This window comes from Lichenostomus cassidix, chromosome 14 (genome assembly GCF_008360975.1).
Source record: "Lichenostomus cassidix isolate B80296 chromosome 14, HeHo_3.0, whole genome shotgun sequence".
NCBI lineage: Eukaryota > Metazoa > Chordata > Aves > Passeriformes > Meliphagidae > Lichenostomus > Lichenostomus cassidix.
Window position 1 is genome coordinate 13,178,801 of NC_139495.1, and position 69,300 is coordinate 13,248,100.

The 69,300-nt window shown below is 46.3% G+C and overlaps 4 protein-coding genes across 14 annotated transcripts; 3 read left to right on the forward strand and 1 right to left on the reverse strand.

Annotated features, from left to right (window-relative positions):
* The first annotated feature begins 1,892 nt into the window (after positions 1-1,892).
* On the forward strand, positions 1,893-15,572 carry MPG (N-methylpurine DNA glycosylase). Of its 6 annotated transcripts, none has more exons than XM_085074965.1 (6): positions 1,893-2,017; positions 2,315-2,413; positions 5,906-6,055; positions 6,646-6,871; positions 9,950-10,154; positions 15,052-15,572. In XM_085074965.1, exons 2-6 carry the CDS (start codon positions 2,394-2,396, stop codon positions 15,444-15,446), a joined length of 996 nt encoding a protein of 331 aa, XP_084931091.1. In that variant the 5' UTR covers positions 1,893-2,017; positions 2,315-2,393; the 3' UTR covers positions 15,447-15,572. The 6 variants fall into 6 exon arrangements, with proteins under 6 accessions (XP_084931091.1, XP_084931093.1, XP_084931094.1 ...); XM_085074967.1 differs by having other exon boundaries at positions 5,906-6,010; XM_085074968.1 differs by lacking the exon at positions 5,906-6,055.
* A 1,743-nt stretch (positions 15,573-17,315) lies between these two features.
* On the reverse strand, positions 17,316-58,326 carry NPRL3 (NPR3 like, GATOR1 complex subunit). 6 transcript variants are annotated; one of them, XM_085074961.1, is made up of 14 exons: positions 58,156-58,326; positions 56,779-56,848; positions 52,455-52,493; positions 48,887-49,016; positions 45,809-45,883; positions 43,574-43,727; positions 42,667-42,748; positions 36,342-36,479; positions 35,470-35,626; positions 33,556-33,662; positions 32,238-32,367; positions 24,353-24,542; positions 23,020-23,212; positions 17,316-18,024 (listed from the first exon to the last, which is right to left on the reverse strand). In XM_085074961.1, exons 1-14 carry the CDS (start codon positions 58,271-58,273, stop codon positions 17,859-17,861), a joined length of 1,749 nt encoding a protein of 582 aa, XP_084931087.1. In that variant the 5' UTR covers positions 58,274-58,326; the 3' UTR covers positions 17,316-17,858. The 6 variants fall into 6 exon arrangements, with proteins under 6 accessions (XP_084931087.1, XP_084931085.1, XP_084931088.1 ...); XM_085074959.1 differs by having other exon boundaries at positions 58,238-58,302; XM_085074962.1 differs by lacking the exon at positions 52,455-52,493 and having other exon boundaries at positions 58,156-58,325.
* Positions 58,327-63,433: 5,107 nt separating this feature from the next.
* On the forward strand, positions 63,434-65,679 carry LOC146430879 (hemoglobin subunit pi). The gene is made up of 3 exons (XM_085074972.1): positions 63,434-63,738; positions 64,678-64,882; positions 65,404-65,679. The coding sequence occupies exons 1-3, from the start codon at positions 63,644-63,646 to the stop codon at positions 65,530-65,532; spliced, it is 429 nt and encodes a 142-aa protein (XP_084931098.1). The 5' UTR covers positions 63,434-63,643; the 3' UTR covers positions 65,533-65,679.
* Positions 65,680-67,883: 2,204 nt separating this feature from the next.
* On the forward strand, positions 67,884-68,875 carry LOC146430880 (hemoglobin subunit alpha-D). Its single transcript, XM_085074974.1, has 3 exons — positions 67,884-68,043; positions 68,159-68,363; positions 68,699-68,875. The coding sequence occupies exons 1-3, from the start codon at positions 67,952-67,954 to the stop codon at positions 68,825-68,827; spliced, it is 426 nt and encodes a 141-aa protein (XP_084931100.1). The 5' UTR covers positions 67,884-67,951; the 3' UTR covers positions 68,828-68,875.
* Positions 68,876-69,300: the final 425 nt, after the last annotated feature.

The following is a 69,300-nucleotide window of genomic DNA, read 5'->3' on the forward strand; positions in this document are numbered from 1 at the left end:
GTATGAAATAGATCTGCTGTCAAAGAAGCCAGCATTCCTGAGAGTGCCTGTCCCACAAGGGAAAAGTCTGCAGAGCTGAACTAGCCTGACCCCAGGAAATCCTTCCCACAGCTCTTGTTCTTGCTCAGTTTCTCCTTCAAGTTTCATAATTTGCTGAAAGACCAGTTTGATGTTTGGTTATCTTCCTTTTCACGCACTTTCTTGGTCTTCCTCTTTTATATTAATACCACATTAAAGCTGGGATGTGAACCATGCAAGTCAGGAAGTCCAAGATGCTCTTTCAGAGACACTCAGTCAACATTGTTAATAATTTTTAAAAACTTGTTGTCTTTGCTAATACACATACAGCTCATTTCAGACCAGAGCTAAACACATCTGTGCAGCCAGGAGGTAACATCCCTCCAGGGATTCCTCACTCTTGTGAGTTTACTTTTGTCCATTTTAACTAAAACATCATACAGAGATCTCCAGTATCAATACCTTTGAGATTTATTTATGTTTCCTTCCCCCTTTTTATTTTGCACCATTACAATAGCAGCGCTATTATGCTTTACAATGATTTAAGGGCTTTTCAGTGCATTCTTGGTGTTGCTTTGGGTTCCAAAGTACATCAGCGGTTTTTTCATGGTCAGAAAGAATGAATATTGTGTAACAGACTCTGTGTTTTCTCCATTCATAGCTTGTTTGGAATGGAGGGGGGGCAACATCTTCTTATTAAACTGGAAAAGTAAAATTTGGAAATTGTGGGCTCAGTTCATGGTTTATAGGAATGTTAGAGTTTTTCATCTGCCCTACTCACATTTGAGCATGAGTCCATGCTCAAATAGGACTGCTGGTCCTATTTCTGCCTCCATAAGAACATTTAGCTACTTGTATACCTGGTTGCATCTCCAAAGCTGTCAATGTCTCCTAAAATTATAGCCAGTAAAGTAATTTATCCTTCTCCCTTCCAAATTCACAAAAGGGGTAGACAATAAATGCCTGTTCTCTGCATCACTGCATCCTAGCTGGTGCTGTCCTGGTATGAATATTTTATTACACAAATGAGAATAAATCCATTTGGATTCATCACTTTCCCTCATACCCTTTGTGCAAGTACTTGTTTATGAATCAATGGCCCCAACTGCATGTCCCCAGAACACTGTGAGGAAAAATCGTATTTTGACCCCATTTTGACCATACGCGCCATCTGGAGAAAAGCTGAAGCCAAGAATTTTTTCTGCAGGCCAGATACTTGTTATTTGGGGAACTGAGGGATTAATTAATGTAGCTCTCTGTAAAGCCAGCTTGCGACCATGCATGTTCATTGGAATGTATATTCACCCCTTTCCTGAGCAGAATCACAAAATAATTTGGGTTGGAAGGGACAATAAAGATAATCCAGTTACAGCTCTTGCCATGGGCAGCAACACCTTCCACTACCCCAGGCTGCTCCAAGACCCATCCAGCCTGGCCTTGGACACTTGCAGGGATCCAGTGGCAGCCACAGCTTCTCTGGGCACCCTGTGCTAGGGCCTGCCCACCCTCACAGGGAACAATTCCTTCCCAATATTCCATCTATCCCTGCCCTCTGGCAGTGGGAAGTCATTACCCCTTGTCCTGTCTCTCCTTGCCCTTGTGCAAAGTCCCTCTCCAGCTCTTATGGAAGCCCTTCAGGCACGGGAAGGATCTCTAAGGTCTCCCTGAACCGTGTCTAACCCAGGCTGAACACCCCCAATTCTCTCAGCCTTTGCATTGATGAATTAATGATTGACATGAAACGGCGAGAAGCGGATGCCGAAAACCAGCGAGAGTTGAAACGCTGTTTGTACTCCGGAAAACAACACGCTCGATGAGACACCGCGGACGAAGACCCTTTAAATCGGGGCCGCTGCGAGCCCCGAGGCACCGGCGGCTCTTCCCCTCACGGCCGCGCCTCTCCCGCCGCCCCGCCCCGCCCCTCGCGGCAGCCGCGGGGTTTCCGCGGGGCCTCGGCAGGGGCTGCGCGCGGCCCGCCCGCGCGGGAAAGGCCCGGCAGGTGCGTGAGGGGAGCCCGGGATGGCCGGGAGCGGCCGGGAATGGACAGGAAGGGCCGGGGCGGGCGGAGGAGGGAGCTCGGAGGATTCCTAGGGCCGGGGCTGGGCCGCGGCGCTGGCAGCACCCGAACGGGCCCGGCCGGCCCTGCCCGGCGCTACGGCCACGCCCCACGCTGCAGCCCTGCGATCCGCTCCAAATCACCAGTGTCCTCAAACAAAACGGAGCGTAATTCTGCTGTGAAGGCTTTGTTGGGGTTTTTTTCGTCATTGCTCGTTGTTACTTTTCTTGTTCTTTATAGAAGGATGGGTTAAGTTTCATCCCAAAAAAGCTCGAGATGCCCGGTAGGCAGTAGGAGCGAGGACTTGAATTGCAAGGAAATGAGATCCCCAGCACTCAGGTGAATAAAAGCATCCCTTTTGGCATATTTTTTGAGGTAATAGGATTGCACATACTGTCAGAATCTGTCTGTGGAGAAATTGACTCTGTATTTATATTTATGGTTATATTAGCTCATGCCTGCACTCTTCATTCAAGGGTTTTTTTCCCCGCTTCTCTCACTGTTGTCCAGGAAACTATGCATTATTAACTTACTTCTGGTTACTAATAGGATAGACTAGACAGGAAAGGCAGAGAGACATCATTCATGCTGAGAACTCATTGAAAGATCTGCCTTAAAATGTCTGTTTAAGAGGTTATGGAGCAAATAGACAGGAATAACAGGCAGGAATAAGCTGCCAAACTGGCAGAAACAGGCAGGAATAAACTGCCAAACCAGATGCAGCCCCCAGGGACAGTGTTGCTAATGATGGTCTCAGCAAACGTGTCACTGATTTTTAAAATAGGGTTTTAGGGGAAATCCAAGGTCTGCAGACCTGGAAGTGGGACCACCAGCCAGTGAATTATTAAAAAATATAGAAAGATAGGATTATTGGATAGCTGCGTAAATACCTAGGGGGGGAAATCATGGCTTAAAAGTCATGCCTTAAAAAAATGTTGGAATTGTCTGCAGGTCTAAATAAGCATGTTGAGAGGTCTGGCTTACAGTCTGTATTCAGGTTTCTGGAAGGTTTTAAACAGGAGTGCTCACCTGAGCAGCCCTTGACATAATAAGGGAGTTTCCCTGCCATAAATACACAGTTGCTGCAAAGATAGGAAAGAGGATGTGAGTAAATGGGCAGCTCTCCTGGTGACTGGAAGTCACCGTTGGGGTGCTGCAGTGATGGTTTGTAGATAACATGTAGGTGGGTTTGCTTTATTTGAGGTACTAAAGAAGATGGCTCAGAGTGATGAAATGCAGGTGTAAACTGATTCATATGGGTGCGGAGCAGTGCAAATTTCCCACACAAAGTGAGTGATTTTTTGGGGCAATAATAACTAATTCTGTGAAGTTTTCTTCCTCAGCAAAGTGTCCATAGGCTCAGGGAAGTCTGTGCCTGGGTCAGAATGTTCCAGTCTAGAGACATGGAGGATGTGTGGAGAAGTATTGTGTGCTTATTGTGTTCTTCTGCTCTTGACCTGGGCTGGAGAGCAGGAAACAGGGAGAGGTATCCTTAGGTCTGACCCAGCACTGACCCAGCATGTATTCCCACTTAAAATCTGTACAGCTGGGAATTGGTGTGAGGAATTGTCTCTCTGGCAGTGTCAGTGTTTTTATGAACACTTTCTTCATCATTCTGTCAGAAAAATAGATGTGCCTGAGGAAGGTTTTGTAGGTATCTAGACCTGGGAGCCAAAAGTACATGCAAATTGCTGGTGGGATTTTTTTTTTTAACCTCCTTTTCATGAAAACTCATTAAATACCTAAGGAATTGCCTGCAAATGCAGTCTTGTTAGAAGGATTACAGAAGCCTCTGTAGACTCTGTTGTGCCTTGACCTACAGGGTGTATCTGCTGCTGAGCTGGGTTTTACACAGATTTGCAGTGCCTTTCCAATTCTGGCTTGAAGGCTTCTGAACCACTTGTCTGAGATTAGCCCAGCAGTCCTGAACACTCCAGGCATTTGTGCAGACTGATTCAGCTCTTGATCTTCATTTTCTGACTTCTATACTTTTGGTTTTTTGGACGTGTTTACCCTGATGGGCTCAACAACTTGTAGTTAATTTGGTTACAACAGGATTAGTAAAAGGTGATTAAACCCACGTCTGATTATTTGAGGCCCACGAGTAGAATTTGTTTATTATACAAGCAAAAAAATCTAGATAGAAATGAAGAGCTACAGAATTTGTCTGTAGTCTTACAGAAGAGATTGTGTCTCTTGCTTCCCAGATACACAGGGCTTGGATCTGTGCTATGTATTGCCTTCTACAGTGTGGTTTTTCATAGGCAAGAAAGGATTTGTATTTACAAGCAACATCCTTTCCAGATAGTGTTGATAGGCTTTGAGGTACAGAGTTTTGTGATTCAGATCTTGCTATGAACAAGCAGGGAGACAGAAGGTAGAATGTTTTTTCTTTTTTTCCTAGGTTTCTAAGCTGGTATTGCAGCCCCTCATTCTGCACTCACGTTTCTGTATGTGACCCATTTCTCCTAGCTAGAAGGCAATTTCCTGCTGCTGTTTCTATTGAAGATGCTGAGACGTGTGAAGGATCAGCCCATAGCAATGAAGTTACAAGTGCCCTGAGGCTGCTGCTATAACATGTCCATGAGAGCACTTGCAGCTTTTAGGAATTATTTAATTGGTAGTGCAGTGGGTGGCAGGCAGCTCAGATCCTGTTTCTGATGTCGCATTCCATAAGAGCACAAATTACCAAATGAGTTAATGCTCCACTCAAGTCAGCCATGTTTGCAGCGTGTCTTTATGTGTGGCTGATGAGCTGGAAGTTCCAGTTAATACTGTCAGAGAAGTCTGGAGGTATTGTCTTCAGTGGGAAGTACTGCCTTGACTGAGTATTTTAGAGGGTCAGTCTGAAATAGTGAAGTATTCCTCCTCTGGCCCTTCTTTCCTGCAGCACTTTCTCCTAGACAGGACTTGTTTGCTGAGGCCACCAGGTAGTTTTGTCTGAGGCAAGCTGGTGAGTTCTGACAAAATTTTTAAGAACTCTCACCAGCTGAATGCCACAGTTCAGAGCAGAGTACCTTGCAAGGCTCTGACACTACTTAATTATTGCAATAAAGAATTAGCTGTTTAGAAAAAAAAAATAAAACCATCCCACCTTTCTGCCAGTCATGCCCATGTGATTTTATTACTTTCCTGCCTATTTTTATGTGTTTGTGTCTGGATTCTTCTGGAGTGAAACATAACACTGTTGGTGAATTGGCACTGGTGATTCAGATTGTAGCAATGCTGAATTTGTTTCACTGTAGTGAAAAGAAACTGTTGCTGGTGGAGCTTTCATTGTGAGAATCATCAGACCAAAATAAAGATGGGTTTTCATGTTGAAATTTTTTGTAGTAATTTTTAAATGCTGATGATCTGGTGGAAAACAAGTGGCAAGAGCCAATTATATATATACTTCTCTTGCATGTTCAACTGTGTACAGGATTCTTTCTCCATTTCTAAATCTTTATCATGTTGAACCTTTGATTTTTTTTCCCCTTACATCTACATGTGGTTCAATTTTAGAGCTGGTGTCTTTGCATTCTCTTTTTTTGAAGCCAACACTTTGCAAATTTAGTGCTAATGGGGGCATTTTAAAAGTTTGGTTTCAGCTTTATATATTCAGTATAGGAAAAGTGCATTTCTCACTGCTTTCATGGCCTTTTGTATAACAAAGGCTAAAGAGCATATCTCCAGCACTGCTTTTTCTGGACCTACAGAAAACTGCAAATTGTTCTGGAGTTTGATCTAATGGTGCACTGTTGGTATCACATCTCCATCAGATCTCCAAAATCTCTTGGCCTGTTTCAAAGCACTTTATACAGTGAATTAATTCTTGTGCCTGTTCAACAGGTGTAAGGACTGCAGGACTGAAAAAGAAACACCAACTTTTTGGAGCTCACATAGTAAAGTGGTGACAAACCAGAAGAACAATTACAGGGGATGTAGTTGCCTCAGGTCCATACTGCTGATTGGAAGAGATGCTCTTCATTATTCTAGAAGGTTGAATCATTTTGGGGAGATTCTAACACAAATATTTCTGCAGCACAATAAACAAGTTTGTGACTGTGAATAGGGCATCTCTCAAAATCCTGGGGAGGTTTAGGTTCTGATCTAGTTACATTACTTTTGAAAATGATTGATACACAACTTCTGTGGGCTGTCTGAGGCAGCACAATTTTTGAAGTGGTTGTTTTCTGTTGTTTCTATATGCTTGAAAGATTATGTTAGTTTTGGGTAAAAAGCACACCGTACTGGTTCATCTTGGCTTCCAATTTCTGAATTTTCTAACCTAAGAGCAAACTTACTTTCAATGCCTAGTGGAGCAGAGTTGCTTTTATCTGCAGTCCTTAAAAGATGAATGCTCAAACTGCTGTTTTCTGTTTGCTCATCAGCAGAGCTCAATATTTGCCCAGCCTGATGCAAACACAGCTAAATCTGTCACCTGCTGCTGTCGTTTGCATAAGTTGTCCGTGTAGTTGTAGCTTTCAGATTCATTGTTGTGGAGAGGTGTGTAAAAACAGAAGTTTGTGGAAATGAGTTGCTTTTAAATAAGCTCTATAATCCTAATTATGCTTATATCCATTTTCTAGAGCTATGCCAAGAAAAAGAAAGCTGTTGGCTCAATTAAGTGCTCTTCAAAGCAACTCCAGCTTCCCTCAGATCGATGCCTTGGAGAACCTGAATGCTACGCCTGGAGCAGATCTTAATCCAAATAGCAGCAAATATTTTGTGATAGAGAAAAAAAATTCTTCTCAGCTACAAGCAGACTTTTTCAACCAGCCATGTGTTAGTCTGGCCAAGTCATTTCTGGGGCAGGTAAGACAAGAGCACTGAGATTCTTGTGCTGGAGCATGTGCTAGCTAATGACTTAATGTAAAAGGATGAAATTCTTTTTTTGCCATTTGACTCCCGGGTCTGGCTATTTCAGGAATACAGCTCTCATTCCTTCTCTTGCTAAGTGCAGTGGAATTTAAAGACTAGTAGCCAAATCTATTCTAGATGAAGTCAGAGGAGTAATTTTTCAGGTTTAGTCTGTCACGTTTTTTAATTAGGTTTTTTTTGTGGAGTTTTCCTCCCTTTTTTCTGTTTACTAAAATGTACTTTGCTGCTTGTGGTTTGAAGGCTGTCTCCAGCCCATTATTTTCCTTTCAGCAATTGCTTTACTTGTTTTTGTTTCTTGCTTAGCCCAGTGGAAAGTAATGCTCTGCAGTCAGCAACGTCTTCTCTGCCTCCATTTTACTGTCTTGTTATGCTAAGGATTGCACAGTCCCACAGTTAAACTCTCTTCACTTCAAATATTGCAGTTCCTATCTTTTGTTTCTGAGTTTCCAAGTCGTTACTTGTTGGTGCAAGGACTTCTCCCTTAGCCCATTGCATAAACTTTGTGGAGTCTTTGGACCTTGTTGAAAGCCTATGGAAGTCAGAGAGGTGGAGATCAAACATGTCTCTTCTGCTTAGTGAGTCCTTCAGAAAACTCTCTGGCTGTTTCCATGGGAGGGAGTTCCCTCAGGGTTTTCCCTATAAAAAGTTCCAGTCTGATACCTTCTAAATGCAGCTGTAAAATGTGTGTTCAGTTTCACTGCTATGGTCTTATCTTCTCTGAGTCTTTTTTGTACCTTTATTGTCTGCAGGGTGAGCAGACTCCCTGGGTTCTCATGGCTTTAGATAACTTGAGGAATTTGTTCCACAAACTGTTGGTTTTGGCCTGTTTTGCTGCATCCAACTTCTCTTTTTTTCTAAGGATATCTTGCCTGTAATTGACGCCTTTGCTCTGCTTTTTAGCCCTGCTGGGTTTCTTTCTGGTCTGCCTTAACCTCTTTGTGATACTCCATGTGTGTTGCTATCTTTACAGACATCCTGCTAGTGGTTTGCCTTTCCAGCCTTAACCTTTGGCTGCCTCTTAAGTTCTTCCCGACAAGCTTCCTCACTTCACGTAGTTTCCTCTTTTTGCTGGTAGGCAGAACTCTGATAGATTATTTTTGGACTTTAATGCTTGTGAAAAGACACTGAACTGTATCCTTCATGGTCATGATACTAAGTTGTTTTCCAGGGATAAGTCTTTGGAAAAGGCTGTGTTTTGCTCCAGATCTGAGAGCTGAGTCTTTTCTCATGAGATCCCTGATTCCTTGCTCTGCACAACATTTGATGGTGTCAAAGAAAACATTGCCCATGTCCTGTTCTACCTGAGGATACCTCAAGTCTCCCAAGACTGGTGCATTTTTGTTGTCTTAATGACTCCATCACCATTACCCATTCAGTTACTCTGGGGAGATGATATTTGAGTCCTAATTCTGTATTTTTCCTGTTTAGGCCTAGTATTACAAGCCAGCTGATTTCTGTCTTAATTCTACATTTTCTTTAAAGTATAACCCCCAGTCTCCCATGACCCAGCGTATTCTCTCATAAAGGTAATTTAGCATTTCATTCATTATCTTCATTCTACCAAATTTTGGAGGCATCTGGCATATTAACCTTATTTTCCTTCATAATACCTGAGTTCTTGGAAACAAAAAAATACCCCTAAATTTAGTATTTAGTTTACATTCAGTAAATGGCCGCTCAGAGGGAAGAACCAGAACATCAAGATACATCCTCAGTGAGAAAAGTAACCTTTATGAAATGGTTTACTGTGAGGTGTTGGGAATTATCACTATTTTTAAACCTTTCTATTCAACAGAATATTTGGGGTATGTGAAGACAGGGGAATGCTTGGATGCTTTTAAAACCATAACCTAACCCTTGCATTTCATCACAGGGAGAAGTGTGGTCACATTGTGACGTGATCACTGAGATCTGGTTTTGGGGTGATCACAGGCACTGGCTGAACACTGATGCTTTTCTCTTTCATGAAAAATAATAAGCTGATTATTTTCAACAATTTGACAAGTGCTGTAGGGAAACTGAGATATACCAGAGCTGCAGCTTTGGAAACCAGCTTCTGGAGCATCCCTACTGGATCAGATCAATATCTGCATTAGCAGTACAGCACAAACATCTATTAGGAATTCAGCTTTGTGTTCTGAAGGTCATTTTTGAACAGTTGTACAATTAAAGTGTTATAATTAAACTGATAGCTGGTGCCTAAATTAGACTGTACTGCAGTATTTCATACACATTAAGTAAAACACAAAGTTTAGAAATCAGGTCAAACCACAAATTCCTTTGTACAAAGTTTAGTGGTTGTTTTCTTTTTAAAAAGAATATTTTTCACTGTCATGTTTTGTTTCCCCTGCATCTGCTTTGTTTTATTTAAGGAGGTACCAGCAGCAAGGAACACACTGTAATAACAAAGATCTGTTGTTGCCTGCCTGAAGCCAATTCCCAGCTCTCCTGCACTGCCCTTCTCTGTGGTGCAGAAAATACTGAAATAGCAGTGATGCTCTCTCTAGTGCTGATTATCTCTGTGCTTTGGGACTGGGACTTGTTTGAAACATCTCTAGGGAGAGAAACTATCTAATCATAGCAGTTATTTAATTGTGCCACTGTCATATTTCTTCTGATCTAAAGATTATACATTCATGATGCTTCAGGGTTAATATCAGCAGTGATTTTTGCCTTAAACCTGATGGATTAGAGTGAAGAATACAGAAAATAACCACAAAAGAACTCTGTGGGCTTTAGTACCTGTGGGATCATAAACTGGTTCTTTTTGACACTGCCTCATCTAGACACTCCAGGCATTTTGTGGGGTGACTGACAGGTAGGAGCTCCTTGTACTGAGCTGTTGCCTGGGCAGTGAAAGCTGAAAAAGCTGGTGTTAGCTCACAGACTGCTAAATGGAGAGGATTTCGTATCAGCAGGTCCTTTCTTTCCAACTTCTCTGTTTCCACAGCTCTTGCTCTGGTTATTTTGTACCGAGGGTTGGTAACTGATGCACTCTGACCTCTCTTTCAGATTTTAGTTCGCAAACTTCCTGATGGCAGAGAGCTCTGGGGCAGGATTGTTGAAACAGAAGCTTATCTGGGTGGGGAAGATGAAGCTTCCCACTCGAAAGGTGGGAAGCAAACACAACGAAACGCAGCAATGTTCATGAAACCAGGAACTCTGTACGTCTATCAGATCTACGGGATTTATTTCTGCATGAATGTTTCCAGCCAAGGTAAGCTGAGGCTGAAAGAGATGGAATGCCAGCAGCATGGGGCTGACGTTTCAAGCTACAGTGGTGCTGCAGTCACTTGTGAGTTCCATGTGGGCTCTCTGGTGTCAGTGATTTTCCCTAGGGACCTGGGCTTTGCCACTGTGACCAGGGTGGACAGGCAGCACAGCAGGCAAGGCCCATCTCCAAACTCTGCCCAGTTTGTCCCAGCTGGGAGCTGTGGGAGCCGTTCAGCCACACAGAGATTGAGAAGTGGGGGAGAATCTGGATAGGATAGAGCTTTCAGTTTTGATGACCTGGGCTGCTGCCTCAATCATGTGATTCAGTGAACTTTGTTCCTCAAAAGTGGTGATGTAGAGGAAAAATTCAGACTCATTAATGACAGCCTAAATCTCGGTGTCTGTTGCCATGACAAGAAACTCCTCTGTCTCCTACCTTTATCTTTAGAGGCTGAATGAAACGTTGGGGAAAACAAAAAAGTCTGAGATGCCCTAAGCTTAAGCAAGGAGTCAGTAGGAGCATTTTAGCTATTTAGCTGTTTCAAAAAGCCAAAAAAACCACCCAGTTCAAAATACCCAGACTGTTAAAGAATCTTCAGTCTTCTTTTATTTTTCTCAAGATAACGTAATCAAGCTCTAATTAAATTATTCTGGCATTTACTGAGACTGTCCTTCCACACTTCAAGATTCTTAACATATTACTGAAAACTTTCTTTTTTTCCTTTGTGAGAATGACAGTATTTGCCTTGCAGTGAAGCTGTTGTTTAATTAGACACCTTGAAATGGCAGCAGGTGTTTCCTAGGTAACTCCTCACTCTGTTAGAAAAAAAAATCTCAGACCCAATTTACTTTCTTTTTCACCATTTTGAAGATAAATGTTAAAAAACCCCATTGCTTGTATATTCCTAAGTGGAAAGCAAATGTAACTGTGGCCATTAATCCTCAGGTTTTGGCCTTTGGAGAGGAGCCAGGCAGAAGAACAGTGCCAAGTTATAATGTGGGGGAAGAGCCTGACTTTCTAAATGGGGGTCTGGAGTCTGGTGGATGAACACATGTGAACTTCATTACATTGGCTCTGCCAAATCTGTTCAGATAATGAAAGCACATGGTTCATTTGTCAGGATGGGATTCCTAGTGTTTGAAATATTAGGAATAATAATTTTTATTTAAAAAAAGAAGATGGTTACCCTTTGAATTCTAGGAAGATTTCTTTGAAATACACACATTGGGAAATTTTTCCTTATATACCTGTGTTTAGTTTTCTATCAAATCAATTAAAGAGCTCACTGTGGTGATGTAGTTCATTGGATTTTTTGTCACAAATTGCCTCCCTATCATCCTGTCACACATGCAGTGACACCAGGCACAGCTGTCACTGCCAGCTTTGTCAGAGCACTGCAGTCAATACCATGGCTGTGCACATTGTGCATCACTGATGCAGCTACACGAACAGGAGCTGCTCCTTCTGTGTATTTACCCACATGCAGAAATGTTGAAAGAAAGAATATGGGGTGGAATCACACCCGAGATGCTTTTTCCCAGTTAGATGGAGAAGGAGTTGTTCAGTTGTCCTGTTGTTTGGTCTGAGGGAAGGATTGAGGGAGTCAGCTTCATGGTGGCACCTGGCTAGAAGGCAAAAGCAATTCACTCTCTGGATATGGGACAGATCTTGGAAACTTTGTTTTGACTCTGGCTGTGCAGGAAACACTTATAAAAAAACCCCAAAAAACCTGTCTGTTATGGCTTAGCTTCATCCTACTTCATAGCACAGACACACTCTGAAGGCAAATAGCTCTGGGACCCAAGTGTATCCTCTGGAGCAGTGGCAGCTCTGACTCTTTAAAGGATCACTTGTTTTGATACACAACCTCATAGCCTCTAACTCCAGGTGGAATAAGCCTTCTTTGTTTTCTGTATTGGTTTATGTTGGAGTTCAGGCTCCAGTATCACTCAGGGATGGGAAAAGTGTGTCACTAGCAGCACTGTGTTTATAAAACCAAAATGATCTTTGGGGGGATGAGCTCCAGTATTTTTGGTCAGTGAGGAAGGGGAAATCTTTGTGGACGTCACTGACATAAAGCTGCATCATGAGAATTTTACTGTGAGAGGTTTTCCCATCACTGAATGAAATACTGCAAGTGCCTGAAGCCATGGCAGGCATCACTGCATTTGGAGAAATCATGGATGGTAGAGTAGAAGAGCTTATAGAAAAAATACAGCCAAAGTCTTAGTGTGTATGAGCTCTGCAGTATATCCTGAGCAGCACCATAATCTTAGTACTAAGAGCTTTCCCTAGAGTTAAGAGGGATGTTGGGCTTCCTTCGCCTCAGGAAGAGGATAAATGCCAGTCATGCTTCTCTTTGACTTAGCTGTGATCTGTTTCTCTGGAATTTGCTGTGGTCTGTATTTTGCTGCCAGATCTGAAAGAAGAGCTTGTAAAATCGAGAGCCCAGAGATGCTCAGCCCAGGGTCACACTGCAGGGACTTCTCCCTAACCTTCAGATCCCAGACTAGGATTTTGAAGGAAGTGTTCAGGGAGCACTGAGTCAGGCAGGTGAAGGGAGGAGAAAAGTGGCCAAGAGCTGTTTCCAAGCCTGGGAGCTGGAGCCGTTTCAGGGAAGGAGCAGGAAGCTGTGCTGTGGGGATGTGGGACTCCACTATCATGTTGTGATTTCTGGCTGCTCAAGGAGAGAATTGGCCTCTGCAGTGTTGTTAGATCCCAGCTTTTAGCCCTGAATGCTGCTCATTATATGGACTCTTAGCAAGGGAGATAAATACTCAGCATCTCCAACTGGCTCTGCTTCTGCTGCTGCTGCTGCTTGTGTGTCTGTGCTGGGTAGATGTTGAACCCAGGTGACCCCTGAGAGTGAACTGCTGCATGCTGGGTGGGGGAGGAAGCCAGGCTGAAGCACTCTGGAGTTGAGTCAGAAGGGTTCAGCTACTCTTTGGGAGTTAAAATGAAATTTCTGATGTGGAAGTATGCTCAGGATGATGCTGGGGTGTGAGAGAGAGAAGGCAGTAGCTTGTCACGGCATCCTTGCACTCTTGTCCTGCCTGCTGTCTCCACTTCCTCCAAAGGATACTGACTGGGCAGTGTGTGGTGTCTGTTGCCCACAGCTAGAAAGAACATGGAAGGTTCCAGAAATGCAAAAAGAGCAGCCAGAGACAGAAATTCCTGGTATCCCGTGCCTGGGCTTTGTGATGCTCTGGGAGCACCTGCAGTTTTTCAAGCGCTCATCTCTCTTCACAGGAACTCCCAAGGACTCGGTTCAGTTCAAGGGTGACCACAGTTTCCACTTGCATTTGAGATGGATGAAAGCAAGCACTGTGTAATTAGTGATTGCTCAGAATCCCACAGTTGTTCCTGGCAAGGGAGGCAGCAACATGATATGAGGGATGTTTCTTTGTACATCAATAAAAAGCAGAATTAGGACATGGAACATGTTCTTAAAAATCTAAAATGACCTTTGCGCTCTAAATCACTGTTAGGCCAGGGAAGCAGCTTTTGGCTGCCAGATTAGCATCAATCCCCCTCCTTGGAGAAGGGAGTGCCTGGGAACAGATTGCTGACAGCTGTTGGAATTCAGGCTGCTGACTTCACTGGGCTGTAGTGGGGGCAGCAGGGGCTCTGAGAAGGTTCAGGGCAGCAGGCACACCTCAGAGAGCCAGGAACCAGGACCTCACGGAGAGCCCAGAGGGGTAATTTAGTGTGGGATTTGTACAAAATATGAGAGGGATTCTATTTTGGGAAACCACCAGTCCTTAGGGATTTGTCAGTGTCTACAAAAAAAGCCTTTGCCAGGCATGAGTGTGGCTCCAGATGTTTGAGGCTGGAGAGGGGATTCTTGGGGAGCCGTGGGCGGCTGGCACAAGGACAGCTGTGTGGGGCTGCACACAGGCCTTGTGCCAGTGCTCTCCTCACCCCCTCAAGAGCAGGAGAAGACCTCCCTGCTGTCCACTGGAAAATACCAGGGAAATGTTTCTGTCCCACTTAGGCTGCAGATCCTTATCAGATAGGGAATGTCTGCTCAGAACTGTCTTTGCTTCACTCTCACTTGGCTACAACAGCTGGGAGGGCAGGAAACCTAAGGCTTCTGACAGGGTGGCAAATCACATTTGAGAAAATAATTTGTCCATTATCTCCAGTTTTTGTCATAGAAAAGTCTTTGCTAAGTGCTGCTCCCAGAGCTGTGCAGCCCTGTCCTGCCCCAGGTCCCTGCCTTGGGAGAGCTTCCCTGACACAAGGGTCCAAATCCCTCTCTGTTGGAGCTGTGCAGTTAGCCAAGGCCGTGCTCATCCCACCTGTTACAGCTCCAGAGGGAGTTTGGGTTGGTACCACCTGCAGCCCAGGCTCCCTCAGCAGCAGCTCAGGCAGGAGCTGATCCCAGTGCCTGCAGCTCCTTCCCAGGTTTCTCTTTGTCCAGCCTAACCCTGCAAGCTGCCTCTATCTGTTGGCAGCATCCAGACTCATTCCTCCTCGCCTTTGTTAACTGGAGTTCTTGTAATCAGAGTTCATTAGAAATCCACTGGGTTTGGGAGCAGCTTTGCATTGCTCTGCCAAAACTGAACCAGATGTGTATTTATTCCTGAACATTGTGCTGATATAAGAAAAACCTCTTGCCCTCTGGCAAGCCTTGAAGCAGCAACCAGATTTAGTAACATCAGGTGGGGCTGGGAAAAGGAAGTCAGCACTGCAGAATGAAGGACACAGAGCTGCAGGACACTGGAGGAGGGAAAGGATTGCACTTGGAGTGAAGGACAGGCCCTGTGGTTGGGTGCCTTCCCTGCTCCATCAGGCTGAGCTATAGGCTTGGAGCTGAAGTGCTGCTGGCAGTGGACTGAAAGCTGAGGCATTCCCAGAGATCATCCCTGTACTAACACCCAGCTCTTGTTCTGCACAGGAGAAGGGGCTGCAGTGCTGCTGCGTTCCTTGGAGCCTCTGCAGGGCTTGGATGCCATGAGGGAGCTGCGCAGGACCTCCAGGAAAGCAACCACCAAGCTGCTCAAGGACTGGCAGCTCTGCAATGGGCCCTCCAAGCTCTGCCAGGCGTTTGGGATTGACAAGGCTTTTGACCAAAGGGACCTGACTCAGGATGCTACCATCTGGATGGTGCCTGGACAGGACCTGCCGGGGGAGCAGGACGTGGTGGCCACCACCAGGATTGGCATTGGCAACAGGGGAGAGTGGGCACAGAAACCACTCAGGTTTTATTTACGAGGAAACAAATTTGTGAGTGTCGTAGACAAGAAAATGGAGCGAGAGATGGCAGCAAGGGGACACTCCCCTTGCAGCTGACAAGTCTTGCAAGTGTCCTACTGACCAGGACTTGAGCTGTGCTCTGTACAATGACCTCAAGCTGCATCATGGGAGATAGAGGGGCTTGGGAGGTTTTTAACAATAAATATACTTTGTCACAATGAATGGGGCAAGGTGGAGTTTTATTTGCAGGAGACTGGCTTGGGCCTCCCAGCCAGAAGTGAGGCTGGTTTTGGACCCGGAAGGCCACTTTTCCCTTGCCAACAGATCTAGGCTTAATGAGGGTGGCTGAGAGGAGAAGGTTCACAGCTCTGTGCTGCTCCCATCGCCTCAGCCCCCAGCAGAGGCCAGTGCTTGGTTGCTGCAGGGGAATAGTCAAAAAACTGGATGGCAGCAGAGCAGGCTGAAAGGATGGGAGCTGAGGGATGAGGATGTAAAGGGGGGATCTTACTGTTGTCTGCAACTACCTCAGGGGAGGCTGTAGAGAAGACAGAGCCAGGCTGCTGTCAGACAGGATGAGAGGCAATGGGCCACCAGCTGGAAAACAGGAAGTTCTCATTAGCTGGATGGAAACATTTTTCCCCATGAGGGTGGTCAAACACTGGAACAGGGCCCCAGAGAAGCTGTGGGCCATTCACACCTCCACAGGACAGGCTCCAGCGTGACCTGATCTAACACCTTTTCTTTGAGCAGAGGTTTGGACTAAACACCCCTACCAACCTGTGCCCATCTCTAATGTCCAGCCTGGAGAACAAGAATTGTTCGTTTTCTCAGCTGCTTTTGAAACCAGTTCAGAACTTACCAGTGTGTGCATCCCCACACAGAGAGAGCACTGCTGCAGCAGCCTGACTTGAGGAGCAGGAGAAAAAACCCTCTATGGATTCAGGGCAGGACCTGGAGGACTGCAGCCACACTGGGTGGGTGACAGGGACACCCCCCACACACACACCTCCACCCCCACCTTAAGGTTCATGTGGAATAAAAAAGCTCAAGTTTTTAAAAACTCTTGTCCCCATCCCATGAAAGAACTGGATTTTACCCTTTCTGGCACCATTTGTTCTGCTGATTTCAGTAGCTCACCTTGATGCTCAGGTGCTGGGGCTGGTTGAGACAAGGCCTACAGCGATCTTGATCCGATTTTTAGGTCAGATGCAATTTTTGCTTTTCTCTAGCATCCCTGTTGCAGCTGCAGGGCCAGACTCCCTGAAGAGACATGAGGAAGCTGTCATGAAATAGCTCCCCCAGCACCTTGCTGCTGTAAGGTAAGTCAGCTAAAGATTCCAGTTTGTGTGGGCAAGTGAAGCTCTCCTGAGAGCCTGCAGCTCTGGGAAAAGCTTCAGCTGCTGTGTGTGGTGTAAGGGAAGATCTTGAGGAGCCTGACAGTCTTTTAACAACAAACCCACAGAAGCCACACTACAATGGAGGTAAAGTTCTCCCTCTTCACCTGGATATTCAGCAGTGAGCAGCTGTGAGAGACAGTGGCCTCACACAGGCACAAGCTCCTGCTCTCCCCAGGCAGAGGGCTGTCACCTCTTGTTCTAGCCCTGGCATGGCTGGAGAAGCCAAGAAACACAGCCCTGCATCTTACTTTCTTGCTGGATGGCTTTAACACAGGCCAGGATCCCTGCCTGGTTCCCTGCAGCCACAGCCCTGCTTGTGGGAGGGAAATGGAGGGACAAAACAAGCCCTGGGGGACAAGCTCAAGTGCCCTTGGCACCAGCCTCTGGGTGGAACATGTCCCTACACCTGCAGCTTGGCCAGCACCTTTCAGTCCAAGCTCCCACCCCAGGCAAAACCATGAACACCCAGGAACACAGAGTGCTGGGTGACAGCCCCGCTCCAACAGACACTTGGGAATGAGGATATTGGGGCGAGGAAAGAATGAGCTGTGACACAGTGAGCGAGTCATTCATTCATGAAACTGTTTACTTGTGATACTTGGCCTTCCCACCTCTGTCCTCGCTGCTGTGAGATCAAACAGAATTCCTCGGTGCCCAGGGTGATTTCCCAATGAGCCAGGCCAGCTCCCCTGTGCCCTGGAGCAAGGCCATGCTCAGTGTGCCATGGGGACAGGCTCTCAGGGCTGAGTGTCCCAGCAGTCCTTCTGGAGAGCAGAAGTGTTCCCAAGGCACCAGCGTCCCCCCAAAGGTGACATGCTGTCAGCAGCACCGCAGCAGAACCCTCTTGTCCCACTGTCATGATCTCTGGGGAGCAGCAGGGCCAGGAAGGGCTGTGAATGTGGCAGGGCAGGAATCCAGGCTGAGCAAGCACATGCTGTCCTGCAGCAGGCCCTGGAGCCTCGGGGAGCAGCTGGGACATCGAGGCACAGACAGGGACAACCTGCTGTGTGTCACGTGGCAAGAAGGAACTGAAACCACCTCCTTCAGTTTTTAGGCATCCTTTAGACTCTCAGCACGGAGAGCACGGCAGGCTCCCTCCCTGCGCCAGCAGTCACTTCAGGAGAGACTGGAACACTGAAATGACGGGGTCCTCATGGCTGGTGACCACCAGCACACTGCGGAACTTGTCGAACAGCATCAGCAGCTGGGAGCGCCGCATGTTCTCGTTGTACATGATCTCCTCCAAGTGGTGCCGGCCTCGGAAGTAGTGCAGCAGCCTGCAGGGAGCACAGCACATGGGCCAAAAGCAACTCAAACTCACACTGCCACCCCCAAGGTCTCCTCTCCCATGGGATGCAAATCAGAAGGTTGTTTGGGTTATGTCCCTCATTTGCATAAAAAGAGAATTAAATCATGCCTAGTACAGAAATCTCCTGGAAAAACAGGGGACTCGCCCACTGTGGCTCTTTGGATCAAGAGGTTTCCCAGCCTGGGGCATCTCCCAAGACTGTCAATTTTCAATTTAGTTATAATTCCAGAAAGTGAAGAAACACAAGTGCTAACAAGCCTTGAAAAGTCAGGACGTGGCAGATTTACTTCTGCGCTCTCTTAGCTGGGCCTACATTGCCCTTCATCACAGCTCTGCACCAGGGGCCTCAGTACCTGGTGCCTGCTACTGCCTTTTAGAATTAAGAGCAATTTTCCCTCACAGCAGGCCAAGGGGCTTCATAACTACAGGTCTTGCACTCAGAGTTTGGGCAGCTCAGGTTGGGTGGAGCTATCACAATAGGAAGATGGAAATTTTGGTGAATGGCACCACAGGGAAGCACTGGGAGTTACAAACCCCCTGAAGTCTAAGGTCAAACCATGCTGGATTCTTCAATTCCCTGTTCTCTCTAAACAAAGACAGCACAGATATCCCTTTGCTGGCTACCAATATGCTACAGCCATCAGAAAACTTTGGCCCTGCACAGTCAGTCACAGCAGGATCCACAATAAACAGGAAGTCCCCAGTGGCTGAGGACCCCTCCCCAGAGTCCCCTCTGAGCTGTAACACCGAGCCAGCCCCCCCTATGAAGCCTGAGTTTGCTGCTTAGACTCTTACTTGTCTTGACACCCTCTCAAATGTCACAGCTATGCTGCACGTGTGACTCAAATACTCCCACCAGTGAAAGCCCAAAGGCCAGAGCCCCTTCCCAGCTCCACAGCCAGCTGTACATCCACATGTGTTCCACATCACACTGCTCTGTGCTCCAGCAGCCTTTGCTCATGTTCCATTACCCATCTGCAGCTTCACGCCAACTGACTGTAAAAACTAGTGGAGATGACATGATCTGTTTTCCAATCCATTCACATAGTCCTCATGCAGGAACAGCCCTCAAAATACACCCAATATTCACTGGAGCACCCCTGCCTGTTTTCACAGGGCAGCAGCATGGAGTGGCTCCTGCTTTCCCTGCAGGACCAACACTTGCCTGGCTGCCTCCTGCTGCTCAGGCCAGGCACTCCTGTCACCTACCACCCTCATGGGAGACTGGAAAGGAGTCACTGTGCAACAAGGCTCCCTCCATCACACCCCCACTACACTGTGCAGAGGAGCTTTCACCTCTCGCCCATTGCCATGTGTGTTTCTCTGCTTCCCAGTTTGCCATGTTCCTCTTCTTCCCCACAAGCTGTCTGTGGGCTCAGAGCAGGATCCCCCCTTGGCAGCCCAGGGCTGGGCAGCCCCAGCACACTGCCAGCTCCCTCCTGCTGTTCCTCTGCCAGCTCTCAAGCTGGCACCAGTATGGAGAACATAATTGGTGCCTCTCTGTACCTGCAGCACAAATAAACAACAGAGACAAGCTCCAGTCTTATTTACCTTCCCCCTACCTGGGCTGTGCATTTGCCTTTTGCACTGTCTCCCACTGGGTATTGACATGAGGCTCACTGGCCACCTCCCCTGGGCCGATGGCAACTATGTGCACTGAGAAGTGGCCACTCACAGGGACAGTGTGAGTTCTTGGGTGTCAAATCAGACTGTTCCCTCAGGTATGAATAGAAACCTTTGTATCTTCTAACTCACATCACAGTTCACAAAATGATTTTGAGGCTTCCCTCCCCTGTGCTAGGCTCACTGTGCCTGCCCATGTGCTCTTATCCTGGCTCAGCTCTCTTCTGTGCAATTGGTAAGACCTGGCTTTCCCCAGCAACACAGACTGAGCAGTTTGCCAATAAATAAATCCATCTTTTATTCAAAAAGAGTCTGGATTTGTAACTGGTCAAGACTAAATACTTTCCACTCCAATAAAAGCTAGAGAGGATATTAAAGAATATCACAAAAATGCCAGCTGGAAGACACCCCCAAAGTCTAGCCCAGTATCCTGTTCCAGCAGGACTGCTGCCAATGCTGTAGAGCTTTTTCAAGCCCTTCAGAGATGGAGATCCCCCCACATGATTGGGCAATCTGTCCTGGGCTGCACCACCCTTCCAGGGAGGAGGTTTTCCTAAAAGTCCAACAAGAATCTACAAAGCTGTCCTTGGGGCTCATAGCTCCAGAGAAGGTGGGCACTGCCTTTGCCTTTTTTGGGCAATGAACATTTATGGGACACAGCACGAAATGGCACCTCTTGGGGCAGTGACACTGTGTTTGAGTCCCTCTGAAGCTGCACAGGTGTGTCTGTTGACAGATGTGCAGATCCAGATGCAGTGATGGAAGACTATTGCTTTCCATTGCTCATCACTGTTTTCCCCTGCTCAGGTTGCAAGAGGTGCCTCTCCAACAGCACTGCAGTGTTCCTACACACTAAGAAAAGAAAAGAATTCTCTCAGACTAGCAATTCAAATAGAATTAGCTTGTTTCTGGCCAAGGACATGTCCCTGCCACAGCACTGCTTGAAACCAGGGCAGAACTGTCCACAGCTCAGTGCTGCCAAAGAGCATTCCTCAGTGGAATGCAGGATCTCATCTCCCAATCTAAGAGCAAGACAAACAAACCCTGAGAGCAACTCCACACCCATGGCTTGGGAGAGAAGCCATGAGTGAAGCATCACACTTCTTCAAGCTTCAAAAGCACTGCTTAATGTGCAGTGAGGAAGGCTTAGTGTACATTATTGAGGATTGAGCTCAAAAAGAACTTTTCTCCTTCTCAAGCCTACTCCTGGAAGGCCATGCCAACCCTCCTCCAGCTGCACCTTGGGAAAGAACTTGTATTTCAATTCCCATTCAGTGTTACAAGGGTTGATGCAGCCAATGCTGGAGCCAAACTTCAGTAATTCCTTACTTCCCCTTAAGGCTTCTGCCTTCAAACATGGGCTGTGCTCTGTCCTGGACAGGCACCAGCACTCTGTGCTTCTGTGTAATGAGGGACGAGCACTCAGAGGCACCAGCACAGGACAATGTGCCAGGCTGAGCTTTACTGCTGTGCTGGAAATAGCCCATCCCTCTGTGTGCACACAGCACCCTGGGAAAGGCAAATACCAGAGGATATTTAGGGCACCAGTTGTGCATTTATAGCACTTTGCTCTGGAGGCAGCTGTGAGAGCAGAGCTGTTTGCCAGGGCACAGCCCCTCCTGGGCTGCTGCTCCTCACGACAGAAGGAAGGGCTGGAGCAGTACCTACATGGGGTAACAAGGGAGATCAGCTCCTTCAGGCAAATTCTCCATGGTTGTTTCCCTTTCATTGAGAGCAACAGATTCACTCACTCATCTCTGATGGTTATGGCACAAAAAGAGAGAAAATACACCCACGACCTACAAGTTGTGGTGTCTCATAAAATCAGCAGTAACCAAGAGAGTCTTGTATGAATATTCCTACATGTGCACTGCAGCATCTGCCCACAGGACCCATCTGTTTATTGTTTATTTATTGTTTAATCTGTTTATTCCTCACTGTTGCCTCAGAGCACTCTGCACTTGTCAATTCAATCTGTAGTAGACTGGAAACTCGGACCTGGCAAGGCCTGGGGATCTGCAAAAGAACCTGGGGCAGGAGCAAACTGCAAAATAAACATCACTTGGCTAGTTTAACAAAGAAATCAGAGTAATTTTTTGCATCTGCAATTCCAAAGCTTCCAAATGGCTGTTTTACCCAGCTGAGGGAAGAGAGAGGGGAGCAATCATGACATCCTTTCCGCTCACTAGGATAACTAAGAATCTGCCACTGAACTGGTCCAAAGAGTCCCCCACAAATTCTGTCTGAAGATATTAAATGTGATTTTGTTTTTCCTTTCCTTCCTCACTGGTTTTGTAATGACTTAGTTGGCAATAAAGAAAAAAACACTTCAGGGTTCTCGAGTGGCCAATGCTGCCTCTCAGTCAGAGAATATTCTCTGAAGAGGTGCAGAAGATGAAGGAGACAAGAAATTCAGAGAGCACTAAGTACCCAGAAGCTCTGAGAGCTCTGTCAAAGTCCCTGAGCTGTACTCTGCCACAGACAAGGGAAGTGTTTTCCTGCTATTACAGTTTCCCTGGGCTACCTCACTGTATCCATCCTAGGGCAAGAACCAGGTTTTCAGAGATTACCAGCTGAATCCAGAGTATGGAACAGCTGCAGTCCTTGCCTCAGGTGGTTTTCTGCTCCACAAAAATGAAAAGCAGTGGAAGTTGCATTCCAGTGATGCCACTGTATTCTGAAATCCTTAGGAAGTATTTCCCCCCACTCCCTTCTTCCCAAATGGCTGCTTAGGATGTCATTCTGCTTTTACCACACACAGAACCACATCGTGCCTAGTTTTGCTGCGTGGAAATTTGTAACAACAAAATGTGTGCTACCAATCACACATCCTAATGCCTTTAGCTTAACTAACCTAAGCAGTGAGCTCTCATCACTGCAAACAGACCTTGGGACACTCACAGGCTGGGCTGTGAAAGTATTCAGGCTGCCTCTGGGTCTCATATTCCCAAGGAGTTTACAAACCACAAAATTAAGGATAGCTGGCTTGGAAATACCAACGGACACAAAATGGCAGCATCAGCATCACTAGGTCTCTGCCTTGCCTGCTCAGAAGGGTTTTTTAGGCTGTGCAGTTTTGTGTCTGCTATGTGTGGACACAGGAGAACTGGCAGGCAAAAAGTCCAGCCATCCTCCCTGATGCTCCTTCACACCCCCAGGACCTCTTTGTTAACAAATGCTCTTGTGCCACATATTAGTTTGTATTACAGATGAAATATAGGAACAAACTCAAAAGAATCTCTCCTCCAAATCTCCCGGGCTTGCAGATTTACTCAGGCTCCACACCAATCCTTCCATAAAGGAGGAAGGATAAGAAATGATTGCATCTTGCACTGCTCACCTTGCAAACATTCGGAGATCTTCTGGATTCTGGGCAGCAGGGACATTCAGGATGGCTTCCCGCTCGTGTTCCAACAGGCTTGCCAGGAGATTCTCTGTCATCCTCTTATTTAGGGGTGAGTCCCCACCAGGTATCAGCTCAGCACTGGAATTATCCATGCTAGGGCTTGTCAGAGTCATGTCATCACTACTGGCTATCAGGGCAAGAGAGAGAGACACACACATGAAATTTTTATATTCCTCAGCATAAGGAGGCAAAGTTTATCAATTCAGGCTGTTTCTGTGCAGCCTTTCCAACTAATCTCTTTTCTCTAGAGAGCAGAGAAAGTGGCTCTCCAAGTGTTCCATGAATCTGCAATTAGTCATATGACAACACAGCAATTTTCTCAATGGGAAATTCAAATGTTTCAACAAAGTCATCAATTTGTGTGGAAAACTGTACTTCTGGAGACCATAAACAGTCCATAAAAAACATTTGAAAAGAGAATTCCCAGCCAGCTGTGCTGGAATACCATGAAGTGGTAACATGAAAAGCCTAACAGCACAGAAGGTGGGAGCAGCCAGAGAGGCCAAGAAGCAATATCCTCTTGTGAGTGAGCCAGAATAAGCAGATCACAGACTCATCTGACTCACGTTCCAAGATTTCTGCCCTAATTCACAACTCCTGTAAAGCTCAAAGTTGTACAGAGAATCTCTCCCCACATCCAAGCCCAGCGGTGTTCTGAGAACACTGCTCAGAACAGCACAGGCAGGAAAGTTTGGTGATTTCAGCATTGTCTGACTCATCCTCTTGAATGCTTTCCTGGAATCACCCTGAAAAATGGCACTGGGGAGATTAAAGAAATCAGGAGACATAAACAGAAATCAATCATTTGTGAGAACAAAGCCAGCTCTGTGTCTCCTCTAATGGCTATAGAGTCCACTGAAACCAGTGCTGCTTGAAACAAATTCTCACATTTTCTTTCTGTCCTGAAAACCAAAACTTGGGCAGTAACAGCAGTGCAGCCAGAGGAACATAGGGGATACTTCTGAGTGCAGCAAGGGAGGAGGAAGTTCCTTTGAAAAAAGAACCAAATACCTCATAAAAATCTTTTACATGACCAAATGAGAACTTGGCAAATTACAAAGCATTACTTCTTTCTAAAAAGAAGTCTAATAACCCTTAGGACTTTCACCAATGCCCAGTTCTAAATTTAGGAAAGACTGGACCTAATCAGCAAGTACTCCAGCAAGAGGAGTTGTCTTGTTACCAAGGCCTGATGGCCTTTGGCAGCACTAAGGGAAGCTCTAGAAGTGAGGTGGAGCCTGAAGAGCAAAAGAAAGTGTGTTCATACTTGGAGAGCCAAAGCTGAGAGCATTGGGGGTGCTCAGACTTCGTCCCCCAACCCTGGCAGTGAAGGGCATGTCCTCATCCTGGGCTCGGAACTCCTCCTCGTTCGGGGGAACCATCAGGCACACGTAGGTGTGCAGCTGGATCAGGAGCCGGTGCTGGAGCATCCAAATCACCATCTGGATGAGCTGGGTCTGCAGGGGGAGAAACTAGGGGTTAAACACCTGGGAAATGACATACAGCTGGGGCTGCAGAGAGAGAAACGAGGGGTTAAACATCTGGGAAATGAGATACAGGAGGAAAACAACACACAAAGAGTTCACTTTGTGAGTAAGGAGTCACATGGAGAAATGCTTCTCACCCCACACGAGAGCTTATCTCTTTTCCAATCATGAAAAGGTGACCAGGCACAAACCTTCATCACACCCAGAGCCTCTGAGGGTGCTCAGGCTGCAATGGAGCCTTTCATGATCCACATCTTTATGCAATACTGACCAGCACAGCCTGGAAGGAACCTGCCCTGCCCCTGCCACAGCTCCAGACCGGTTTGCTGGTTCCTACACAAGGGCCACTAAAATAAGTCACTGCAGGGTTAATCCCAGATGGTCAGGCTGAAGTGCAGGCTGCTCTAGAGAGCCAGGGAGAGGGCAGGGTGATGGGGCAGAGCTGAAGCAACTAGAAGAGGTGGCCAGGAATAGGAGCCATTTGCTGTCAGATGGGAAACTGCTGATTAGCTACGGGAGAGGCTCTGGAGAGCAGCACCTGGCAGGGTTGGATGATACAGAAATAGCACCACCAGCAGCAGAAGCCCTGGCAAGGAACAGCAGCCTGAGCTGCCAAGGAGTCCCCTCTCCATGCACAGAGTCAATATCCCTCATTTGACCATCCCTCTGCTATAAAAACACAAGGTTAAAAGGCACCTGGGTTTTCAGGCAGGCAAGAGCAAAAACAAAAGCAATGAGGGGACTCTTGTATTAAACATGCACAACACCTGCTGGAGACCTGCACCACGGGCAGAGCGAGGGGTGAGCGTTTATAGTAACATGGTCTGTTTTCAGAACTCTGGGAGGAGCCTTCAAAATGCATCATTGTGTCTTGATTTCTGCATAAAAAGCCTTTTCATATCACTGTAGGCAGCTCTCATAGCAAAGGGCTCTGACAACACAATCACTGACAAGGCTGTTTGGGGATTTCATAGCAACCAACACTGTTTTGGTGAGACAAACACATGCAGCATGAGCTCAGACTCAGAAGGAAGCTCACTCTGCTACATTAATCATCAGGGTAACAGGCCAAATCTCAATAAAAGCCCCAAACCCAAGTTCATCAGCCCACATAATTTTCCTTTTTCCATAAATCTTGTAATTCTCAGTTCCTCCTCTGCTATCAAATCACAAAAGAAACCTCTTCTGTTTGCAGACAGACCCACACCCTGTCTTTTCAGGGATTACCACTTCTGGGGTTCAGCAGATTTTAATCTTAAAACATATTGTCTGGGAGCACCTTCAAACATCTATTTTCTGGAAAAACCATAATTCATTTTACATGTTTAACAGAAAATCTACAGAAGAGGAAGGCTGGCAAAAGACACCAAGATATAGAGCTTTGCTAACATCTGAAGTCAGCCTGGAAGAGCAAGGTGATTACACTGCTGAAATCCTTCCTTCCAGATGCAGGCCTGGCTGGAAAGATGGCTCATTTATTTTACTTCTATTTCCAACCTGTCGGCACACAGCGATGTCTGATTAGCAAATGAAAGAAGGCTGCACATTTCAGAGCACAAAACAACTCTGGTAAAATCCAAAGAGATGGGAAGACAGACCTGCAGAAGCTGTGGGTAGGGCCTGACCCAGACCAGCCTCCCCTGGTCACTCTGGTGGTTCCACGAACTACGAAAATAAGGCGAGTTTCTTTTGTTACAGCTCCATGTGCATGGAGAGTCTCATCCAACACTCCCTAATCCTGCATGTGCACCTTCACCTCCACACCCTCGTGGAAATACCTAGAAAGGCACCCTGAGGCAGCAGCTCTGGCCCAGTGGAACAAGAAGCCAGGCAGCAGTGGTGTCACAGCTTTACAGCCCCAACATTGTGCAACCAACCCCTGCCAAACACCTTTGTGCTATCTCTGGGGGAAGAGCTGGAGATCTGTGACCAACCTGAGAACCAGAGGAAACTCTTCTTCCATCCTAAAGTGAGCCTGAACAACCATCCCTAGACCACAGAGGCTGATGATCCCTGACAGTCTTCCATACTAAGCCAAACTTCAGCAGGAATTTGGTGCCTCTTAAAATCCAGTCCTACAAAAAGCCCAAGTGCTGCAGCATCCTGCACCAAATGATGAGCTTTGTGCCACCACTGCAAGTGTGCCTCATTCCCACTTCCTCCAGGTTTAGACCCATTTCTTACCAAAGGCAGAAGTGTTTTCACAGACCAGGTCTAGCAGAGGCTTTGCTAACACATTCTGCTGCCTGTCCTGGACACAAGCACTGAATTTCCATCCATTCTCCATCTGCTCCTCCCAAGCTCCAAAGGAGCTCACACAGGGCTGCAGGAGCAGAGGCTTCCCTGCACCATCTGTGCAGTGCTGGCTGGAAATGCTGCTCCTCCCCCAGAGGTGCAGGGTTATCTCTGTGCCTCCTCTCAGGACACTTCATTAGAGCTGGGCTCCTTGCTGAAGCCAAAAGGGCTGTGAGTAGCTTCCCAAGCAAGGATATACTTCAGTCCCAGCACTGCCTGCACTCCCTCAGTCATGCTCTGGCACAGCAGGAATCCAGAACCAGCCTGTTTTGGCTGAAACACCAGGATCGTGATGGAAATATAAAGTGAAACATTTTGTGTTGCTTAATTTAACTACCAATTCCATCTAAACTCCATCCGTATTCCTTTCATGCTTCCTGTCTGCCCGTGCTGCCTCTTTCCAGCCTGCTCTGAGGGGGTCCTGTCTGCTGCAGCATCCACATCTGGCCTGTTCCTGCTGGCAGGGATCAGCCCAGGGCCATTCCCAGAGCAGTGACAGGGTGTTGTCGTGCAAGGCACTGGTACAATGCCCTGCTTTGTGCTCACTGACACAAGCAGAGAGGCTGCACTGGCTTCACAAACACAGCACTGCACATCAGCCCGGCTGGGCACTCTGGGATGGCCAGAGGAAAGCTCAGCCCCAGTCTTGGAGGGACAAGATGCAGCATTCCTTATTCTCTGGGGGCATTTGTAAAACTCTTGAGAAATGTGTTACATTTCCTGCAAGGATTCTTTAAGGCTGCTTTCATTCCCAGGCCAAAAAAAGTTAAGGATAACTGGGAGCAGCAACAGGTTCAGGAAAGGGAAGGGAAAACAGCAACCTAGAGTACTCAGTCCTAGCTTGTTTCTCACTACATGAGGAGACCCTTGGTTAAAACACAGCTTGTTTTGCCTACTGAAGCACACCTTTCTCCAGCCTGGATTATCCAGTTATTTGACACGTGCCCTCTTCAAGGTCTGACTTGAGAACTGAGGGCTGCCTTGGCTCAGGATGATGATACCTTCAAAGTCACTGGGGTGCTGGGATGTTTGCTGAAATATATTACGTTTCTTTAGCATTCAAACCATGCTGTTTCATGGAAAACAGATCAGCTATTAAAACTTCTCCCTGTTTTACAGGAAACAGATTGAAGACTCCTACTGATGTAGGATGAAACATTTACTGTCTAATACTGCCATTTCAGTCATTAGTAACAGCTCTGAATTCTCAGCTTAACCATTCCCTCCGTTCAGGCCTAGCATGACATATCCTTTTAACTTACTCCACTAAACCTCTGATTTTATACCCAGTCCAACTGAATATAAATGCATCTTAATCCTACTTTCTTACCTCTGCCAACAAAAGCTCCCATGGCTCCTAACGCCTTCCAGCAGAGCAGCCTATGTGTCTCTGAAGACACAGCTGCCCATTCAGGGTGTGCAGGCAGCTCCCCTCCCACTCCATCCCCTGACACGTTTTCCTGCCTCATTTTCCATGAGCCCTGCACAAAGCTCGGCACGTTTTCCACAGGCACAAGGCAGAGGCCTCATCTTCCTGAGCCTGGCTCCTGGCAGGATGGCCAGACTGACTAAAACAAAAGTGAAAAGTTAAAGAGATTTTGTTCAGCAGCAGCTCTTGTGCTTTCCTATCTATCGGTTTGGTTTTTTTTTTTCCTGCAGTTATCCACGTCCCATCAAGGGAGAATTAGAGAACTGGAATAATAATAATAATGACAATGTACACTATGATAAAGGGGATGCAGGGAGGAAATGGGATGTCTGATTCACTTAGGAACACTCCTTACAGGTGGGAAGATCCCTCCTGCTAGTCCATGCTTGTTCAAGGCAGGGCAGAGAGATGTTATAGCTTCTGAAGCAGATGAACTAGCTGAGGTCACAGTGCAGACGAGGGGAAGCCAAAAACATCATCCCTAACTCTTGGTTTGCAGAGAAACTTAGTGCAGAGTAGCTGGGAAAAGAAATTTGATGCTGGACAAAGAAATCCTTACCCTTAAAAGCAGGTCAAAGCCTTCCCCTGCACCAGCAGCAGTGCCTGGTACAGACCCTGCCAATCAGCATGTGCTGATCTGAAGGCTTTGGGTCACCAAGTGCTCCTGGGCTTTCCCAGGAGGTTTGGAAGGGTTGTGCACCCCACTCAGCACCCCCAGAGCTCCAGCCCAGTGTGCTCTGCACTCACAGCAAGGCTGTGCCACTCAGGCAAGAGGAGAGCACAGGGAATGAACCCACAGCTACAGGACGCAGAACAAGGACAGCTTCTTTGGGGTCGAGGTAGACGAGATGCAAACTGCTTCTTTTCCAGTAAAAACACCAAAAGGCAAGATGAGCTCCCTTTTGTATGAGCTCACAGGATCTTCCTTCCCCATGGCTGCACCCTGGTGAGATCCAGGACGGTCCCAGGCTGCCCTGGATTGCTGCAAGTCCTGGTGACACTACATGGCACAGTGGAGCTAAGAGACAACTCACTGCGAAATGGGGAAAACAGCTTCTGCTTCCCTTCATTCCCCCAGCTGCACCAGTTCTGCCAAAGTCACCTCCCTCACTCTGAACCAGCTCACTGGATGTCCCTGAGTGAATTCCACCTGCTAACCTGGCAGAAAACTTGTGCAGCTGAAACAAGTTAAAGGAATGGAGTCATGCTGGACAGGAGCCAGGGCTCTAGGAAAACGGAGAGGGAAGGGAGAAGGCTCTGTGTGCACACCTGGGAGTGGGAAGGAACAGCAGGGCCTCGGCTCAGCAGCACCCAGATCTCCTTAGACTGGCAGAGCTGGCTGCATGGGCTCATCCTCACCCTGCTGCAGCACTGCTGGCTCAGCAAAGCCACAGAATCCAGGGAAACACAGACAGAGGGAAACTAGCAGGGAGCAATGCAGGAATACCAAAATCTTCTCAATTGATACACACTGACCAGGGTTCCACTGCAATACCCTGCTCCTCATCACAGGCAAAAAAAGAGATCAAGATGACACAATCAAGAATTTCAGTCTCTGGCACAGGGCACAGCTGAGAGCACTGGCAGGCCTGGCACACATCACTCACTGGACACCTCCTACCGACTTGACAGGCAGATACCAAAAGCAGAACACAGACTTGCACTCCCAAGGCAGTCTTGTCCTTGCTCAGGGTGTTCATATCTCCTACCAGCCAAAAAATACCACAGCACCCCAAGTATAAAAATGAGTGTCACATTTTTTTCATCTACCCAAAGGAATGGAGGAATTCCACTCATGTAATGGTAATTGAACAAAAATAACCTTGTCCCCTTTCAAATCAAGCAGTATTTTTGTATAAAAACAGGAAGGGCTCTAAGAGCTCTCCTATTTCCTACCGTGGGCTTTATTAATGCCTTCTGCATTCTCTACCCATCCAGAAGCACATGCCAAAGGCAGGGAGCCAATGCCATGCTTTTAGAAGCATCAGATGGGATGGATGCCATGAGGCCACAAGAGTTTCTGCAGAAGATACACCCCCTCCCACAGTATTGACCCTGCAGCACAGTGACCTTCAGGAGCACAGACAGTGCTCTCAGCCTGATGAAAAGCATGAGAAAACAGACAACCACTGGAAATCTTTAAAGCTGAAAAATCTCATATCTCCTGTGCACACAAAGAACAAAACTACAGAGAGAAGTTCCAGCTTTGCTAATTTTTTTCAAAGGCAAAGCAAATACATTTTGACAATATTTACAGTTCAGAGTACATCTTTTATCACAGCACAGCGGAACAAAAACCCACCCACATTTCATTAGATTAATTGCTGTATTGATTAGATCTCTGTTAATTACAATTGGAGCCTGACCACTTCAGGGCAGGGATTGGAGTCATCGCTTTTTAAAAAGACTGGTTCCTAACAAAAAATAGTACAAGAAGTCCTACATAGGTAAATCAAAGTAGAAGAAAATGTACTGATATGAAAATACATAAAAACTGTCTCCAATCTAAACTCCCCCAAGAACTGTCACACTTTGCTTTATCAAAAAGTCACAGCTTTTCACAGTATGATCCTTCATCCTTCCAATAAGGCTGAAAGGATGATGAAAGCAAGTTGTGCTGCTGACCCTCAGCACCCCACCACAGACAGGTGAGCAGCAGAGGGAAGATACACACTCTAAAAACACCCTTTAGCACTCCATCAGCTCTGGCAAGCATTTATTGCAGCCTTGTTTCAAGGCATAACTGCAGCAGTAACTGGCAGACTTTTATTTGTGTATTTTAAACAAAAGTAGGACGTCTGAGAACAACCAGAACTATTGAAGGAGAAGTATTAAGGCAAGTAATTAATTTTAAAAGGATTACTGAGAATGTCTCCTGAAGCTACTGCAGATAGAATGAAATTAATGCTATGATTTCAGCTTCAATTTTCAAGACACTTATTTGTCTGTAACTACAGTGGAGTCCTGCTCTTCCCCTGCGTCCCAAAGTGGCAGCTGACCAGTACATATTACTGGGATTCGACCTACATCATTACTTATCTTTATCTCTGATCATCATCTCTGCCAACCTCTAATTACAACCAATTTTTCCCTCACAGCTGTGCTCAAGTGCACAGGCCATGTTAATCTTCTCTGTATCTGAGTAGGGGCTAAGTCCATGGAGCCACCAAGGCACCCAAGTCTGAAGGCCAGAAACAACCACGAGAAATCAGCTGAAAAACTCTGCCTACGCTTCCCTTGCCACACTGAGCCACATTCAGAGGTCTAAGCTCCTCCATCTGAGAGCAGAACAGTGTCAGCCAGGAGACCTCATGTTATTGAGCTCCTTCTTGTGTTCCACCAGTTCCCAGAAATGCCACAAGCCATGACTGATGCGTGAGCAAAACAGCTCACAAATCCCAAATCTATATTTTATTAACCCAGATCTGAACACTAAAAAGCTGATGCAGAGACACATGGACTTCTGCTGACCCCATGCTGAGTCTACTTCCTCCAACAGCTTTTAAATAATTCCAGTTTTACAGCAAAACCAAGTGAACAGACTTGGATTTAAAAACAGATTGTGAACTTGGAGCAGATGGAACAGAATAAAATCAAATGTAGATTGTGAGGAATCTACAAACTTGATTCAGCCCTACCAATTTACAACAGTTTGCAACAGACCAAATGGAGTTTCAGTTTTCCCTGCTACATCACTCCATGGAAAGAAATATTCTAATATTTCTCTTAGGCTTGTGCTTTGCCAGCACAGAGCATCCTCTTACCTTGAACATCCTCCAAGCTTTTTGGCACGAGGACACGAAACAACAAATCATAAGGTTGGAAACACAGTAATTGGGAACTTGTCAGTGTGCAACAGCAGGTTCCTGCCCAAGTGCTCCAGAAGCAGCACCATCAGGTTAGCAGGAGAACAAGGAGCTGTTGGGCAGTGCCCAGCTCACCTCCTGGACAGGCGGTGCCAGCGGGTTCTTGAACTCGGAGAGCGACACCGGCAGGGAGAACTTGGCCAGCATGGAGGGCAGGTTGTGACCCCGGAACTGACAGGAGAAGGCATCTGCCAGGGGAGAGTAACTGCAGGAGAGAGGCAAAGGCACAGATCAGCTCTCTAGTGCTGGTCAGGGTAACTTCTATCAGTTTAAGCACTACAGAACTGCCAATTCCTAAATGTAATATTCCCTGTGATCTAGAATACCCCTAAGGATACTTGCTGGCATGTTGTGTCCTGAAGAAGCCAGCCAGAAGCTCCTGCACTTTCACCTCAGCCTTCCATTCAGCTCCAGGACTTTTTTTAAGGTGTGGAGAGAATCCAGAGGAGAAAAATAAAAGAGATAAAATGTCTAGACCTGTGCAGCCTCTGATCAAAGGGACAGGGCTTGGGCAGGGCTGGGCAGGATACACACAACCTCTGGATGTGCAAACTGCAGCTGCAGATGTGGCTGTGCCCTCTGACAGGACAAGCAATATGACTGAGCAGAAGTAAAGGGCAGTCAAGTTAAGTATTAGGGAAACTGCCTGTCTTAGGATTGCCATCTTCCAAGGTCTTCAAGAACAGCACTGCCATATATGACACAGGCACAGTTGTTGCTGAATGACCTCAAGGTCCCTTCCAGCCCTATTTTTATACTTCCGTCACAGAAGTTTTGATTTAAAACTATTTTCCTATAACTGAGTTCCAGCACAGGGTCTAAAAACATCTCAAAATCCAACAGAGGAAGGGCTGCCAATCTTCAGCAGAGCAAAAATACCCATCACTGCCTCCACATCCTCCTTGCAGTGGCTCTGCCTGCACTCCAAATGGCCACTTTGCCTTCTGTCTGTCACAAGACACACAGTGTGGAATGCCACCACATCAAACAACAACATCAACACAAGAGTGATGGCAACTTTTGATTCATATCAGGTGTGCCAGCTACACAGAGAGCCCTATAAACCACTCATTTAACTTAATCATAAATTATTTTGGTTTGTAAATGTTCCCACATTGGGCATTCTGTGAGCAAGAGTACTAAAAACACTGACAGCAGCTCCACAGGCTAAATATTGCTCCCAGGGCCCTCACCACCACAGAGGAATATTGATCTGCTCTGCTGCTCCTCCCTGCCCACACTGGCTGTGCAAGTCCAGGCTCATGTAATGGTTTGTGTTTTGCACAGTCTCAGCAAATTCATGAAGCTCCCACTCTGTATCCAGACAGGGAAGGAAAGTGCATCTGCACACCTCACAGTGTCTGCTGCTACAGATGCATTTCCTTCTACTTACAGGCAGACACTGGCGTTTGGAGAAAGCATGTAGACATTGTTTTCACAAAGAGGATAAATAATAATTGCTTTGCCCCAGTAAACAAGATGTGCAGCAAGCTGGAAAACCTGTATTGAGAAAACAGGGAAAAATTAGGGGAGCAAAAGCAATATTCAAATTCTCAGTAAGCGTGCCATACAACAACAAAAAAAGTCTTGTTTGAGCTGAAATGAAAGAAGAATGTTCCATCCTTTCACCCTGCCTTCAGAGTAAATTCATGGTTTAATATAACATGTGGCAGATCAAAAAGCACTTGACAAGGTTATGAATTTCCAGAGATTCATTTCACATTTCTAAGCAACTTAGTATTTCCTGCCTCAAAGGAATTTCTTCAAACTGTATCAATACAAGTTTAGCTTCTTTTCATGCCCCAAAAAAACGTTTCTATTTATGCACAAAATGCATTGTGTTATACATGAAAAATAAAATGAAAGAATCAACCTCTACCATGACACAAACATAAAGGAAACCAACTCTGCCTTTTTACTGCACTGAGGTATTTCAGTAATGAGCTACACAAGTATTTTAATGTGTTAAACAAGTCAGCGGTTGCTAATGGCTCTGGAAAAGCCACATAAATGGTGTCTATGAGACATAAAATCCAGCCTGTATCATTAGATGCATTTAACTGTGCTTTTTTGTGGAGAACAAAACTACAGAAGCAGTAGGGAATTTCCAGAGTTCATCCCATAGCCAAGTAATACCACAGACCACTGCAGGCAGACCTGGAATTTTATTACAAAGCAGGACCTTTCCCTTGGAATAAGAGAAGGCACAGACCTATGAACAGGAGAACATGTGATGATGAGCTGTGCTCCCCCATCACAGAGAGCACAGATTGTGTCCCTGGCTCTGGATTGACCCTTAGGAGCATGGAGTGGCTCTAACCTCTCTGAGATCATCCCATATAATCATCCTCAATGATCACAGACATCCACAGGGATCTCTCAGCGGCCTCACAACTCATGTGAGTGCCAGGGTCTTGTCCCTCCACTGGCACAAACTTCCCTTTCCAAGGGCTCCTCACGTCAGCTCCAGCAATTCAGATTTGAGAGCTGGCTGTCACTATTGGAAAGGCATTTGGAAAGAGCTTGGGGACACTAGCTCCAAATTTTTGCCCAAGCCTAAGCTAGATCTTCTTCCCAAGACTCTGCAAAGTCAGTGCACTAATGGACTAAGGGAAAGGGATGGGAAGGTTTGCACAGGCATTCACAAGTCTTTGGTAGAAAAGATCTTGGCAAGTCCAGAGGAAGCATGGCAGCTGTAAATATTCACTTGGGTTTTGGGTGCCTCATTTGCACGCAGACATCAGCCTGGCAGTACTGGGCCAGACCACTGTGGTGTCAGTCAAGAGTACAATTTGCTCTGGTTTTAACCACCAAACATGAAGGCACAGAGAAGACAGTCACTCTCCTCAGAGGGGCACAGGAACAGGTCCTGAGGCAACACACCCAAGGGGGACAATGGGAAATTCCCCTCAGATATGAGGAAAGGTTTAACTCTGATGCTGGTCAGGTGCTGGACCAGAGAGACTGTGGGAGGCAAGCCTGGAGGTGCTCATGATTTGAACAGAAGTTTCTCCCCAGCCGGTTTTAATGCACTTGCTCTGAGCAGTGCTGGGGACTAGAGACCCCCAGGATGGGGACTCCCACCCGAGATGGGCTGTGGCTGCAGGGCTGCCCAGCACTGTCCCTGCACCCCTGCCCTTTGTTTCTGCAGCCTTTCCCCAGGCTCCAGGGCTGGCACTTGCTCTCTGCTCACGCTGAGGGAGGAAGGGAGCTGCCATGCTCCTGCACCACAGAAGCCCAGGGGCACACAGGAGAAAACACCTCGTGATTTAAAAGGATCTCAGCAGCTGCTGACAGCTCCCCGTACCTGCAGCAATGCCAAGTCAGCATCTTGAGCCAGTTGCTGCAAATTCTTCACAGCAGAGGTAGTTTTAATTACTCTCACCAGGGCAGGAGAGCAGTCCAACGGGAGCTCATTAAGCAATGACTTCTCATCATTTAAAAGTAATAAGGCATGGTAAGGCCTGCAGAAAAATAGAATACATTTGCACAGTAAACTGCAGCTTGTCCTGAAGGCTTTGTTATTCCCACACCATGATATCTGGGGTCAATCTGATGGTAAAAAAGAATTTCTAATATCATCCTTTTGCTCTAACTGGGTTCAAAATAAGCTTGTTTTTATGTCACACCATAAGATGCTCCCTATGAAAAAGGGACAGAGGGTAACATGGTAACTAGATACTCCAATGACAAGGAAAAAAGACTGTACTGTACTGGCACACAATTGAGAATTAGTCTGAAAACTGCTCATCTGCATTACTGAAATACAGAATGGAGTAGAAGAAGGGAAGAAGGGGAGAGCTAGTTACTTTTGCATGTAGACAAACACAGGAAAAAAGGAATTTCAGGGTCTGGGTTCTCTTTCTTCCAGAAGCAGAATTACTTCTGATTAAAATGCACACACAATTCCTGACTGCAAACAGTGCAGGCCTCTTGCAGCATCCCCTCAGCACAACCATCTCGTGTTAACACCAAGGCTGTTGCTTCCCAGCACCACGAATCCAGCAGCACCACAGTGCCACAGCAGCAGCTCCAGGGAGTCCTGTCTCAGCCCAGGGCCTCAACTCTACAGCCCAGTCACATCATCCCCCTTCCTGTGCCAGCTCAGGTGTTTGCAGCACCACCCTTGGAACTGGAGCAACGACTGGCCACACTCTGAGGGGCAGAGCTGCCTCTTACCTGATAGATTTTAGACTCCTCTCGATTGCTTCTGGGGGTATGAAGTTGGTGGCAACATAGTGGATTTTGTGAGGCAGGCAGAAACTCACTTCCAGCCAGTTGTTGATGTGTAAACGAACCACCCCTGTCGTGCAGAGACTAAAACAGGAAGACAATAAATCCATGCACCATTTACCCTACATCACAAATTAAAGCAGTGGTCCAGTCACCCCTGCACAGGAATCAGATCAGGACAGGAAAAGACTGAATGAACTCTATCCCAGGCTGGCTGAGGACTGGCTGATTCCTAACTGCAAGGACCTCCTAAACTTGGCCTTACAGAGCATCATCCCCTATGGCATTTTGGGGGAGATCTCAAAAGACTTCACCACAGACCTTCTGCTCTCTCCATTCTTAAATCACAGCAGTGTCTCAAGTTAAAAAAGTTTCTTGAAGAATCTACTGCAAGGCAAAGGAAAATTCCCTAGGCCAAAGCTTCAAAGGGCAAAGATGAACTGGGCACATTGTTTTTACCTCCAGTTTCCATCCTCCTCTCCAAGGAAAAAAAAAAGAAGATGTCTGTACTGGGCAAGGGCTGTTCCAATCAGCACATTTCCACAATAACAGCCTCCTTCAGGTCTGCTTAGGTTGTTTGTTTCCTACTAACCTGTTCCTGCTTGTCACATGAAATCTCAAACATGCTTGTTAAATGGTTTCTTCGTTCTAGGAAACCACAGGGACTAAGCTAAGCCCTTAAGCTGACTCCAGACAACAGGACTGGAGTGGAAATGATGGATGTCTCAAGAATGACAATGAAGTCTGACCCTGGCATTCAGCCTGAAAGCAACGATAAGCCTCTTTTACTGAAAAAAAACAGGAAAGCTGGAGATCAGAGCCATGAACATCATTCAGGTGCTTTTACAGAAGTCTGCAAATCTAGCCAGGAGCTGGAATACACCTTGGGAGAGAACTCTATTTATTAAAAATAGGGAATGCACCATGAGGAGCTAAGCCAGCACCACCTTGCAAACTCTCACAATATTCCCATCTCATGGGCAGGGAATGCTGGCCTGGGAAATGCTGTGCTGGGAGGAAGCAACAAGGCCCACCACACCTTTTCATGAGTGAGGAACACATATTAACTTGTTGATCAATCTCAAGGAACAGCTAATCTTGTCTGCACCAGAGAACTGAATTTCTCAATGCCCTTTGGATTTTAAACTTTCTTCCCAAACAATGTTTTTTGGCTTAAAATCTAATTTCAAAGTTTGCACTCTCAATATTCCAGCCTGAATTTTAAATTCAAAGTGTGTTGAGACTCACAATATGACTTTTGTGTCAATAATTCCCATGAATTTTCCCCTCTACACAAAACAGATTAAAAACATGCCAGGAACAGGCCGGGAGCAAATACACGTCTTGGAAAAGTCTTCATGTGGTGATTTTACCATTTATAACCAGCATTCAATTGCAGGCCACAAACTAATATGCTCTTTTCCAAGCTCATCTGGCTGTGTACAGGGTTTGGAGAGACCTGAAATTTCAGCTTTAAACAAAAACATTGGGCAGTTTTGGCTGCTGGTGCAACTACTCACCAAACCACAACAGAGTGGTGAGGGAGACAACATCATCCCCTCCTGCCTCATACATGATCAGACTCATTAGGGAACACTTCACTGCAGACAATGCTTTTCAAAAGGTTTTGTTCTCAAATCTTGCACTGAACTCTGGAAAATACTGATTTTTCAAGCTGCAAGTGGAGCAGATACTGTGGGTGTTTTCCTCTTTTAAAAAAGGAACTGAGAGGATGAATCCAGTGTGTCTCCGGCCCCACCACCTCTTATCTGCTCAGAGGCTCCCAACCCTGAAGGAACATGCAAAGCACAAACACCTCCCTTTTTCTTCTTTAAATGCTGCAGCTCCAGTAACACTGCTTATCCCACCACACCAACTGACAGATAAAGCTGGATCCCCTCAAAATACCTCAGGGAGAAGGGCTGAAGCTGCGGTTATCCACACCATCTCCCAGGCCAAACCCTTACAAGGGAAGACATGACAATAAAGGAATGGGACAAGAAAGTTCAGAGACCACCTGAAAGCTTCTGGGGTTGTAAAAACAGGTTAGCCAGAAGCAGCAGTGATGTATGAAAGCATGAAACACTTACAAGGATATTTTCCCTGCAGAGCTTAACATTCAGAAAAAATTCTAGTTGGTTCCTTTCATTCTTTGGTCCAAGTGCACCAAGGCAAAAGCTTTAATTACATAATTACGCTCTCCACAGCATAATTTTGTCTATAGTGCACTATACAACAAAAGCCTAGAATTAAAGACAACAACAAAACCAGATTTTCAGTTCTGATCTGGATCTTAATTTCATTCTTCTGCATTTGCATCCAACTGTACAATTTCCAGCCTTCATTATAGCTTTACGCACGCAATTTCTCTTTCACCTGCCCCTCCTTGGATGGAAAATAATTTAAGTGTCTGTAATTTGACAAGGAACAAGCTACACCCTCCAGCACAGCAGCAACACATGCAACTGCCTTTAGCCAGACAGCAGAGTTATAATGCCCTCAGTACAGACACAAAGACTGAGGCAGTAGGATATTAAACCCTCAAAGACATTTTATTCCATTAAAGCTTTGTTTCAACACCTTTTTTTTTTTTTAATCTCTGGTTTGATAATACCTGATGAGCAAGCTAGGGATACATGGGGAAGGATTGGGATAATCAGATACCACTGTTTAAAATGGAGACAGGGGGAGGAAAATAGGAAAAAGTTCTTTATTGTCTGCATCATAAGGCCCATGAGACATCTCATGATACAAGAAGGAGCAAAGTTCAGAAGAAATAGAAAGAAACACAGAAAGTAGTTAAGCCATGGAGCTCCTTATCAGAGGATGCTGTGGTTTTCAAATATTTACTCTGGCTCCCAGGATTGAGGGCTAATTCCGGGAAGTGAGATCAGCCAAAAGCTGTTGAATGTACAGAAACTCCTCCAGAGCTGCAGGAAGCTGGGGAATATTTTGGGGAATATCACTGCTCTTTTGCTCTGTTCTGCTGTGTCCAGAACTGTGAGCTACTGCCCCAAAATCAGAATCTGAAAGTTTGCCAGTATCTCCCAGAACTGCAGCCTTTTTCATAACTATTGGCAAAACAAAGCAGTCCCACTTCACATTTATAAAACAGTTATGAAATTTTACATAAACATACCTCAGATTGTGTCTATCCTATTTATATCAGAAATTAGCATCACATTTTCTAGTTTGGTGGAGGTGAGCTTATAGCTTTGGAGTTTGTTTTTCCTAGAGGTTGTGACTACTCAGAGCTTTGAAAGGATTTCACATTTCCTTATAGAGGACACGTGGCCTGTCCTTTGATAAATAACTGTAGTTGGATTATATTCGACAGTACAGCCACAGAAATCACATCCAGTAATTCATTAAGTCTCATAATTATTCCCTGAGCTGCTGAGATGGGCTAGATCTACCACTCAGTACAACTCCCACTAGGCTAAAAATTTATAAAGGCTCTTTATGCATTAAAAAGAAGAAACAAACCATCCCAACCTCCCCAAAAACCTCTCCATATTTTCACTTTTATCTCAAAGCAAAGCTAAGAGAAGTTCACTAGAACCAGACAGAGCAGTTAGTAACAAGCTCTCATATTATCTGCAGTTGCAGATAAAACTTGGTGAAAGCTCTTTAAAAGAGACACATATTGTAACACCAGTAAGTTTTTCAGCACTGAAGGTCCTGAGAACTTCCTTGGGCCTAAAAGCCATTGCTTTCTGTTCTACACCAATGCTGCAGTTTGGAAACAAGATGAAGAAAAACTCTCAATTTTCTGAATTAATCAAAAAGAAGCATTCTAGTTTTCTCCATCAGAGACAAAAAGGTCCCAGGAAGTAGATGCTGAAAGCCTCTAAGCTGTCAGTTTAACAGCACTCCATTTCCATAGCAGCAATAGTGTTACACTCAAGATGTCCTGGGTACTGATCCTGCCTTATAAAACACAAGCACTTCATTCAAAACACAAGGAACACTTGAAATGATAGAAATATTCCTACATTTGTGATTTTGCACAAACCAACTTGCTCAGGGACATGTTGGGTCTTGCCTGAAATACCTCAGCACCATCTACAGGAAACCAAGGGCTCCACAGCACCTCTGGAGCAACCCTGGAAATTGGGCTGGAATTGCAGAAATCAGCACACACTTGGAAATGCTGGTTGGAGCAAATCTCAAATGGAGAGCTGGGCTCCATCTGCAATTCAAAGTGCTCTCTCCACTCCACTGGCTGTTCTCCTACAGCCAAGGGCTATGCCAGAAGTCTCTGTAAATTTAAAACAGCACATTGTCACTGCATGCATTTGAAGGTTTACCCTTCCCAGCAGTCCCTTCTCCTTGAAAAGCAACAGACCGAATCTTTCCATCTTCCCTCTGAGGTCATTTGCACTCCTCCACACTCTCTAGGTGGCCCAAATCCCTCTTGAAATGTGGTATCCAAAACTGGATAAAATATTTATTACAGCAGGGGTTTTACAACTGTGAGCAGGATTGGTTCCCATCTTACAGACAAGACTTTTATTTTATGCATTCTCGTCTATCTGTTTTTTCTGTAATCCCATGTCACTTATGACTAACCCTCACTTCACAGAAGACCACACAGACTTCAATCCAGAGCTGCTGCCACACAGGAATAATTAATTCACCTTGCACATGCAGAAAAAAATTGTATTTCTGGACCCCTTCTTCTGCCTTGCTAAAAAATAATTTTAAATCTATGCCTGCCTGGTAAGGTGCTGCAGCTCCTCTCAGCTGCTCTGACTGCAGGTATAACAAGCAAATTTTCTATGCTGTCATATAAAGTATTAATGGAAAAACCCTGTAGAACACCTCCTTATCACCCATCCAGCCAATGACACTGTCAGCTCCTCTTCAAGCACAACTTTCCAATCAGGCACACAGGCACTTCAGATTTTTACCAACACCTTATTTCTTACATTTGCTTTTGACAGTGTCACACAAAAGTGTCAAAACCTAACTTGCAACACTTCTTCCCCACTCACAATGCCTAAACGAGGGAGAAACTGCCTTGTTTTACATCTGGTGGCAACACCCAAGTGTGTTTCTCCATGGTCTGTCTATTCCTCCTTATCTCTGGGAAGGGTCACGTCAGCACAGCCCACAAGCTCGGGCTCTGTGTCGCTTCAGTCACAGCTAAATGCCACAAGATGTCACTGTGTCCCTAAAATATTTGGAAACACAGTCGGGGTTTGCCCAGTCATAAATACATAGCCCCAGAGGAACAGAAAAAAATACAACTTTAATATTAGAATTACAGGCTGCATTAAAAGTGCCTTATTTAAAAGTTTAGTATAGGTTTTGTGCAAGGTGTGTGGAACAATGCACCACATTCCTTCAAACCAGATGAAATTCACAGCTCTTGAACACAAAAAGCAGCTTGGCAGAAGTTTTCTGATGCTCCTTGCAACCATTAAATGGTTCAGGGTCCCAGTGCCTCACCTGAGAGGGCTCTGATCCCCTTTGCACAAGAGGATAAAGGGAGCCCAGGGAGGATAAAGGGTTTGTCTGACATCACACAACATGCCCTGAGGAGCTCCAGCCTGATTTCTGAATCCCTGACAAACACCCCAACAAAGGAGCACAGCATCTTCCCCTCCACCCACAGGTTCTGTGCCCCTCTGTCCAGGCCTTTCCCCAAGCCCACTTCCCAGCTGGAGGAGCCTCTGGGCTCGAGGAGGCAGCACTGACAGGCACAGGCTGCTGCTCAAGTTCAACACCAACCCCACACTGCTTTGAAACCTTTGCCAGAACTTCTAATCCAGTCAAGAAACAGCATGTTACACTTTCCATTCTGCTGGAAATCTCAGCATCTCATCCAAATTTGCTGTCCAGACATGTACAAATGGAGCCAGGGCAGCACCTGACTTGCCATCAGTGCTAATGCAGCTCTTTGCTCTTAGCTGCATCTTAGAGCACTTTCTCCAGAGCTGATACCCATGTTGTGACACTCGTCAGTTCTACAGTTCATTTGCCATTATGTGCCTCTGTGCTAAGAAAACAATAATTCCTAAAGCTGTGACAGACATCACCAACTTTTTAGAACCACAAGATATCAAAGACAGACGAAGGTAGTGATTAGGATAGCAGTTCTGCAAACATATCACCTGACTGCCACGCTTCACATCTCTCTGCCTGGTTTAAAACCCAAATCCCAATGATTAACAGCATAAGGAGGTGGATAATATCCTAAGGAACAGAGCCAAGAGGTTTCAGTGAGAAACAGCACACTGTGAGCTAGGACTAAAATCCAACTCACCTGTCATATGTCTCTTTGAGATCTCTGGCCAGTTTGCACTTGGGTAGGATGTGATGAAAAGGTGACTGGGGTCCTTCTGTGGCTGTGGAAAGTTTCAAAACAAGAAAGCAAATAACTGATTTCAAATCAAAGAGTTTCCTCTTCCCCCCACTGGGTATCAACCTGTATCTTAGGGGCAGAATTTGTATCTTTTGAATCTACAATTATCTTTCAAAGCTTTTACAATAAACTCAAGTTGCATGTCAAAATAATAACAGTAAATTATTGCCAACTTCTGTTAAACCTCAACTCAGTTAAGCACATGTAACCGAATTTGACAAATGATGATTTTAAATGCTTTGTTTTTCCAGAAGTTAGCTTTAATTTTTAATGCTTGCAGCAAGATGATGCATCATTGTCAGAGAGAGCTCACCTTAAATAGTACATATTATTATAGTACATTTTCCAAGTACAGACTGTAAAAATGCTCTGTAACTATTTGCAAGCCACAGCAACAGCATGGAAAAGTAAAGCTCCCACATAGGAAGTCTGGTGACTCAGCAGACAGCATTAAAGCATGGAAAACTTGCTCTAGGTTGGGTGAAGCAGGCCATGTATGAGCTCTTCCATGTCAGTCTGACAGGAAGAGGCAAACATGATGGCTCAGTGCACAGTCTCCAGGGATTGTGCTGAACTTAACTAGCAAGGCAAGCAAAGAAAGTGCTTTCCTTGTTACTTCACCTCCAAGGCTTACATCTCTGCATAGGGATAGTGAAGTTGGGTGAGGCAAAATGCTGCCAAAAGGTGTCAGAATGCTAAAGAGCACCAAAACTTGTTCACACTACAAAAGAAGCAATAAGGCACAACCAGCACCTCTGTGAAAAAGTGCTCTGGGGCAGAGCCATTGCTGCTCAAAGCACTCACTCACTCTCTGACATGGCAGACACCTCGTCCTGGATGGCCAGGATGAGCTTGGCCTCCCTGGTGAGGTACTGGCAGCGGCGCTCCTCGTGCTGCAGGACGATGGCGATCCGCCGGGACAGGTTGTGCAGGCAGTTGATCACCGACGGATCCGCGTTGGCCTGTGGGGAACAAACAGCCACTGAGCCACAGGCACCATGGAACTGCACTGAGGATGGGGAAGTAGGCGAATGATTTTCCACTGAGACCAAAAATCAGCCTCAACTGGCAAAAAACTGGAATTTCTCTAGCAGCAACCAAGCAGAAGCTCAGCAATGTCAAAATGTAAAGGGAAACTCATGGATTTCTCAGCTTGTCTGTGTGCATCAAAGGAACAGCCCACACTTGGAGTGTGATACTCCTACCTGGTTTATTTTTTCAGTTGTTAATGGACCTTCTACTAGCAGAGAGCAAAGAACTCAGCTTCACACAATGAGACAAAGTGTCAAGCTATTTGAAAAGGCTGAATATCCCAATGTTCAGGTTAAACTCCCTGGGAGCACAAGGGCTGCAGTGCCTCTAACATGTCCCACTCACTCTGTGCTGCCACACTGGTGTTTCTCCTATATACTGACAAGGCAGCAATTAGGTAACAATTACCATCACATGACCAAAAATTTCATCCCAAATCTGAATTAATTTGGATTTACACTCCCAAAAAATTCACAAATATGGCTTATTACTAACACTGCATTTATGAAAGTCCCAGAAAGAAAGTGCTGGAAAAATCTATCATGTCAGTACAGCTGCCAAGGGGGGTGAGGGGGGACTTGGTGGCTCCAGCATGAGTCAGCAGCTGCTTCGTGTTTGTTAAGACATTTAAAGGAATTTAAAGTTGTGGCAAGTGACCACTTGGCATAGAAACCAGTAAACCGTGACTCATCAGTTTTTTGACTCCACTGTTCCTGCTGAGTCATGCCATGTTGGTCACCCTGAAGCTCAAACACAGCAGGATCAGTGCTGATTATAACACTTGGGCCTTTGCCTGCTCTGTCTGCCCACTGCAGATGGACACTCATCTTTATCTCTGAGGGCCTCCACCCACCCCCTGCACTGCACTACTCCAACCTAGGAAAAAAATTTCCACTTGCTTTTTGCCCAGCACTTTCCAGAAGCCTGACTACTCTCTGAATTCCAAGTGTCTCATTTGGCAAATGGATTTAGTGCTGCATCACACACACAATTACATCAGTATCATCACATGGCTCAAGGGCAAAAAAAGCAAGTTTTCCTAGAAGCACTGGAAATTAGATTCCAGAAAAAATGTGGGCTAGTCTTCACTGCACTTCAGCAAGCTCTTGTGAATGAAAGAGCATTGGTTTCAACACTTCTGCTGCCACATGACTCAGTGTACATCAGTGTGTGTGTCTGCAGGTGCATCTACACACACTTCCCTACAAAGAAAGCACAAGGCTTTAACTTCACCAAAACAACATCTCTTAATGTGTGAAATCTAAAATCAACTCCTCTATTGCAAATTCAGCACTTCCTGACCCAGGAGTGTCCCCAAGCACAGGAACACTGGATTTTCAGCAGAGCTCAGTGAACGATTTCTTGCTTGATTCAGACTGGGATAATTGCCTTGTGTGAAAACTTGCTCCTCAGCTGAGGGCAAAGCATCCAGAGTGGGGCCATGGCCATGAAAGTAAGAAAGGTACTAGTGGTGAAAGGAAAGAAAACCAGGTCTTTTCACAGACAGGGAGCTGGAAGTTTTTAAACCATGACATCCAGTTGAGCAAAAATCAACCACTTGCATAAAGACGACTATTCCAGCTCCTCTTTTATTTTTAAACAACCCGTGGACTGGGAAAAGAAAGCCAGAGCTCAGAAATCAAATAATGCTTGAACATAATGAAATTTCTCAGGCTTTATACCACCTAATTAGCCAAGCCAGGATCCCTTAACACCAGCATCTAGTCATTAGAGGAAGCCTGAAAAAAATTCCAAGCAGAAACTATGTATTTGTTCCAGGTTTTTGCTGAGCATTGAAACCTCTTTATTCTTCACTTGTAGCTTCTTCTCATTTAGCTGCTCAGCTGCTGCTCCCTGGCACTCTCCCTCTACAATGACCTCACTGCTGAGAGGAGGCAGCTTTCAAACACTGACCATTAATCATAAAACAAGCCTGGAGTGTGAGCCTGCTGCATTCCCTCATGCATCCAAAGCACATCCCACTGTCAGATGGAATGGAGACAGTCCTTACCCTTAGTGCAAACACCACATTGAACAGAATCATGGTGGGCATCTCTCTCTTTGGTGAGGGGTCGGTTTTGGATACCTGAAAAATATATTTAAAAAAATGCCACAGGCTAGTGTCAGTTGGAGCCAGTAACAAAGGGAAAGTGATAATAATAAAAAAAAAATTAAGGGAAAGTGATAATAATAAAAAAAAAATTAAGGGAAAGCTTTAGTGAAATAACAAGCTGAGAAAAGAGAGCACACAAATCAAATTATATTGTCAAATATTACTTGCAAAAAATAAAACTAAGGTTTTTTTTTATTTAAGTGTCACAGTTACTCTACAACACTGCCTTTGCTGAGCAGCAGTGAAGACTTAAACCAAAGCCTTTTAGTCATGAGCATGGAAATGAGTGTCAGTTAAGACAGGACTCTTACTTTGTGTCTTTGTTATTACACTTAGCATCATTAGGGACCTTAGGTTTAAATTCTTTAGCACAATTGTCAGATATAGTCAACTAAGCAGAATTCCAGAGATTTCTCATCTCAGGCCACACCTATTCCTTCCTTCCCTAAAATCCCCATTCAAATTGCATCCTGTTACAAGCCGCTGCTTTTATCAGAAAAAATATGCTCCAGAATAGCAGTACTAAAATAAAAAGTTTGATTTTTCTCTTCCTGCAGGATTTCAAACACATTCTCCAGCCCTGCTATTCTCTCTCCATCAAAGAGTTCCACCCCAAGGCAGATTCAGACTTTCCAGTGAGGAGAAACAGCTGGAGCTGAGACAAGCGAGTGGAATTTGCACAGCCAGACCAACAACTCCAAAGGGAGCACATGTCACCACAAGATGGAGCACAAAATGCAGAGGACATTCCCACCTCCCCTGCAGCTCCCTGCTCAACACCCACAAAATCCCAAGTCCAAACAGCTGGATCCTGCCAGGCCAAACAATACTTGGTCTCTACCCAAAGTATGTGCAGCACCTGAGCCAGGGCAAACACAGAGCACCATCTGCCCTTCCCGACAGGTTCCAAACACCAGCAATGAACTGCTTGGTACTGAACTCCAAAATCTCACTGCTTTCACTCTGGAGTGTCAAAACTTAGAAAAACTAAGATGTGATAAAACTAAGAGGTGATACATATTTTTAGGTTTGGTTTTTTGGTTTTTTTTTCCCTAAAGTGAAAATTACATTCTGACAAAAAGGAAGAGACAGGAGGGTGGTAAAGGCAGTTTACTGTGTTTATCTATTCTGGAGTTACAGGTTCCAAAACGTCTTGTGAATTTCCAAGTGTAAAGAGTGATCCTGTTCCTTCTTTAAAATCAAAGAAACTACCACCACTAACATCAATTGGGATGCAGGCTAGACTTCATAAGACCTCCTGCCCAGAAAAAAAGATTAAGCCGGGAAAGAAGATGCTGAAGGAATTTGAAGAATTCAGCACATTGCTACATAAAAGGCAATCTGGCACACAGGATTAAATATTTGTGCTCTTGTAACTCCTGAATCTCATCTGAGTAAGAATTTGCTGAGCTGTCCAGTGGAATAAATTTATTGCAGTATGAACTCTGAGGAAACCCAAAGCAGAGGCTGCTGGGTTACTCCAGTCCCTGCCTGTGCTCCATGGGAAAGCAGCTCCATCTGGCTTCCTCCTAACTGCAGGAAAGTCCCAGATTTAGGCTGAGATGAACCAGCAGAAATGGCTGCCACATCTAGAACATTCTGGACTCTAGACTGGGGTGCCTCCTGGGGTGATAAGACACACCCAAAAAGAAGATCCTTCAAGAAGTAACCAAAAAAAAAAGTGTTTACAGCTCTTTATAATTTTATTTACCCAGATGCTATTTTATTTAGACAAATTTAAATGAAATGACATTTCATGTAATTAGGATTAAGCTCACTGGAAAGAATGTATAATAATATGTGGAGAAAAAAATGTAAATACAAATTTTCAACCTCATTTACAGCACATTTAGGAAGTTGGGCCTTTCTCCTTCTACTCCTGGCTGGGGTCCAAATACAGATCCTGGGCCAAGCTCATCACTAGCCTTGTCTGGGGCTGCTGATGGACTTGCCCAGCTTGGGCTAACTTGAATTCTGTCTTCCAAGATAGTTTAACCTTTCAGGACTGAGTCTTGATGATCCTCCATGACATTTCCTGTAGACTCACAACTGAGTTCCCAAAGTAGCATCTTTTGATGCTTTAGGCCAGCTCCTCGCTGGGATTAAAGCAGTCTGCTCCTCTAAATATCAAGCAGCAGTTACCAACAATCTGTTTCCACCTCTAATAATAGCTAGAAAGCAGGACAGAATTGGCAAGCAGACTTTTTTCCCCCTGAAAAAAGGAATGACTTAGCAAATTTGGTGAAAAATGAGACCAAAGCAGTTCGGTGACAGGGATCACTGTTGGATTCAGAAGTTACCAATGCCTACTTCATTCTTACAGTCAGTCAGGAAGAAGGAATAGAACTGGGAATATTTGGCACACCGAAGCATGTTGAATTCCCTCCTAGATTTAAGCAGGGCCTCCTCCATAGCCCAGGTAGCAAACTGCTCTCACTGTAAGCACCTAAACCACAGGCCAAGGAGGAAGGTCTCAATGCAAACAGCAGCCTGACTTGGTCCACAAGAAAATTTTAGATCTCTTTCAACATCCTACATATTCTGTCTAAGTCTCGTGGATCATCTTCAGCCTCAGGAAGAGTTAAAAGCCAAACAAGGCTGACGCAGCTTTTAGCATTTGTGAAGGTTTTGGGTGGGTTTTTTTAAACTGCCACACTAATTAGAGGTGCTAAAAGCTAACTTGCAGTAACTAAAATAGTGAGAAACAGCTTTCTGAGTTGGAGTGCCCAGTTTTACTTCTCTTTACTCGCACTGCTTCTCTACAGTAAGCAGAAGAGTTTCTGTGATCACTGACACAGCTGGCCTCAGTTTGCCACTCACTCCATTTACCTGGAAGTAAGTAAAAGACAGCTTGGAGCATCAGGAAGTGAAAACAGGATGGAAAGCCAACATGCACGTTCTGAACTCCAAGTTTCCTCACTAGAGCCAGGCAGTCTGTGAAGAAGGCAGGACCCCAGAGGGGATCTCACACCGTACCTGGCCAAGGGCATGCTGCAGCAATGTGGGATGGCCAACAAAGCGAACATTGTCAATCTTCAGTTCAAACTTTTTGCCACACATATCTGACTTGGTAGCCAAAATTGTTGCCAGGATGACATCCGAAAACCTTGAAGAGCAGAAACAGAAGTTATAATAATTTTCATAAAGCACACCCCCAAAATATTCCTCCAAATACAGATATATTTAATTCGGAAGTTTTTAAGGCGTTGTAAATTGTGAATAAATTGCTGTACCTGGAGTACCACCAATTATGGAAAATTAAGGACCCCTAAATTACATCTCTCAGATCATCACAATTATAAAACAGGAAGCATTCACGACAAAGACTGCAGGGTCATGCTCATTTAATTACATGCTCAGCAAAATACATTGAAAAGATTAGATGCAGTTTGCTTAAATATAAAAACAGCTGGAGTTAGCCATTGCCTGGATTTAGCTGCAGGTTAATGAACTTACTAAGCAACTACATATTGACACAGCCTGTCACTCAAGCACAACAGAGATCTTTAAGCCACCCAGTATGGCACAGGGGAAGGCAAGAAAGAGCTGATTGAATTAGAAGAAACACAGCCAATGCTTGTCCTTCCTTTCCCAAAGCTCATCAGTGACATTCCAAGTTCCTCACTTAACAGATCTGAACCTGTGATCAGCAGACCTCTGGCACTTTCCAAGAGATTCCTGGCCTCACCTGGGCTTTCTTATTTGATAAACCACATTCATGACAGGGCAGGCCCTTCCCAATGCCAGCCACAGAGTAACTGAATTGCTCTGGATCGTGGTGAGAAGGCAGCAGCTTTCAGACAGGAGGGTAACTATCTACAAGGTATCTGCCCAGTAAAATACAGCTACTGCTGCAAAACCAGCTAAAAATCCAGCATGACAAGGGAGGAATTCCACAACTGCTCTCTCCAATGGCCTTGCAACATTGGTCTGGTCCCTACCAACACCTGTTGTCCTCAGGGTGTCCCCTGGGACAGGGAAGCTCAAACCCACAGGGAAGAGTACCTCAGCTGCTGGAGTAAACGTATTGCTCTAGAATAGAAGCAGTGCAAGGCTTGTTATTAACAAATTCTTTCCTCATCTGATTTCCCAGAGGCTCCTATTTAACCAAATGAATTCCAAACCACTTTCTGATGAGAGTTGGGGTTTTTTTTTAAGAATGAAAATGTTTATTTCGTTTTCTGTATTTACACCCAGGGATGTGTGTCCCTGCCAGCCCATCCCCCTCCAGCAGGCAGGTATCCCAGATAACTCAGTATCACTCAGAGAGGAGGGCAGGCGTGGGTGTGTGCTGTGCTCACCTTATCTCTTGGCCACAAGTGAGCCCTCCATGGCCAGAGATGGAATTAATGTACCTTAGTCCTGCTTCCCTCTGAATTATGGAGTGCTACAGATATTTAGACAAATGCATACAGGGACACAGGGGATTTCTTTTATTAGTCCTACAGGTACTGTAGATGAAGGACCACAGAGGCCCAAGCTGCCAAAGCCCCTGGTGTTGGTACAAACAGGTCACCCTGACCACTGCACACTGCTTACATTTGGTTTATAGAAGCAGCAGCTGTGTATAAAGTCCCAAATTCCTGACTGCTCTGTTCCAAACTCCTAGCTAAGGGCAAGCAGAGCCCTGCCAGAGACTCCTGGGGCCACTGAGCCCACACTCCTCAGCCACTGGGCTGCACAACTTGGGAAGTTTGGGAGGAAAGGGCAAAGCAACCTCGAACAGGACCTGGACTGATGGTCCCTGGAGATGACATTCAAAATAGGGAAAAAAAGTCACCATGACAGCAATGAGCTTCTCCTCCTCTCTTTGCCCTGTTCAGCTGATTGTTAATTGGCTTATCATGGAGCTAGGAAGATGGTAATAGCAATGGATCCAAAAGCAGCATATGTTTTGGGGGGTGAAGGGAGAAGGAGGGCAAACTAGAAAATGTCGGTTTCCTGGTAAGAAATTAAGTTACCCTTCCCTCCTCCAGTCTTGGCAAAGGATAGCTGGGAGCTGATAAACTGATCATTATGATGACTTTTCACAAGGAACTACACTAGCAGACCTTCTAACAGATAAATGTGGTGCTGAAGGTACGAATTCAGCAGTTTCCCAGGAGAGCTCATGACACCAAGAGGCCTGTCTGCCCTGCCTTGTATGTAGCTCTTTGGGGAGGAAGAGCTTAAAAGGCTGGTTTTGGAAAGCCCTCAGTATCTTCTCCCTAGCAGGGACTTCTCTGTCTGGGAGAGTACTGGAACTGCAGCCAAATGACAAGCTCAGGGACAGATAATCCTGACATAGGTGCTACCTGATGGGTACAGGCACCTGCTATCACCACAGGCTCTCCCAAGAGTCACCAGGACTCCAGCCCCATTCCTTCCTCTGACAGCCTGGATTTCTGGTCTTGGTGTTTTTTAACCCATAGTGCTCTACAGAATTTTGACATTTCTAAGGCCTCAGGACAATAGAGAAATCGAGGGACAGTAGATGCGTTATTCCCATTACTTCAATTCATCACCTCATCTTAGAAAATGACTCTTTTACTTTAAATCTTTTAATGCACATTTTCCAGTCTCTGGGGTATAATAAGATGACCTAAAACCACTGACTTGTCAGACCCCAAGAGTTTGTTAGAAGCAGATTAGGTTTCGCAGTTGGGCAGTAACAGTCCCTTCTCCTTTAATGAGATTAGTCTGAGCATTGTGAATTCCAGAGGGAAGCAAACCTCTTCTGTACTAAGGAATTCAGCAGGCAGAAAGTAAATACAATAAACAAAAGCTTTGATTTGCCCAAAATATCCTACCACTTCTATCCCAATCACAACATAGCAACAGCACACTAAAAAGAAGGGGGGGATGGGGGAACTCAAACACAAATTCATTTTTCCCCCAAGAATGGACAGTAATTTTTTACATGCCACCAGAATTCAAAGCAAGGTTTTTATAAAGATTTTTTCTTTGAAGTATTTTAGAACAGCATCTGAGTACCTGGGTGAGGTTTATTTTAAGCAGAGACTAGGATGCCTTTCTTTTTTACTTCTGGGGCCCTGAGTTAAGCACTTTCCCTTCCACATGTTTAACCCATTTATCTGAGTGGGGCACCAAGAACAAGCAACCAGCACAGCTGCTCAAACCCAGGTCTCTAAAGAGCTCTCCATCATTACTCTGGGATTAAATAGTTTACTCACTGATCTGTACTTCTAAGCCATTTCTCCTCAGAAAGCAATTTGGTTTAGGGCTCCTGACTGGAATAACTACAATGCCAAGGCTATATTTGTTGCATTCCCAAAGACTCCCAGCTTTTTCCAATTCACAGAAGGGACAGTGCCACACCCATTCTGGATTCCCTATAGGAAGCACAGAAATGTTAGTAGGACCTTTGTAATTATCCTGGCACAAACCTTTAGCAATACATTTCCTACAGACACTGTGATTTAGCATATAATTATCTCATCATTCAGTATAAAACAGAAACCAGAAACAAAAGCACAATTAAAAGGATGGTGAGAAAAGAAAGCCATTCTAGACAAAGGTGATTGTTTAGAACGTTTGGTCTTACCCTGAAACCAATTGCTCATCAGTTAGAGGACATTGGTCTCTGAAATGGGAACATGGCCATAAACACAAAACAAAACACAACAAAAGAAAATAAACGAGGCAAGTACACAAAATACAAAAGAAAAAAAAAGAGATAATATTAAAAACTAGGATGAACTATTAAGGGTTAAACTCCTGTAAAGGAAATATAACTGTTGAGAAGAGTCAAAAGTTAATGGAAGGTGAATTCCAGGGATATATTGCAGGCTGAGAGTGACAACACAGAGAAAACAGGCTAAGGCAATTTAGTCCTTGTACTAACAGTGGCTGCTGCCCTGTGTTTTCCCACTGTACACAGCATTTATGGAGCTGGATTTCCACTATACTTTTTAATTCATGCTTACCTTAAGACAAACAGAAGAGGTTGCAGTCTGATTTAGAGCAGATCCTAAACCTCAGTTTCTTTTCTAGACTGTCACTATCATTTTCACCAAAGAACCTCCCAATGCCACCCCAAACAACCCACAGCTCTTCCCAGTTGGTGCTTCCATACCCCCACGACCTAGGAAAAGGGGATGCCCAGTGTTTCTAGTTGCAGGATTCTGCAAAGGGCTTGGCACACAGAGCCAGCACTGCTTCTGCAGGATCCACACAGAAGGTTCAAGGCTGGCCAGACTCACAGCACACACTGAGTGAAGTCCTTCTCTGCCCCTCTGTATGCCTCAGGCAATAAGGCAATTAGGAAGTGCAAGTTGAAAAAGCTTTCAAGGCAAAGAACCCAAACCCCTTCTTTACAGCAGGTGTACAGAGCAGGGCTCTGTTAGCACCTGTACTCACTTTTATATCAGAAACACCTGTTTCCATTTTAACAGTCAACTGCCACTTTCCCCCCAATTAACAAGATAAAAAATTACTTGTTTCCTGAAGCAATTTCAGGAATGTACTGAAAAATTAATCTAAGAAAAGCTTTATACTATTCACATTAGAAAGGGGAGACAAAATCAAAACCTTCAACAATTACTTAATACAAAACACAGCAGATTTCTGACAGTCATGTTGAAAAGAGAACCTAAATGGCAAATGACACAAAGGGGTGATGTTACAGGAAGGGTGTTTCAAGGAATGGGAGGATGAATGGAAAAGCACAAGCTTACAGAAAGAAAGCCTTTCAGAACAAATACAAGGAAGAACACTAGAGTCCAGTGAAAGAGGGACAGAGGAGACAGAAATGTTATCACAGGAGAACTACTGTTTGTTAGAAAGGGACATTCAAATCCTTGTTTGTCAGTAACTTGGAGTTTTTTATAACAGAAGCATTTGGCCAATTAATGACATCAGTGCTGCCAAATTTGCTAACCCTCCTTCAGTTAGTCAGCTATGCTACTAAAAATGCAAAGGCTGCTGTAACATATGTTACTATATTGTGTCTCTTCATTAGGATATTTGCTGGCTGCCTATCCCACCTTCAGAAAAACTACAAAGGAAAAAAAACCATCTTAAACCAATTTCACAAAGCATTATCTTACGTCTTCAAAGGAGTAATTGCCTCGTGTTTTTTCAGGGGAAAGAAAAAAGCCTGGCAGGCATCTCCATAAACATTGGGAGGGAGTGTATTCCTGGTAAAGCACTCAGAAACTGAAGGGTGTTTTTGAAAAGTGCAAATGATGAAAGGCTGAGAAGAAGCCAACAACGAGAGACACTTGACAAGCAATTTGTTTTGACAGTGACAGTCTTCTGAATACCTTTTTTGTTGCACGGCCACCACCAACACACCTCAAACACTTTTGCTGCTCAACTTGCTTTTCACAGGAAGTAAAATATGTATTCTGAAGACCCAAACACAGTTCCACTGAGTAGAAATTAACACAAGCAAACACACTCCAGTAACCTGGAGGGAGGATTATGATTAATAGGCTGCCATTGTCTATAGAAAAAACAAAAAGCATAACAATGACCAGGAAATTGAGACTGGAGGCTAGAAGAAATCCAATTATCTTATTTTCCACATAGAATCCAATATTCTATATGGAAATTGAGTTAAAGCACCTAAACTGATCTAATTTTGTCCTTTCTGAGACCATGAAGAAATACATACACCTCAATTGCTCTAAGAAAGGTCAGCTCCAAAGTAACTGATCTGGGCTCCAGCAGCCCAGGGAAAAAGCAACAGTAAACCTTACCTAGGACACAACTGGTGCTAGATTGCTAATAAATTAAAGACAGCCATAAAAAAGAATTAATCCAATCCTCCTAAAAACTATTGCAGCTACAAGATAAATCTGAAATAACCTTTGTACTAAACGTGCAGTGGGAAAAACCCAACCCTACAACATTATCAAACTTGCCATACACCACCAACTCAACCTACCAGTCTGCCCACTCCACAGCCTCAATTTGTGAAACCAAAAACATCCACAGATGCTACTGACATGCAGGGATTTAAAGAAACCTTTTTCCTTTTTACTGAAAGGTACCACTGAAGAGGACACATTTAGCTGCTACACCAGTTGTGTGGGATGCCAGGGACTTAGAGTGATGATTACACTGCTGTTGGGAAAAAGCTTTCAGTAAACAAACTGGAAACAAACACAATTTTGAAAGGGACTTTTGAATTTCAGAAGGCAGATGCCCAGCCATGTAAGCAGCACCAGCAGTGTGCTGGATTCCAGTATCAAACATCTAGAAGAAGCAACTTTCAGAGCAACAGAAATGCTGCTCCTCTTCTATTTCCCCTTCATAGGCATGGCAGATACAGACAGATCTGAATAAATTATTTTAAACACCAAAAGTTTAGTAACAACTGCCTGACCAGGAGAGTAAGCATGAACTTTCATGTCCAGCATTCTGGACACCACCACCACAAAATAATCTAAATATTTGTTTAGGTAACATGTCAGCACATTCAATCTTAAAACCCCTTTCAGGGAAACACCAGCACTCTTCTCATCTGACCATCATTTGAAATGATAAAAGCTTTTCCTACATCACTGCAGCAACCACATATTGTATCACACTGATTCAGCAACAGGCAACATCCAACAAACACAGCCACACATTAAGTGCTTTGTCCAACCTGCCAAAGTGGCAGAGGCAACAAGAATCAGTGTCACACAGAAGTTGGTATCATTCCAAGACCACCTTAATCTATCTAGGGAAATACTGGAGCCCGGGGTTTGAACAGCAACCAACAAAATCCCTGGGATAACCAGCAAATGTGTGCATTGAGCCCTCCTGCCATCCACAGCCCAGTTGGAAACCCCAGTCACCAGCTCCCAAACATACAAATGGTTTGGTCCCACAGGAGCTGTGCCCTGTCTATAATGCACTCACTGAACACACAGCCAAAGATTGCATTTGAATGCTTCAAAGGAATCAGAAGAGACAGGAGATACAAATGACCTCAAGCAAAATGTGTTTTAGTAAGATCCCAGTCCTGGAAAACCAAACTAACTGAGGATGTTTATGGTCAAGTGGGTGATTTGAATTTCAGCTAAACCATTCTCAGTCATAAAGTTAACAACAAGCTTATATTTCTTTTTGAAGGAAAAGTGATGATTACTTAGTTGGTACTCTTATATAAGAGAAGAGCAGCAACTACCCCCTTTTACTAATATTGGGAATTAAAATACATATCACGAAGATCTGCAACTGAAATATGGGCCAACAGACAAAAAAACTTCTTCTCTCCCAGATTTCTCTCATATAGAGTAATGATAAATTTAGAGCTATGCAGCAGATTTCAAATGCTCTGCAAAAACTAATTAGAAGGTCCATCCATACATACACACATGCTGAACACCACACTGCCTATTTTCAGTGCGTTTGTTACCCACTGATTTCCTGTACTTAAAAAACTCTCTTCGAGTCTCAGTTTCCTTTTGAGCCACTGTGTCACTCCACTGACACAACGGCAGCTCTATCTGGAGAAACAAAATTAGTTATTCATTAGTGCACAGCAATTCCACACGACCATTACATGAGCTAGGGAAGAAGTCGAGGCAACTGAATAATATATCCAGTTAGAACTAGGCAGGTGAAGAAGAGTGGGATTTTGCCAAAGGATTAATAATCCTAGTTTTGAAATGGTAATATTGCCTTTTTAATGAGCACAGAATACCTGACCTATACCTTGCCAAGGAAACAACAGATTCAGCAACATTCCTTCACAAGACAGTCCTCATTACTAAGCACTAAGTTGCTCATAACTTAATATTAAAGCATTTTTTGCCAGGTTGTCTTCTACACAGTCTGAGAGAATGTGCCTAGGAGCTAGGAGGCAAGACAGCAGGAGGCTGTCTCTCCTCTGTTTCAAAATCTTAGGCCAGGATTAATGTTTTCCCTCCTACCTGGAGTCCCCATCTTGGTCTTCTGTAGTGTCACCAGAGCCATTCACAGCGTATCGACTCCTTGGCTTGTCTGAAGCAAAGAATAAAAATAAATTTACCCAGGAACAATCTCCTTAATGGGTGTTTGAATGGTTTTTTTTATTCTCACTCAACATAAAAAGAGGAGAAAGAGGTTTTATTCTTCAAGGGATGAGGAGGAAGAAGTGAAACATTCACAGAAACTGACACAGGTAACAGTTTACAGTTCAAGAGTGAAAAGTAAAATTCTGACCAATGCATTTCTCTCCTTATTGCTCAGGTTTTGGGACAAATTATAATGCTCCTGCAGTGACATGAAGGGAAACCCCTTACCAACAAAAAGCAGAAAGGGGCTGGCAGGGAAGCAGTTGGCAAAAAAAATCTTTTCAGATTTTACCTATGAAAGTGAAAAGGGATTTAGAGACGATCCTCTTCTCATAAAGACTCACAACCTAAGCAGGGGAGTCAGAGCTGTCCTGGCACACAGCAGTTAGCACACACCCCAATTCACACAGCCTCATCACCCCACAGCACCTCTAGGACCTGCACTGACACTGGTCCCAGTCCAGCCCCAGGCACCGTCCTGGATCAGGAGCTTCAGAGGAAGAGATGCAATCAATGCCGACACCTGAACAGTCCCATGGTCCTGTTTGCCAGGAGAAATTAAACCTCCCCTAGCCACACTATGCAAAACCACAGACTAAAGTTTCATAGTTTCTACCTATCATTGGTTAAAGCTTATAGTGTCTTCTGAATCCCTTCTTCCAAACCAGTGCCTTCCTTCTCATCCTGCCTCCTCCTTCCCCTGCAGCGCCCAAAGCCCACGGGATTCACCTCACCAGGAACAGCAATAAGGTGGACAATGACACTGATGTGGCACAATTTACGTGGGATGTGAGGGTCCCAGGGCACCTGGGGCAGTGATGGCACCTGCAGGGGCTGAGAAGGACAGAGTGCCACAGAGGGTTGTGAGGGTGTGTGTCAGGTGCCAGGCCCTCATGGACAGTGTGAGGGGTGCCAGGTACCCACCGAGACTGTGAGGGGTGAGGGGGGAACGGGAGGTACCCACAGAGAGTGTGAGGGGTGAGGTGGGAATGGGAGGTACCCACAGAGAGTGTGCGGGATGCCAGGTACCCACAGAGGGGCTGAGGGATGCCAGGTACCCACAAAGGGTGTGAGGGGTGTGTGTGGGATGACACAGACAGTGTAAGGGGTGCCAGGCCCCCATGGACAGCGTGAAGGATGTGGGGGATGTTCCGGACCCCGACGGGGGTGTGAGGGGTGCGTGTGGAGTACCAGCCCCCGGGAGGGTGCCAGGCCCCGGCGGAGGCTCCTGCGGCCCCCGGCGTCGGCACTTACTGTCCTGCGCGGCGGGGTGCTCGGCGCCGCGCTGGAACGGGAAGCGGAACAGCAGCTTGTTGCCGCGGCTGCCCGAGCTCACCAGGATCACGCTGATGGGGCTGGTGCTCTCGCCCATGCCGGCTCGGCTCGGGCTGCCCGCAGGAAGAGCCCGGCCGCTGCGCCTTCCGCTTCCGCCGGCACACGGCGGCTGCTACCGATACCCGGCGGGGACAGCGCGGCGGGGCTGCGGCTTGGGACCGGGGCTTCCTCTGGCCCTCCAGCCACGGCCCGTGCCCAGGACAGCCCAGTGCCCCCAGCTCTGACCAAGCACCTCGCACAGCCCCATCCCCAGTACAGCCCGGCATTCCCAGTTCTGACCAGCAACTCGCACCCCATGGCACTATCCCGCCCAGTATTGCCAGTTCCGACCAGCAGCTCACACACAGCCCCATCCCCAGTATAGGCGAGTGCCCCTAGCTCTGACCAGCAACTCGCACCCCATGGCACCATCCCCAGTGCAGCCCAGTATTCCTAGTCTGAGCAGCACCTCGTACTCCACGGCCCACCTAGAATACAGCCCAATGTCCCCTGCTCTGACCAAGCACCTCACACAGCCCCATCCCCAATACAGCCCAGTATTCCCAGTTCAGAGCAGCACCTCACACACAGCCCCATTCCCAGTACAGCCCACTGTTCCCAGTTCAGCCCAGCACCTTGTGCATCCACAGTCCCATTCCCAGCACAGCCCAGTGCCCCCAGCTCTGGCCAGCACCTGACACATACATTTCCTCCATCATCCCAGTGTCCCATGGACATTGCTCCCTGTTCCACTGGGGCAATAAACTCCCAGTTTATCCCAGTGGTTCACATGCCTGCAGCCAGCACCTTCGAGCTCAGCCCAGTGCCCCCAGCATGGCCCAGCACCCCAGCTCAGCCCTGTACCCACACAGGGCACAGTGCCCCAGACCTGGATCCTTCCCCTGGGGCTGCCAGATCCTGGGCTGCCCACTGCTGTTAGTTGGCAGCTTTGGGTCATTTGTGAGCTTTCAGCCAGTTCAGTCATCGACTCCAGAACTTGTCCTGAGAGCTGGTGGCAAAGAGCAGCCAGGGCTCATCACACACCCTCCCCCTGGGTTATCAACCTCATGAAAACAATGGACAGGCACTGGAATTGCCTATGGACTTGTCTATGGAATTGCCATCCCTGGAAGTATAAAAAAACCTGTGGATGTGACATTTTGGGACATGGTTTAGTGGTGGGCTTGGCAGTGCTGGTTTAATAGTTGGACTCAATGATCTCAGAAGGCTTTTCCAGCTTTAATAATTCTGTGATACCAGGGTGCCTGCAGGAGGGCAGCTGTGGAAGTCAGACCTGTAGGCTCCCCATGCTCACAGAAAGGCTGGCTCGGGCTTGTTGCTCATATTCACAGCTCTGACAAACCCTGCCTCGTGGTTCCTGGGCTTTTGCTCCTACCTCTGCATTAGGAAGGGTGATGTTACTCCCCTGGCAGCAGTCTTGGTGCCTTCATCTTTTTTTGTGTTTAACCAAGATCAGAAGTTATCAGCAATTATATTAGAGGATGCCCTGGGGTTTAATGCAAATTCTTCTATATTTCATTGCATTACTTGGACACTCTGAGATATCCCCACTCTGGGTTTTGTTCTGCAGTCCCCCCAGGGACACAGGGCAGAGGTGGGTGGCTGAAGAGAGAGATGAGCAGCCCCAGCAGGGTGTAATCTGCAGGGCCATTCTGCACAAGGCCAGTGATAATAATTGAGCGAGAGAAGCTGACACTGAGGGGAGAAAGTTGTCATGGGGTGATTAAAGACCAGTGGTATTATCAGAGCAGAGCATTCCTCGTGCACTAGCACTGGGCAGTCACGTTAAAATTTCAGTGTGTCTGCTACAAAATATAATTTTACTTCCTTAAATAATAAATTATAGGCCTATCTGTCATTCCCAGCTCTTGGACATTTAATTGTAGTTAGTCTCATAGTTTAAAGCAATGATTGCAAGTTCTTCGAGCCCTGGTAGGAAATGAAAGACTACAGGCAGGATTTAGACTCCACTTTTCAGACTTTCAAAATTTAACATGCCTCAAATATTTCAGAGTTAGAGCAGATGTATGGGCTCCCTTATCCACAGCATTCTCCTTGAGAGGAAGGCAATTCCTGTGGATAATACAGGCCTGTGGGGAAAGTTATCCCTGATCTCTCTGTGATGCCAGTTGATTGCTCACTGGATCTACAGTCAGGGCTGACAGAAATTAGAATTCCACTTTTACAATTAGCTAACAGGCCTATTGTTCACTTCTGTTTAAAATGGGTTCTGGACTAGCTTTTGGAACAGGATTAAAAAATACCTACATTAATTAAAAAAAAAGTCACCTTTGGTGCTTTCATGACAAAGATTCATTGTCTGCCCAAGGGTGGACATTCTGCTATGGGTCTGTGGATCATCATGAAAAGCAGCAGCAAGAGAGGAAGGCAGGTCTGGTGGGGATTCCCAAAGGCCATATCTTCACTACTGGCCCTGTGACAGAGGAACAGCAGTGATCATGTTGTCTAGCTTTTTGAATTCCTGAGGCCAGGACCCGCTGTGTCGCTACCCCATGGGCAGCTGAAGTAGAGGGATGAGGAATTTGGCTGAGAGGTCCATGCAAAGCCAGAGACAGTCATTTTCCATGTCATGTGTTGAGGATCAGGCTTCTCCTACCAGGCATGTTCCTGAGGAATTCCCACAACCATTGCCAGCACTGCCCTGATCCTGGATGAGCAATGAGCACCTCCTGTCAAACCACTGTCACCTTTTGGCTGCTCTGGCTTTTGTGATAGTGCAGGAGTAACTCTCAGAAAAGGAATTCAAATTTCATAATGATTTCAGTGATGATAAATCCTCCTGTGCAGACATCACTCTGTGTGCACACAAACCTTAATCCTGCAGTCACAGAGGACCGATGTTCAGGTTACACAAAATAGGAAGGAGTCCTGATGGTCTGTGCCTTATCCATGTGTTTATCTGGGTCACAGCTTGGTTGAGTAACCCCTGATTAAAAGCACTCTCACTGAGGAGAGCTTGGAGCACAGCCATGTAGCACATCGTGTAAGAGGCAGCACTTTAGGGTGCAGACAAAAACACTATGTAAATGGATACTTCACAACAGCATCTAAATTTTCAAAGTAAATCTCCAAGGGCAAACTGCAACTTTTGGAAATGTGTGTAGCAAGGGTTGATGAATACAGCTTCTCTTGGTACTGCCATCCATTTCAGTTGTATGAACTGAATATCGTGTTGTCCTGTGCCCTGGCTCTGCCCATACTGTCAGAGGCACTTGGAATTGGAGACTGCACTGCTCTGCATCTGTGTAGCAAGACCGAGTGATCTCTGGGTTTTCAGTGGATGTGTGTGCATTTTCAAAGGGGAGATATACAAAGAGCCCTCTGATAACATTCCCTATGGTAAAACAATTGTCCTCCTTGGGTCTCAGGTGAGTCCCTTCTTGTATCCCCTCCTAAATTACCCAGCCCGTGGTCCGGAGGGCTGAGGAGGAGCTGTGCCACTGAATGCAATCTGAAATTAAATCCCAGAGGAGCTGTTGGCCTCCACAGAGGGGATGATAATTCAAGATCACCAAACCCAGCCAGGCTTGCAGATCCAGAGTCCCCAAGTGCTTTGTGCCTGCCCTTTGGGAAAGCTCAAGGTTCTTTCTAATTTGTGTGACAGATGGCATGAAAAGAGACTTAAATTAGAGCCCAGTGCAGAGTAGCTGGGGTGGGTCAGAGCCCTTCTGCAAGTGCCACTTGCCCCAGGAAAGTGGGGACACCAGAGGATACAGAAGTTGCTGTGTGACCCCATCCCTGGTTCTGACCCCACTGCTGGCTCATTCCCAGCCCCAGGAGTGTGCTGTCTATTTGCAGTGCATGGATCAGAGTGGAGAGCCCCCTGCCATACACACAGCACACATGGGTGCCACCTCAAACCCAGCAGCTGCCCAGCAGCACAGCCCCGCTCCCTGTGGCTCCTGAGAGGCTCCAAGGCCAGAGCACACTCCTGGGTGACACCTTTGGTACAGGTATCCATAGGCTGGGCATGCTCCAACCCATGCTTGACCCTGGGATCATTAGATCCCCACGAGGGCTTTCCCCTCAGCAGGATGACCATGGCTGGGGAACACCCTCTGTAGCAGCTGTGAAACACTGACATGTCTGTCTGAGACACATCAACCTTCTCCATGCTAGTCTGCAGGGCTACTTGGGCAGAGAGCACTATCTGACCCCTCTGACAGCACCAGCCAGAGCTCTGTGCATGGCTGCCAGCTTTCAGGGGTGATGTCTGAGGCTGCTGTGGTTTATCAGCATGGCAGATTTATCTCTGCTTTATGTGCTGGCAGGATATTCATTCCCACAGGTTCTGCAGCCACCATCTCCAGTAGGGTATTTCTTTGACACTTTGCCCACTTATCTGTGATTACAGACCTGTGCTGGTCTTTGTTTTACTTATTTGGTCCTTCATCCATCCAGCGTGCCTGTGCCCTGATGGTACCAGCCATCTGTTGTGGGACCTGGAGCTCCTGTGCATGTCCAGGACATAGCACAGCACAGCCAGCACTGACTGGGGTGCTGAGGGCTGTTTTACAGTACAAGGGACAATTAACAGTAAGATCTCACCGTTAGAAATCAAAGGTATTCAGTCTGAGGATGAAGAAAAGAAGTCTGACTGGGCTTTCCCACACACACACTTTTTTCTAGCACCGTACTCAACTTCACAAAATCTCTGCTCCTGTATCCAAAGGAATCCTTACTACCACTGCTGTTATAGGCAGCAATGGTAAAGTGGGTCCCTAATTCTTTGTAAGAGGCTGGCAAAATGAAGTCCTGAAGCAAATGGCAAAATCTTCACTAATTCTTACAAAATCAAGATTTCATTTCCCCTCTGAACTACACCACAGATCTCCCAGCCTGTCCCTACCACTACCTACAATGCATTTTATGTGAAATATTGCACCATGGTGCAGCTACATATACTGGCAGCGTACAGCACAGCCCAGAAAGGGCCAGAGTCTTACGTTCACATCTGTGAACCAAGGCAGGAAATGCAGATTCCTCTCTAAGCTCCTTAGTATTCTCAAAGTCCATAAACTCCTCAGCTTGAAGATGTACCCCAATGTTTCATCAATGGAATTTTGCAGCATTATCTCTCTGTTCATGTATCAATACTTATCCAGACAATTCTTTGGACCACACAGCCATTGTGTTAAGAAGCAAGAAGCTGATAAGGCCAGCAAGCTAAGGGGGCAGTGTGCTGACCCTCGCCAAAATGACCATTGCTTCTTGGGGAGATAAGCGTCCCCAGTGCATGGGTGGGCCTCTGGAGTGACCAATGAGTGTGGACAGCCACCAAGGGCCACTCTCCCCTTCCCCTTTATAACCAGGGCTGCCAGGGGGGTGAGTCCAAAGCTGCTCCGAGCGGTCACTGCAAGGGGACAGAGCCAGCACCTCCTGCACCATGACGCTGACCCAAGCCGAGAAAGCCGCCGTGGTCACCATCTGGGCCAAGGTGGTCACCCAAGCTGATGCCATTGGGGCAGAATCACTGGAGAGGTAAGGCCCCAGCACTCCCCCAAAAATGGTCCCTCCCTGGGCTTTGCTATTGGGATCCATCTCATGTAGAACTTGGGTGAGAGCAGGCTGGGAGCGGGGAGGCTTGATGGAGAGTTGTGCTGTTTGGTATGTAATCTTCAGGAGTTATATTTGTGCTACTGAATGCTTCAAAATCTCACAGTAAACTATGACTATTTAAACAATTTAATAGGGTTTTTTCTCCTTATAGCAATTCAGAAGAATTCATAGCCAGGAGCACTGGAGAGGAATTCAAAGTCATTCATACTCAGTGTCCTGAAACAGCATTATCTCTGTTAGGGGATGAACTTGAAGTGGTTTATTGTACAAGTGATGCACTTTCTCTTACAGTTTTTAGGCATTAAGACAATAGCTATTCACTAAATTCACTGGATGCTCAGGTTTCATTGTTCCAGTTGGTAAGTAACAAACTTAGGAAACAAGACAACTGGACCCCCTGCATGAAGTAATCCAAAGTTCATACACGGTAATCCAAAGTTCATACCAATTAAGCAGGCTGGCACAGAAGGGTCTGGAAATGTTCAGAAATTCATATGTTATTCAAAGTTACTTAAATGCTATTTACAGCTCAGTATAAAGTATTGTGATCCTCCTTTCAGGACTCTGAGTACCACTCTTATAAATTCTGGTTTGTTCATTAGTTTGAAGGTCCTGGGAACTTGGTTATAATGTAATACAGCAAATTTGGTGACAATTTAGGGGTTTTATTTATTAAAAACAAAATCCAAAACTACATTAAGTTTTAAATTATTTTTAACATTTAATTCTTCTCTAGAACATACAGATTAGCCTGCTGTCTACTCTGCATGTGCTGCAGAAGGTTTACACTGCCCTTGCTCTGAGGTTTTACCACCTCATACCATTTCTAATGCTGACCCTCACTGTCATCTTTCCCTTCAGGCTTTTCAGCAGCTACCCCCAGACGAAAACCTACTTCCCTCACTTCGACCTGAGCCAAGGCTCACCTCAGCTCCGTGGCCATGGCTCCAAGGTCATGAATGCCATCGGGGAAGCTGTGAAGCACGTTGATGACATTCGAGGGGCTTTGGCCAAGCTCAGCGAGCTGCATGCCTACATCCTCAGGGTGGACCCCGTGAACTTCAAGGTCAGTGGGCACTGGGATTTGGAGGGGTGGAAACTGCCATCACAAAATTGGAGACCACAGGTCATGTGGGCTAATGGCAGCTTGATCTCTGCCTGTGCTGCACAGCCTGTTTCTCTCAGGATTTTTTACCTGGGATTGGATCTTTTAATGGAACTTCTGGTCCAGTGCAGGCAAAGAACTACTCGGGGGGGCTCATGGGGTTTGCTGTAATTCATTAATCCCCCTCACACATCAAGCTACATCATCTGTCTTGAACAAAGTCTTAATAAATTCTAAACATTCCCACTTTGTTGCCCTTGAGGAAGGAAGGGACACATGGAGGAGGGAGGGGGATCAAGCAGTGCCTTTTGCCCTGTACCAAAGACAACAGTGCTTCTTCACTCCCATCTCAAGCAGCAGCACTGCCTGACTGGGACACATAGTTGTCATCCCAGAGCATGCTGGGTCTGAGGTCCATTGCAGACCCCTACACTGACACCTGATGCTCATTATGATGGATTTCATGTTGCTTTCCCTTACAGCTGCTTTCCCACTGTATCCTGTGCTCCGTGGCTGCCCGCTACCCCAGTGACTTCACCCCAGAAGTTCATGCTGCATGGGACAAGTTCCTGTCCAGTGTTTCCTCTGTCCTGACTGAGAAGTACAGATAAATGGCCTCAACAGAGAGTGAGGGAGGCCCATCCACAGCCCAGCCCTGCTGCCAGGCTCTGGGGTATCACCCATTCCTGGGCAGCTCTTCAAATCCCCACTGCAGGGGCTCAGCCATCTGCAAAAAACAATAAATAATTCAAATGTGAGCTATGGTCTTGTGTTTTCATCTTGTTGGTGTGTTCCACCTACACCTGGCCTTTCAGGCAGGGATGCTCTGAAATGTTTACACAACATGGAGGGGGAAATACTAAACTTCATAAATTCATGCACTAATTAACGTACTAATAAACTCACGTACTAATTCATGTGCCAATTTAGTGGGGAACATAACATTCAGTGGGAACAACACACCATTGAGCAGAAGCCCAGAACAGGCTGGAGCTCTGTGACTGCAGCTGCTCTCCAAGGGATATCCACCACAGACTGTTTCCAGGCTGACCAGGAAAGAGTATTTTACCCTGCTAGGACATTGAATGGACACAGGCTTTTTGCTTGACCTATCCAAAACCCATCCCAGCCTGCTGGGAACCAAACCTGCATTGCAATGCAGGGCACTGTCCTCTCATGCCTCTCTCCATGGGGTATGGGTGTGGTATCTGCTGTGCTTCATGCTGTGGGTCAAGCCCAGTGTGCAGCCACTGCACCCCACTGCCCACTCACTTCCCCCCCACAATGGGGTGAGGTGAAAGGCAAAGGAAGAATAAAAGCAAGAAAAACTGGGGGTTGAGGCCAAACAGAAATAATCGTTTAATTAGTGAATTATTAGTGGAAGCACAGGGAATAAAACAAAACAGGATGCAAAGGTGCTCACTCACCACATCCCATGGGTAGGCTGATGTCTGTCCACTTCATGAGCAAAAACAATGGATAACCCCCCTAAAACTCCCTCAAATCCCTTCTTTTCCCTTTTATTGCTGAGCATTTTGTTATGTGGTATAAAATACCTCTTTGGTTAGTTGGGCCTATCTGCCTGGCTGTGTCCTCTCCCAGCACTCCAAAATCTATTCCCTGGGTGGGGGCAGAGTGAGGAGCAGAGACAGTCCTGATGCTGTGCAAATACTGCTCAACAAATTCAGGAACATCAGAGTGTTACCAGGGCCAGTTTGGCCAAAAATCTAAAGCACAGCACCATGTCAGCTCTTGTCTCAGAGACTTCTGACACAAAAAAGTGGCTGCAAAGCCTTCAGCATGCTGTGATAGCCAGCCTGAGCCAGCACTGCAAGCAGCAGTCCTTGTCTCATCCTTGGAATTTAGGGACTGTGCTTGGGCAAGGGGGAGAAAGGTGGTGTGGAAGCTCTCAGGCCACCAAATGGCTCTAAACATGTCACCACAGCAGCTTGTAAAGCATTCTGCATCCATGGGTGTCGGGTAACCTGAAGGTTTAAATCTGTGACTTGGGTGGTAGGTCAGCAGCTGGGGTGTGCCTAACCCCATGTTTGCACCAACTCCTGCCTACAGAGGCTGACAGAGGATCTGAGAGTCGGAGGAAATGGCCTCAAGGTGTGCCAGGAGAGGCTTAGGTTGGACATTACGAAAACTTTCTTCACTGAAAGAATTGCCAGGCACTGCCACAAGCTGTCCAGGGCAGTGGTGGAGTCACTGTCCCTGGAGGGATTTAGAAGACGTGTAGATGTGGCTCTTGGGGACCTGGTTTACTGTTGGCCTTGGCAGTGCTGGGAGAATATTTGGACTCAATGATCCTGATGCCTTTTCCAACATTAATGATTCTATTATTCTAAAATTCTATTATTGTATGACCAACCACCGTGTGCCCTGTGGAATGTCCCAGCACTTCTGGGGAGAGGCAGGAGCACACACTAGGGGGGAAGAAGGGAAGGAGTCCAGGACTGACAAGCAGCACAGGATGGGCTTTGGAAGAGCATGAACCCAAAGAGGAAGTTGTTCCCTGCTTGGGTTTCTCTGGCAGGGCTTGTCCATGGCTCCTACTCAGAGGCCATGGGGCTCTTGGGGCAGAGAGGGGCTGGATGTGCTGAAGTCTGGAGAGGACCAGGGACACTTATGGGATCCACCTCAACACCCTCAGAGCCAAGGAGGACCCTAGCCCATCCACGGATCACAACAGGAGGTTTGAGGACATGCCAGCCAGGGTGGCAAGGCTGTGGCACCCATGGGACATGCCCAGGGCTGCTGCTGTCCACGGGGCAGCCTGGTGAGGTGAGGTGCTGCCCCCAGCCCCATTGTGGTGTGGGGCTGGTGCAGTGGGGCAGGACAGGCAGCTGTGCCCCCCAGGGGCCTCTTTAGGGCTGGGCCCCCTGAGGCAGTGCCGCTCCCAGGGCCCGGCCATCCCCTCGCCCCTCAGTGTGATAAGATAAGGCTGGGTGGAGGTGCTCGTGGCTATAAGAGGCGTCCCAGCGGTGCTGCTGCCACCAACTTCTGCCTACCCTTCCAGCCGCCGCCATGCTGACCGCCGAGGACAAGAAGCTGATCCAGCAGGTCTGGGGAAAAATGGGTGGTGCCGAGGAGGAAGTCGGCGCTGAGACCCTATGGAGGTGAAGATCTGGGGACCCCATGGGCGAGTGGGACGAGCGGGTGGGAGCCCCACGGAGGGGCTGGTGTGGTGGGTCCAGCTGGGGTCAGCACCACTGACTGTCCCACTCCCCCCAGGATGTTCACCGCCTACCCCCCGACCAAGACCTACTTCCCCCACTTCGACCTGTCACAAGGCTCTGACCAGATCCGTGGCCATGGCAAGAAAGTGGTGGCTGCCCTGGGCACTGCCATCAAGAACATGGACAACCTGAGCCAGGCCCTGTCTGAGCTCAGCAACCTGCATGCCTACAACCTGCGTGTGGACCCCGTCAACTTCAAGGCAAGCAGGGGACGGGGATGGGGAATGGGGATGAGGTTTGGGGACAAGGACTAGGTTGGAAGCAGGGAATGGGGGACGGGGGACAGGGGACAGGGGATGGGGAATGGAGACTGGGGAACAGGGAATGGGGGACAAAGATCAGGATGGGGGGCAGGGAATGGGGAATGGAGACTGGGGAACACGGAATGGGGGACAGGCGATGGAGGACGGGATGGGGGAGGGGGATCAGGAAGGGGAGCGAGGGACAGGGAATATGGCACAGGGGATGTGGGACAGGGACCGGGATGGGGCCGTGGGCGCTCAGCGGCGGTGCTAAGCCCCGTTTTGCCTTGCAGCTGCTGGCGCAGTGCTTGCAGGTGGTTCTGGCCGTGCGCCTGGGGAAGGAATACACCCCCGAGATGCACTCCGCCGTCGACAAGTTCATGTCGGCCGTGGCCGCCGTGCTGGCTGAGAAGTACAGATGAGCTGTCAGCCGTGCCTGTGAACCATCAATAAAAAAGACTCTTGCTGCAGCAACGCGTCCGTGTGTGCCGGGGCTGGGGCTGCGGTGGGCGGGAGCGCGGCGGTGATCCTGCCGGAGGGAAGGAGGGACGGAGGGGGCTGCCGGTGTGGCAGATGTGGTACGCGAGGGGCAGCGCCAGCCCTGGGCTCCCTGGGTGTCCCCAAGGACCCTGCCTGCTCCCAGCCTGTCCCCAGCATGGGATGCAGCTGACAGCAGGGCCCAGGGAATGGAGCTGTGCCCGCATCCCTCCAGGGAGCAGGGTGGAGGCTGTGCCCAGACTAACGGGATCCTTGCATCTCCTTGAAGGATTCCTGGGAGGGTGATGGGGGTGTAAGATAAATCCTGCCTGTCTCCATCTATCAAGATGGCTTTTTAGGACTTTATTAGGGATGCTGCAGGAGCTAAGTGCTTGCATGAGCTCCAGAAGCAATCAGA

Bases quoted from the DNA above. Each gene is read 5' to 3' on its own strand.
- MPG (XM_085074965.1), top strand. From the start codon at position 2,394: ATGAGATCCCCAGCACTCAG. The intron at 6,872-9,949 runs GTAAGACAAGAG...CCTCTCTTTCAG, and splicing joins CCAAGTCATTTCTGGGGCAG to ATTTTAGTTCGCAAACTTCC. The intron at 10,155-15,051 runs GTAAGCTGAGGC...TGTTCTGCACAG, and splicing joins CATGAATGTTTCCAGCCAAG to GAGAAGGGGCTGCAGTGCTG.
- LOC146430880 (XM_085074974.1), top strand. From the start codon at position 67,952: ATGCTGACCGCCGAGGACAAGAAGCTGATCCAGCAGGTCTGGGGAAAA. The intron at 68,044-68,158 runs GTGAAGATCTGG...CACTCCCCCCAG, and splicing joins GGCGCTGAGACCCTATGGAG to GATGTTCACCGCCTACCCCC. The intron at 68,364-68,698 runs GCAAGCAGGGGA...TTTGCCTTGCAG, and splicing joins TGGACCCCGTCAACTTCAAG to CTGCTGGCGCAGTGCTTGCA.
- LOC146430879 (XM_085074972.1), top strand. From the start codon at position 63,644: ATGACGCTGACCCAAGCCGAGAAAGCCGCCGTGGTCACCATCTGGGCC. The intron at 63,739-64,677 runs GTAAGGCCCCAG...CTTTCCCTTCAG, and splicing joins GGGGCAGAATCACTGGAGAG to GCTTTTCAGCAGCTACCCCC. The intron at 64,883-65,403 runs GTCAGTGGGCAC...TTTCCCTTACAG, and splicing joins TGGACCCCGTGAACTTCAAG to CTGCTTTCCCACTGTATCCT.
- NPRL3 (XM_085074961.1), bottom strand. From the start codon at position 58,273: ATGGGCGAGAGCACCAGCCCCATCAGCGTGATCCTGGTGAGCTCGGGC. The intron at 45,884-48,886 runs GTACGGTGTGAG...TATATTTTTCAG, and splicing joins TGCAGCATGCCCTTGGCCAG to GTATCCAAAACCGACCCCTC. The intron at 18,025-23,019 runs GTGAGCAGTGCA...TGCTCCCTGCAG, and splicing joins GATCTCCGAATGTTTGCAAG to GCTGCTGCACTACTTCCGAG.